Source organism: Sphaerodactylus townsendi, linkage group LG05, assembly GCF_021028975.2.
Source record: "Sphaerodactylus townsendi isolate TG3544 linkage group LG05, MPM_Stown_v2.3, whole genome shotgun sequence".
Lineage (NCBI taxonomy): Eukaryota > Metazoa > Chordata > Lepidosauria > Squamata > Sphaerodactylidae > Sphaerodactylus > Sphaerodactylus townsendi.
In genome coordinates, this window is record NC_059429.1 from 84,387,576 (window position 1) to 84,459,664 (window position 72,089).

Below are 72,089 nucleotides of genomic sequence, written 5' to 3' on the forward strand. Positions count from 1 at the left end.
AAAGGGTGCAAGTCTTTCTGTCAAAGAGTGCAAGTCAAGGAACTGGGGAATGGTGAGAAATTGACTGAATTCTCGGTTTTAAAGTTCCAGCAGTGCTTGTGTCCATTCCTCTGAAGGGAGTGACAAAGTAACACCAACTACTTGTAAAATTGACTTAGCCTCATGTATTGTTTCCTTTTATTAGTTCTGTATAGTCTTCCCAATGCTCTTATGCTTTTGGTAATAGAGAGGTAGGCTAGTAACTAAAGATCTTTTTTCTTCTATCTCAGACTGCATTCCAAGATTGTCTGGCTGCTTGTCCTTGCATGTATCAACAATTCCTGATTGAGCTAAGATCAGTTAGCGAGCAGGGGAAAGAGGGAGTGTGTAGCAGCTCACATGCAACCACACAGCTTCTATCTGTGTCTCAGACTGCAGATAGTGAAAGAAAGGGAAGAATTTGAATGGTAGCAGTTACCAAAAGAAGACCAGAGTAGAGGGCACGGGGGAAATACAAGCCTTCTTTTCTCACACACAGATCCCCACTCACAGACCTAATGTACTCTTGGGCAAGGAGAGGTGGGTAGTCATGGTGATGGATTATCACAATGTGATACATCTCTGAAGATGCCAGCCACAGATGCAGGCGAAACGTTAGGAACAAAATCCACCAGACCACTGCCACACAGCCCAGAAAACCCACCAGAACCAGCTGTATCCACATTCTCCTCCTCCTCCTTTCATGTACAGCTTTACATGGTCGCCTGGTTTGCAGTTTCCTGGTTCGGGTTAACCATTGTTTGATTTCATGTCTAAACAGGTAAATTATGCTTTCCAAAAAGGAACCAGAAACCAGTGTTTGAAATGAGTTTCAAATTTTGGGTTGCAGGACAATCACTAACTGTAGTTTGCTGAACCAGATTCAATGGCAAACCACAGTTTCTGCCCAAAGCAGAAAGTCAAGTAGCAAATCAGATCATTCAAACAGAGAAGGATGGGGAAGGCGCAGAAGACTCAAAACTCAGATCTGATTATGAAACTATGGTTTGGTCAGTATCTACTGAATTATTCTCTTCTTTCACTGACCCTCCCACACCCTTGCCTCACCTTGTTTAAACTGAAGGGCCAAATAGGATCATCCTCATGTATTCATGCACAAACCTCCCCATTCACATATAAAGAAGTGTGTATGTGGGGGATGAGAGTGGCTGGGAGGAACCTATTTTGAAGCAGAAACAAAGTGTACGTACGGGTGGCTGGACTGGACTTCTATCCCCTTGCTTTCCTCACAGTATACAGATGGACTGATTTCAACATTTTTCTAGCTCTAGAGCCTAGCTCTATTATCTAAGTCACTGAGGCTGGGGGGAAATGCTGACATCAACCAAACACAGCATGTGTGTGTAGTTAAATCAGCATGTGTGTGTAGGTGGGGTTACTCCTTTATTCTATATGCACCATCTTCATTTAAATACAGGTCTCCTGAGGATTCTTCAGTCTTGTCTGCATTCTCTTTTTCCTCCTCTTGAAGTTCCTGATTCTCTGTTTTTTTAAAAAAAATCCATACATTTTACTCCGTTTTTTCCCCTTTCTGAGGCCCTTTCTGCATGGGCCAATAAACACGGGTTAGGGGCGGGATAAAACTCAGGTTGGGGGAACATCACATGGATCCTGCTCCTGAAGCGAGTCCACTCCGCTTCCCCCCACCTGGTTTACAAGAACCGCAATTTCTGCCATTATTTTGTTTTAATGCGCCTCACAGCTGAGCAAATGGCCGCAGCTGTGAGGTGCATTATGCAGCTGTGCTTTTTTTGGTTTCCCTCCTGGCTCCCATCTGCGGTGCCACACAGGTACTGTTGACTCCAGCAAGGCTCTGGGGGAGCATGTAGGCCTGCCTGCGTAACTGCGCACCGGAGGGAGTTAAGTTTTTTAAAAGTTTTTTTTAAAAAGCACCTCCACGTGAAGGCTCACGCTCCAGCTGATGCACTGGCTGTCCATGGGACAGCCAGCCATGCGAACAGCCTGGGGCTATGCCAGGTTCATTTATCCCAGCTGCAACCCAGTCATTATTTGCTATGCGGAAAGGGCCTGATTTAAATAGTAGTTTTTTACTCGTGATAAAATCAGGTGTAATATCAAATTAACCACTAGAGGGAGCAAAACACATGCAGAACATAAAAAACACCAAGAAAGCAGGAACTTGGAGAAGAGGGGAAAAAGAATGTGAAAAAGCCTTAGGAATGAAGGGAAAACTTCTATTTTGTGTCACCTCCTTGTAAGGAAAATTTTATCTGTAAAACAGCGATGATACTTTCTCCTGTTTTTCTAGTTTGGTAAGCAGGAGGACACAATGTTTGTGTATGGAGGGAACAGTGTTTGAAAAGTTCATCACAGACAAATGGAAGAGCAGGAAAAAGTTTCTTTTGAAACTCTGGGCCTAAAAACCAAAAATAGTGAAGTTTTTTAAAAAAACTAAAATGAATGAAAACAAACCATTTGGGGGGTGAGATGTACATATTTCTGATTTTCAGCTCTCTCGCACACAGTTGCTTTCATTGGCTTGAGGAATAAGCAATTATTTTATGATGGTGAAAAGACATACTGATTAAATAAAAACAAATTAGAAGCATTTGAAAACATTCAAATTTAATACATTGAGTGGAATCATCTAACTCTCAAACCTCCTTGTTTTAAACCTAGATGCAGAACCAAAGACCATGCAAGTAAATTCTTTGTCAGCACTAACTGTTGAGTTTAAAGTTAATAATCTGAAAGGTGGCTGGATGTGGATGTGTTTCTGGGGAAACAGAAAGATTCCTGGGTGTGAGAAGGTAATTCTCTGTTCCTGCTTTAATTAGTTTTGAACATAAAATCCTAGGTGAAATGTAAACCAGGAAAGTTAACCAGGAAAGCAGTAGCTCTGATCCCACTTTCTGCTGCTGTTTATCCATTTAAAAGGCGTTGCTGTAGTTACTATCTGAAAATAAAAACCCTTTTGTTGATCCTGCCTGTAAAAGCAAGTGACCGTGGAGCTGAGAAGATCAGGGTGTCGGTGCTTCAAAGCCAGTGATCCATCTGAAGCAGATAAATGGAATAGTTACCAGTGGTGTTGTCATTTCAGGAATGTGTGTCTCTGTGTATAGAGGTCCTTTTGCTTCTTAGTGAGGCAACTTTGAGATGCGAGTTACTGCAAGTGACAGGTGTGTTGAATAAGTGTGCCCTGTACCTGTAAGTCACAGAGGGGCTAGACTGATCCCTGTGCTGATGGCTTCACATAGCAACTGTAATACAAAACCGGGGTCAGGAATCCTAGGCCTCCAGAGCCCTTCGGGGATGGGCAGTTTATCAAATTTAATTTATTATTATTATTATTATTATTATTATTATTATTGTTGTTGTTGTTGTTGTTGTTGTTGTTGTTGTTGTTGTTGTTGTTGTTGTTGTCGTTGTCGTTGTCGTTGTTGTTGTAGATTTCACAGCTGCCAGATCTTTAGCTGGTTGTTGGCCTTCATTACAATTCGAACCTCACCCAGAGGCCTAGGAAGTTGTAATGTATCAGCATAGTATTCGTGCGGATCCCAGCAGGGCTGCCTTCTGAATTTGAGAGATGTTAATTTTGTCATTTGTTGTTGTTGTTGTTGTTGTTGTTGTTGTTGTTGTTATTATTATTATTAGTAGTAGTAGTAAATTAAAATTAAAATTAAAATGTAGTCGCCGCCGCCGCCCAGCCGTGCAGTCCGTTGTCATTGCCGCCGTAATCTCCAGAAGATGGAGATAACTGTAAAGGATTCAATGGTGTTGATGGTGAAGTAACCTTGAGTGCATTCCACAGCCCGGGCGATGGGCCAGATGCATCGGCGGAGACTTTATCTTTGCGCGGGAGATGAAGCCTCTGTTCCCATGGGAAGCAGGAAGTGGGGATGGGGTGACCGGTATTATAACCTGTGCTTCTGGCGGGAAGTGTCATTCCTGCCACTGCGTGTACTTGAGCTTTCTAAGATGTCTTAATGAAATGGACTTTTACTCCCAAAGCCTTTTATTTCTGCTGTCCTATGGAATTCCTTATCATTGTGGCAGGAATCCTAATTCATCTATATTCCTGTGCAGTGGACCTCTTGTGCTGCGATGGAGAGGGAGTTGAATTTTACTCACGCGAGGAAGGTCGCGGTAGCCCCAAAGAGGAGCTCCGACCTTTCCCCTTCTGGATCTCGGAGCAACCAACCTTGGGAGAAGCGGGCCTACCGCTGGTGGCTCTTTCCCGATCCTACAAATATCAACGCGAAGTCTTCCTTTTACTCACGTTGGAACGAGGGGACGTGACGAGCGACCATGGGGACTTACATTAGATGCGTTTGGGGCGCTAATCCATGGATCGAAGCGCCTGTGGATGAAGATCTCTACCCGTTTTTTTCGTGTGGATTACAAACCCTCAGATGCAACCCTGTCATGGCTTGGAGACGGGCTGACCACGCTTTCATGCGGCAAACCCAGGAGTCCATTGAAGCGATTCCTGGACTCGTATTTTGGTGCATGCTCCTCAAAGAACCACCGCTGGCACAGCACTGGGGGCCCGTCCAAAGGACACCGGGACTAAATCCTGGAATTGGGAGGGTATCCACGTACCGCGCTTCCCCAATCGGACCCCTAATCCCGGGCCAGCAACCGCACCGGAGGTGCTCTGGGAGCCACCCGGGTGGCTACCTGGCGGCTCACAGAGGTGCCTCCGATGCCTCAAGCTTCCAGACTCCACGAAGAGACCCGAGGGAAAGCCTGCCTTCCCAGCCGGACCCGGTTTCCTCTCTCCCATCGCAGAGAGGACTGGGGGATGAGGGGAAGTGGGACGACTGGGGAGGCCCAAGGTGGCGGCATGGAACCGTGGAAGCGCCAGCTATGGGAGGAGGAACGGGCACAGTTTGTAGCAAGAGCGCGAAACCACCTGCAGAGGGACCCGGGAACAGCAAGCGCAAAGAAGTCCAGCTTCCGAAGTTGGACCCGGTGCCAAAGACAGCCAGCTCCAACGACACAATATGCCCCAGAATGCGGGTCAAGTCCATGATAAAAGTCTACTGGAGACATTTCCAGACTGGATTTACAAGCGAAAACCTTGCTAAAGCTGTTCAGGCTCTGCGCACGCCAAAGTGAGCCTTCCACTGGAAATATAGCCAAACGGGACTGAACTGGCTAAATTGGAGCGAGAAAAGCTGCTTTGCATCGCACCAGGATGCATTGGCCGCAAGGAAAGGGATCTGGCTGCAAGCTGGAGAGGGAACTAAGAGGAGGCAGCAGACCGGGAAGACCCAAGTTGGAGTCTATGCTGTTACTGATCATGCCGGTTGCCAGGGGCCGCGTACCTGGGTCCTGCCACTAAACGCGCCAGCGGCCACCGCCCGGCGCCCGATTCCGGCTCCCCGTTACAACAGCTGCCTGCCCAACCTGCTCAACCCAGCAGAACACACACCTCCCCAGCGCCTTAAGAGCCAGTCCCGAGCAGGGGGCCTACTATCGGAAACCTCCGATACCAGCCCGCTTTTGATGGGACCGCTTCCAAACTTCCCTACGCTTCATCTTGCAAACTTCCAATGCCCACTTGGAAGACTATGAGGATCTATACCGGTCTGGAACAGCCGAAAAAAATGTCCACGTGGACATCGGCTCAGTCCTGGATGGGACGCAGCAGCCGACTGGTTCGGTGGACTGTTTTGGATTTGCAGGGATGAGGACTCCTCATTACAGATGCCAGCATTCCCCTCCAAGCTTTAAGAGCCAAGATCCAGGCGCTGAGAATGAAGCCTATCCGCACCATCAAAGCCATCCAGCAAAGGCAAACCGCCGTTTGCAGAATTTGTCCGTAGGAATTTCGATGGCGGCGGCTGGAAACTTCCTCCTGAGGTGGCCTGGGCAGCGCATGAAATGCGAATACTTCTCGGATGCTGTGGACAGCAAACTTCACGTGAAACGGTGTTTTTAATTCCGGGTCTCCTCGTTACCATTGCAGATTGGATCCAGTTGGGAGGGGTCTCAAGTTAGGCGTCGCTTTGGAATAAACTGGCTTTCGTCAAAGGAGGCCATGCCTGGCTAAAACCACTACTGTGTCCACCAGGAAATCAAGCTCCAGCCGCTACCTACCGAAACCCTCAGGCCTCTGAACGCCCGTCGCCCGACTTGGGTTGTGTCTTTACTCGCGGAGGGCCAGGGTCATCTAGCAGCGCCAAGTGACGCAAGAAGCAAAAAATCAACCGCTCCAGCTCCACGCACTCCGTCGGCCAAACCACCACGCCAGAGTCAGGGGCCAGCCTCCCACTGGCTCGCTCTAAAGCGGTGACCGAAGGCGCACCCAGAGGTGGGGGGAAGCAGCTGTTTGTCTTTCTTCAGCCCCCATGGACATGGGCCCGACTCCTGGACAGCGGTGAGGTGAAGGCAAGCGCTCCCATTACTGTTCAAAGCATTTCCTGGCCAACCCAGCTAAAACACACTTTCGCATTATAGCCCTCGGCCCTTGTGGATTCCGGCTGCTCCCACTGGCTTAATCGGCCCCATTGGGTGGCAAGAGGAGCTTCGGTCCTAGGACCCGAATTCCCCTGGCTAAGCTTCCATACCATTCCACTCCAAATGGACGGCAGCCCCTCGGAAACGTAAGGACCGGCCCAGTACAAAACACAGCCGGATTCTCCTCCGTTAGCGCCGACCATTGGGAGAAAATTAGATTTCGTTTTGGCACCAGTGGCCAAACACTCCATAGTTTTGGGCATGCCTTGGTTATTGTTACATGAACCAAAATTCATTTGGAAGGAAAGGATCCTAGAATTCACTGACCCCTCCCTGTGGTGAACACATGAACTGGCGAAGAAAACCCAACGTCTCCCTGACACACCCCCTCTCTGGCTTCCCTCAGTGAGGTGCTCCCGATCTCTATTGGCATCCCACCTGCATATCATTGTGATCCTAGCCAGAGTTTTCAGGAGCAGGGAATGCGATCAGCTTGCCACCCACCAGAGACTACTGGACTGTAAAATTGTCATACAACCAGGGGCACAACTACCCAAGGGTAGAATCTACCGCATGAGTCCCAATGAGGAGAAGGAACTTCGTGCCTTCTTAGATAAGAACCTTGCTCATGGGTTCATCACGACGGGCTACCAAACACACACACGCTGCTCCCGTTTTGTTTGTCAAAAGAAAGATGGGTCTTTACGGCTTTGCACAGATTATCGAGGTCTCAATGCGGTCTCCCTGTCCAATAAATATCCTTTGCCTTTGATCAAGGACCTTTTAGATGCACTTTCGGCAAAGGACGCATTTTACTAAATTGGACTTGAGAGAAGCTTACTACAGAGTCAGAATTGCTGAAGGATATGAACACCTGACTGCGTTTAACACAAAGTTTGGACAGTTTGAATATTTAATAATGCCATTATTCGTTAAGTGGGGCCCCCCGGAGCTTTCATGGCCCTTATCAACGAAGTTCTCCATGATTTACTGTACAAGAGAGGGGTTGTCTACTTAGATGACGTATTAATCTACTCGCAACCTATATAAGAGCATGAAATATTGGTTCGAGAGGTATTGAAACGCTAGCTTGACAACTCTCTCTTTGCCAAACTCTCCAAATGCTGCTTTCATCAGGACCTCCATTGACTATTTGGGTTACCGGATCTCGCCGAGGGCTTAACAATGGATCCTGCTAAAATTGATGCAGTCCTCCAATGGCCTGCCCCACCAACCGCAAAGAACTCCAGTCGTTTCTTGGTTTTGCTAATTTCTGTCGTTGATTTTATGATTTGCTGAACTGACTCTCCTCTCACAGACCTCTTACGCACTAAGGGTAAAGATCCACTGTCCGCCAAGCCCGGGGCCCCCCTTTTCTGGTCTGAGAAATGTCAAACAGCCTTTCAACTATTAAAATCTGGCGTTTACTCACGAACCTATCCTAAAGCACCCTGACCCGGATCTCCCGTTGGTGGTTCACGTGGACGCCTCGGACAAAGCACTTGGGGCAGCCCTGTTGCAGAAAAATAAAGATGGTAGACTGGTTCCGTGTGCTTATTTGTTCTAAAAATTCTCTGGTGCCGAACTCAACTGGACTGTGGGTGACAAGGAGACTGCGGCCATCAAAGCAGCACTCTCCACTTGGCCACTGGCTGGAGGGCTAAACACCCCTTTCAAGTTTGGTCGGATCATAAAACCTGGCAGCTCTTTCCACCCCCCTCAAGATGTCCGCGAAACAACTTCGTTGGGCAGATTTCTTTTCTCGTTTCTCTTTTACAGTCCATTTTTCCCTGGGAAAACCAACAAACTGGCTGACGCGCTCTCGCGCCTACCCGGGGAGGGGTGGGGCTGCCCACGGTGACATTCCACGCGACTGTTCTTACCCTCCCAGTTGGGGTTGGCTGTCACCGATCTCAACGTCCACTTCTCCTCCACCCCCCGTTCCCAGGTGCCGTCTCTCCTTTCCTGCGGGAATTGGAGGAGGCGGGGCTGCGTGAGCCTCCAGCAGCCGAAGGAGACTCCCAATTGCGTTTGGAGAATGGAGTTTGGCGGAGGGGGGAATGTGGGGATGTGCGTCCCCACCCCTCCCCAAGCAAGTTCTTGAAGCGCGCCACGATGCCCGCTCAGCTGGACATTTTGGCTTTTGAAGACTCTGCACTTAGCCCGCCGGCAGTTCTGGTGGCGCGCAATGCGCAAAGACATTGAGGCATACATTAAAGGCTGCTCGGTTTGTGCAGAAGCCAAAACCATCCCAGGAAAGCCCCATGGACTATTGAAACCTCTCCCGGTAGCTTCCCGCCCTTGGGAAGTCATCTCCATGGATTTCTATTACAGATTTGCCCGAAAGTCATGGCAACCACGGTTTTATGGGTGGTGGTAGACTTATTCTCTAAGCAAGCCCATTTTATTCCATGTGCTTCCATCCCCTCCGCTCCTAAGTTGGCACGGCTGTTTATTCAACATGTTTACCCTCGTCATTCCGCCCCCGTTAAGGTGGTCTCCGACCGCGGCCCCCAATTCATCTCAAAGTTCTGGAAAGCGTTTTTGGGATTGTTGGGGGCCCATGCCAATGTCGCCGCCCTACCACGTTCAAAGTGACGGCGACGGAGAGAACTTAACAGAACCCTAGAGCAGTATTTACGTTGTTACACCAACTACCACCAAGACAATTGGTGCGAGCTTATTCCGTTTGCGGAGTACGCCGATAACAATGCGGTTCATCGTTGTACAAAGAGACACGCCTTTGAAATTGTGTCTGGTCGCTCCTACCCGCCGCTAAGCCACAACTACCTGCAGCTGCTTTGGACCCCAGAATTTCAACAATGGATTTCATCCCTAGCCGAGGGATGGAAGTCGGTCCAGACCGCCTTACAACAAGCAAAGGACTCCCAAAAACTGCAAGCGGATAAACACCGCTCGGATTTCCCTCTGCGTGTGGGTTCCTGGGTGTACTTATCTACAAAAAATCTCAGAGACGTACATAGATATTCCAAACTTGGCAAGAGATTTGTGGGACCTTTTCAGATTACTAAAGTGATTAATGATGTCACTGCCCGCTTAGATTTGCCTAACTCTCTTAGTAACATCCATCCTGTCTTCCATTCCAGCTTACTCAAGGAGGCTCCCGCTTCCGATGCCTGGCACGACCTGGGCCGGAGAGGCTCCCCACCGACTATTATTGATGGCCACAAACACTACTTAAATTGACGCTATCCTGGACTCTCGCTTTAATCGCAAACGCTTGCAATATTTAGTTTCTTGGGTGGGATATTCCTCTGGGTATAATCAATGGGTTTATTCTGAAAACATCGAAGCCCCCACCCTTATTGCTGCTTTCCACCGCGCCTTTCCGCACAAACCTGGGGGGAAGGGGTCTTCTTTAGGGGAGGCAGAGTGTAAAGGATTCAATGGTGTTGATGGTGAAGTAACCTTGAGTGCATTCCACAGCCCGGGCGATGGGCCAGATGCATCGGCGGAGACTTTATCTTTGCGCGGGAGATGAAGCCTCTGTTCCCATGGGAAGCAGGAAGGGGGGATGGGGTGACCGGTATTATAACCTGTGCTTCTGGCGGGAAGTGTCATTCCTGCCACTGCGTGTACTTGAGCTTTCTAAGATGTCTTAATAAATGGACTTTTACTCCCAAAGCCTTTTATTTCTGCGTCTATGGAATTCCTTACAATAACAAAAAGTAACTATCTATATCCAGGCTGTGACATGACACATCAGTGATGCACCTCCTGAAACAATGGGTTCACTCAATGGTTTTCTTTCCAATATCTCATCCAGAAAGTGCCCCAGATGTTCTCGCCATCTGAGATGGTTGAAACAGAGCCATCTAAAGTGGAATCCATCTAAGATGGAGGTCCTGTGGCTGGGCCAGAAGGGGTCAGGTGGGGCTTGCCAACTGCAATCTCTTGATGGCACACAATTGATACCTGTGCCAGCCATCAAGACCCTTAGAATAATACTTGATACCTTCCTACCTATGGATGTTCAAATTGCTCACATGGCCCCACTGGGCTTTTTACCATCTTTGCCAGGCAAGGTCATTGGCTCCCTAGTTGAGCCAGTCTGACCTAGCTACAGTGATCCATGTAATGGTCATGTCCAGATGAGACTACTGCAACTCACTTTACGCAGGGCTACCCTTGGGTCTGCTTTGGAAACTCCAACTCATGCAAAATGCTGCCACAAGGGTCCTTATGGGGACCCCATGGTAAGCATATATACAACCAGTGCTTTGCCAGTTGCATTGGCTTTGAAGTATCAAATCAAATTCAAGGTTTTGATGCTTACCTTTCAAGCCCTAAATGATCTGGGGCCGTCGTACTTGTGGGACCACCTTTCCCAGTATATTCCCCAATGGGTGCTGTGTCCAACGAACAATAACTAACAGGTAGCCCTTAGCTTAAAGGATATCTGGCCTCAGCCAGGATCAGGGCTTTCTCTGCCCTGGCCCCCACCTGGTGGGATGCGCAGTCTGATGACACCTGGGCCCTGCTGAACTTGAGGCAGTTCCGCAGGTCCTGTAAGACAGAGGCAGCTACTGTAGTACCATCTAAGTGGCCTTCCCCTTCCCTGTCTCCTCAGTGGGATTTTTTTCAGGGTAGGTATGAGATAAAGTAGAAAATACCAAAACACCATCTCAATTTTTATGGACTATTTATGGTTTTGTTTTGAAGTGTATGTGGCATTTTTGGCCCTATGTTTCACACTGCAAATTTTGATATGTTGTGAGCTACCCTGAGCCCACAAAGGGAAGGGCAGCATAAAAGTTAGTAAAACAAACAAAACCAACAAAGATTCGATGAGTTAAAACTCACCACAGGAAGCAGCAGAAAAGGATGACTCAACAGAACATTTGCTGGTGATGTACCACCACCAGCACAGAATGTTGCCAGTAAGGACTGAATCGGAAAAACAGTCACTGACATCTCAGCTCCATTTGCCGGCTGCAAAAGAGCCTCTCTTTGGCAATGCTTCAAAGGTTCTTTGAAAAGGAGCAAAACAGACAAAGCGTAACTGCACAGGGAGAATATGCTCACTTTAGATAGCCAGGTAAAGTGCCATGAAACTGACACAGTGAAGCAACGGAGGAGCAGGAACACACTTCTGCATTTCCTGACCCAGGCAATCCTATGATGCCACCTCTTCCCATGGCGGAGTGTCTCAGTTTCATTGGCCTCATGGTGATAGTTCAACTTTATCCCTTCTAATGTCTTCTACATCCAAAACCAGAAAAGAAACAGGACAATTAGTATCTTTGCCTTATTTGTTTAATTTTCTTCCATTCTAGTAAGTGCTAATACACTTTGTCTGCAAAATTAAGTACTGGAATCAAATTTTATATAAATAAGGAAGGGAGACTAATAATAAGTAACTAATTAATATCATCCAATGAATTAATATAAAACAAAACCAAGTTTGTATTGTCTTTGACCCTGTTGAATAGTTTATTTATTATATGTATATCTTGTATTTCCTCTACCATGGAACTCAGTGTGCAATATTTGTAATTCCCACAAAGTCTCCCTTTCAGAATGGTAGTCAATAAAATTGTATTGCACCAGATGGAGCTCACCCCAATAGTTTAAAACTTCAGTTAAGTTAAATCTTCCAGGAAATGTCTGGACGATCTCTGGTCCAGTCTAGCTCCTCAGCAAACAAATGTGTTATGAATGTAATCTCAATAAGGTTGACTTTCAGGGGGTCTATCCAGAGGTGGGATTCAAATAATTTAACAACTGGTTGTTTACAAGCACCATTTTAACAACCGGTTCTGCCAAAGTGTTGTGAACCTGCTGAATCCCACCACTGGATCTATCCTAATGCTTGGTTTCCTAGAAATGTTCCTGGTACCCATTCCTGAAGTACAGCCTCAAAGTGTGCAGTTTGGAGAGTGCTGTTCAGCTGTGGTATGGCCTTTACACTAGGTGAATGGAAAGTTCTCTGTGCAGTATTCCCATGTGGGTGTGGTGGCCTGCACAAGAGTCAGCAGTGGAAGCTCCTCCTCTCCTTCCTGTTGTTTCAGCTGCTGCTTGGCCTTTATTAAATGGAGACCAGAAAGTCTCCCCCATGGCATCCATGCCTGGGTGATTTGACCCACTCATCCTTCAGCTGGAGCAAGGACTTTGCAACTGAGAAGGTTGCCAGAGTTGATCATTTGGTCTGCTACTCTGTCTTCTTCCCTGTATCTGTTGCTTCCTGGTATTCATAAAGGGAAAACTTCACCCTGTAGTATTCATGGACTTTTCAGGCCTCCCAACTACCCCTAACCCAAACAGGATGACAGCTTTGCCGTACTTGTAGGTATGTCACCCATCAAAGGAGGCAGCTGGTGAAACAAAACACTCATTTTGCCAACATCTTCTCTTCTCCCCTCCTTAGGAGAAACAGACCCTGTAATATTATACATTGCGTGGGAAGGCAGCAGCTGAAATTCCCATTTAACTATTCAGCAGCCACCAAGCAGAGGTAGTCATTGAGAGGCAGTTGCTGTCTGAGCCTCATCTTTACTTTCCAGATGGCATTGCTTGAACTTGTGATAAATTAGAATGCAAAAACTGACAAGCTCCTCCAGCATCTAATACCATGTGGCAACCAAAAAAGAATTCTAGAGGTGGGAGCTTGTGAGCAATTGTCAATGGATAATGAAAACTATTTTCCCTTCCCATACATCTGAAACACCTATATGCTGAAACAGGTCACAAAGCCTCCATATCTAATAGATAATCTATTTCAGATTGATAGTAGAATAATATCTATGGCCATATGCAGTCAGTTATTTACCTAATAATTGGTGTCACTTAGCCTCTCTCTTTCCATTGCAGCGCACTGATCTCCACAAAAGGCTGCCCCTGGGACATAGGTAACATTAAGGAATGACATGTGTTATCTGCTTTCAGAAGAGGGAAATCAGCTAAAAATGCCAATTTACAGTGCAATGCATTGATTTCAGTGGGCTTAGACAGAGAAATTCTGTGGAGAAATTCTGTGGAGGGTTATTGGTGTAGATCTAACCCTGTATCTACTACTGCAGTGACTAGGTCCCATGCTGATTACACAAGAAGAAAAACCAGACCAACCACAGAGACAACAGGGGTCTCGGATACTCAAGGAATTTCCTAGATATCCCTCTCCCAAGTAGAGTTGGCAGGTATCTCTGACCACTGATGGGGGATGGGGGTATGGTGATTAGAACCATGCTGGAAAACTCCTGGAGATTTGTGTCTGGGGTCTGGGAAGGGACCTCAATGAGGTACAATGCTATAGAGTCCACTCTCCAAAGCATCCATGTTCTTCTAGAGAACTGATCTCTGTAATCTGGAAATGAGTTGTAAAATTTGCCTGCTCACAAAACCCCTCAGAGGTTACACAATAAACATGGGATATGGGGAGTTCGATATTCCAGAGTTTCTCCCTTCATAAATTTGTTTTTTTTTATTGTTTAAAGTCAACACACTTTTATTATACCACCCTTTCCATCAATATTATTCTTTTTATTTAGTCAGAAGATTTATATGCTGCCTTTTTGCTACAAATAACATAAACAATAAAACCTATATGTGTAATTTTAAAAACAACTACAACCACAAAAAAACCATATCGCTCCACATTCAGAAAGTTCATGAACTGGCCCATTTATGTTGCAATTCTTCATTTGTCAGTAGACCATGCCTTCGCCACGTGTTTTCTTTCTAATTTTCTTCTCTTGCCATAGTAATTTTAATGAAATTCAGAGAGGCATTTTGTTTGTTTGCACCAAGAACAGTGCAATCCAGAACGGTTACTCCAGTCTAAGACCATTGAAGTCAATGGGGATAGGCTAGAGTAACTCTGTTCTGAATTGCACTGTAAATGGCTAAGAGCAGGTGCATACTGATCTGGAGGAACCGGGTTTGATTCCCAGCTCTGCCGCTTGAGTTGTGGAGGCTTATAATTCAGATTAGCCTGTACACTCCCACACACACCAGCTGGGTCACAGCTTTTCGGAGCTCTCTCAGCCCCACCCACCTCACAGGGTGTTTGTTGTGGGGGGTGGGAGGGAAAAGAGATTGTAAGCCTCTTACAGGAGAGAAAGGGGTGGGATATAAATCCAAACTCCTCCTCCTCCTCCTCCTCCTCCTCCTCCTCTTCTTCTTCTTCTTCTTCTTCTTCTAAATGTCTCATTCTGCTTCTTGGAGTTTAGCTATCCCACAGACCAGGGTTAATAGAGTTTTTACCAGATGTTTTCTGTCACTTGCCCCCTGCTTTCCAGAACTCACATTCTCATAAACCTGCCACGAAATCCATCCAGTTTCTTCTGGTTGGTTGGACTGGCTGCCTTCAGAGAGCTACCCAATGTTGTTGTGGCCTTTATGAGGTGACATGTGATGGACCCCCATATGTGGAAACATGTGCACTTGAACAAACTCAGCAGGATAGGTAACTCGACATAAAACTCAATGAAGTAGAAGAACACATGAGGCTGCCTTATATAATCACATCATCTCCTCTTAGGAGTTCTGTAGGACATTTCCTTCTCCTCCCCCAACCCAGTGGACAGCTATAATTAAGGCCTAATAAACACAAGACTGTATTTTCATTACCCTGTTGAATTGTCAGGGTATAATTCTCCAAATAAATGCTGCCTCTGTATTTCAAGTCACTCAGTGGCATTCTTCGGAGATTACAACTGACACACTCTATCTCTGTCTGACCCTAATGTCATGTGTTTCATGAACTCCATAGCCTCTATTAAGCAAGCTTCCTATTTGTCTGCACTTCTAACTTTTGTACCCTCTGTAGCAATTACTGTTAAAATAAAACCATGGGTGCCTGGTTTGACTCTTTCCTCTTTTTTTTTTTTAAAAAAAAACTGTGTACACATAATGATTTCTGAGGAACTATAGGACTGACTTCTGCCTTACTGCTGTTATGGCACTAGTCCCAATCCAGCTCCATTCGCAATCTGATAAATATACAAATATAAGAGGTGGGGTGAAGTTTCTCTATGCATGAACAAGAATGGATCCTCAGTTTTCTTAATCTCTTTTTATCACCTACAAATCAACCAAATGGTGAAATTGAGTGGACCAGGCCTTTCTGATAAAGAAATATAGTTTGCTCTCTATTTACAATGTCTATGTGAAGCTAAAACAAACCCAGTTTCCCCAAAACTATTCTGGGCAGAAGGAAAGGGGGACACGGTTCCCACATGGGGGGAGCAGGGAAGGGTACACTGGAGGTTCAGAGGTGCCCATCTCAGGTTGTAATCCCCCTTTATTTGCCATCAAGTTACATCTGATTTATGGCAACTCCTGGCAAATTTTTAAAGGCAACAGATGTTCGGAGGTGATTTGCCATTGCCTGCATCATGATCCCGGTATTCCTTGGAGGCCTCCTATCAAAGTACTTGCTAGGGTTGACCCAGATTAAGATCTGATGAGATCAGACTAACCTGGACTATCCAGGTCAGGGCTCAATCCCCATTGCCATGAAGAAAAAATACAGATATTTATAGAAACGTATGTGTGTTTTCCCATCAAGTCACAAATGACTTTTGGCCGTGGTGGCAAACCTATGGCACTCCATGGCCAATTGGCCATGCTGGCAGGGTCTGATGGGAATTGTAGTCCATGAACATATGGAGTGACATAGGTTCACCACCACTGACTTATGGAAACCCTGAAAGGCAAGAGATATTCAGGAGTGGTTTGCCATTGCCTGGCTCCAGATTTGTATTCCTTGGAGGTCTCCCATCCAAATACTTCCCAGGGTCGAAGCTCCGATTGTGTGATTGGCCCAAGGTCATGTAGCAAGTTTCCGTGGCTGAATGGGTATTCAAATCTTAATCTGACACCTTAACCACTGCATCATGCTGGCTTTCATACAGACTGGAGGCGGAGCTTGGGGGTGGAACCAACAGCGTTATGCTGGAGCCAGCCCAGCTGCTCAGTTTGATCCTGGTCTCAGTGAAGCCTGCAGTTTAACACTGGACCTAGGTGAGCTGAGGCCAGCATCAAATGCGCCTACCCTGTGCCTAAACCCCATGTGGAGTTTGCGGGTGGGGGGTGAGTCTGGCTGGCCTCACTCCTGAGTTCCTCATGGAGTTTCGGAGTGGGACGAGCCTCACTGGCTGGAGTTCAGCTGTTCTCCTGCCCTGAATTCCACAGGGAGTTTGGGGGCGGGGCACAGTTGCAAGTGGGCGTGGCAACATTTTTACACAGCTATGCCCCTGCTGAGGTGGCTTCCCTCCACAAACCTCACCCTCCCAAGGCTCCATCACCTAAATCTCCAGGAATATTCCAGTTTGAGGCTGGCAATCTTAAGGGGAGCTGATCTCTGCAGCTGGGAGATCCATTGTGATTTGGGAGAGCTGCTGCAATTGCTGCTGGGGGGCGGAGGGTGAGAAGCAGGTGGGTGGCTGTGAGTGCTGCTACCAACCCTGCTGCTGTTGGAGGGGAGAGGAAGCAGGTGATCGGCTGGGAGGGTAGTTGGGCAGAGAAAGATAATAACAGGCATGGAGGAGAGAGAAAGAAAAGGTGTGGCAGGAGAGAGAAAGAATAACAGACTGAGGCCCGTTCCGCAGGGGCCAGTGAAGCGGCTGCACACTGGCATACATGATGCCAGTGGAGCCCCGGAGCTGCTGTAGTTTGCGGAGGTGCCTCCATGCAGAGAAAAATAGCATTTTGGAAAATAGAGTTTTTTTTTTAAAATACTTTATTTAAATTTCAACATATATAAAAGAAAAGAGAGCATTTCATATCCTATTAGTGTGATAGGTAACAATATCGTATACAAAACAAAATATTTCCATTTCTCTGGGAATACATCTTTTGACAGTCAGATATTTGTTCCTAGATATACATTGTTTATAGCTTAAACAAATAAATCTGGAATGTATACAATCGCCAAACAAATGAATCATATTTGTTACCATAACTGAAATAAGTAAGAGTACAGTGTTGAGTTTGAGAATAGAAAAGAGAGAGGGAAAAAAGAAAGAGGAAGGAAGGGAGCTAGCCGTATGTAGCAGAGGGGGATAGCTCCCTCTGTCTTCACTTGTCGTTGGTCTTTTACTCTTCTTATCCTTACGACTCTTGCAATATTGGATGGGGGTCGGAAAAAAAAAAAGGAGCAAGAAATTTAGAAAAGGAAGATAGTAAAACCTTAAAGATATACCCTCTATCCCACACCCTAGTGGCTGGACTTCCCCTCGAACATAGTCTCACTGTCTAGGTGAGTTTGGTAGTTACAGCTTTATCAAATTAGTACACTAAAAAGTAAACACTTATCCTGAATTATAGTTGTATATTCTTAATTCTATATTCTGTCACCAAGTTACCTTTAAATCCTATCTATATATATTAACTCAAAGTTCTTCAATTATTACTTACATACTCATATGATAAATAAACAATTCTGTACATTACATACTTGCTATCTCTAAGTAAACTAACTAACAATCATAAATTATATCTTTGTTTAATAAATGATTTCCACGGGTCCCACTTTGAGTTCCTATCATTCATAGGTTCTATACTTCTTGGTGACTGATTAGTCTGCTGCGATAGACTATCCGCAATATGGAATTCTTGAGTTTTGTGGATCCACTCTTCTACGGTTGGTAAAGTTGGTAATTTCCAGTGCGAAGCTATCAATAATCTTGCTACTGACGATAGATAGAGAAAGAGATATAAATCAGGTTTAAATAACTGTAATTCTGCGATTACTGGACTTAAGAGGTAAGTTTCTTTAGTCATCCTAAATCTTATTCCCAGTATTTTTTGTACATGTTTGTGTATGTGCTTCCAAAATTTCTTAACTTTCTTACAGGACCACCAGGTGTGTATAAAGGATCCAACTTTCTCTCCGCATTTCCAGCACATGGGTGAGTAGCTTTTATACATGTTAGCTAGTTTTTGGGGTGTATAGTACCATCTGTAAAACATTTTTATGTTATTTTCTCTTAAGACGGTACATGGTGTGAAGTTATATATATTTTTCCAATATTTTTCCCAATTCTCTAATTGGATGCTATATCCTATGTTTTGTGCCCAATTAATCATGGTTGGTTTTATTATATCTTGTTCTGTTTTATGGGTTAGTAGTGTTTTGTAGATCTTACTGATTTGTTTTGTTTCTTCATGTAGTAATACTTTGTCTAATTCAATTTTTCCTCCTCGTTGTAATTTCCCAGTATTTTTTGGTCCGATTTAAAGAAGTTATGAAGTTGTTCATAAAGGTATACCAGTTGCAAATTTTTCTCTAATAATTATTTGTTCTCTGGTTTGAAGACTACCATTTGTTAGTTTTTTTAAAGTGTGAGATCTTTGTATGTTGGCCATTTCTCTTCTAGATTATAATCTTTTAGTTGTAACGATTCCATTCTTGACACCCATAAGGGCATTTTCGTATAGAATATTTTTTGGTATTTTTTCCAAGTTTTTAATAGTGTTTTCCTAATATGGTGATTTTTAAATACTGTTGTTCTTAATACTTTTGTTTTTTGTTGTGGCCACATTTGATTATGCCAACCGGTTGGACATCCATAGCTTTCTAAATTTAATAAATTATGTTTTTCCAGTGTCATCCATTCACTGATCCATTGTAGCGCGTTAGCGTCGTGGTAAAGTTTGAGGTCTGGAACTGCCAGGCCTCCCTTTTATTTCCTGGATCATATTCACATTTTTGATTTGGGGTTTTTTCCCATTCCATATGAATTTATTTATTTCCTTGTTCCAATTTAATAGTGGTTTATCTGTTTCTATTACTGGAATGTTCTGGAATAGATACATTAATTTTGGAAGAACATTGGTCTTTATTATGGCTATTCTCCCTAGTATTGAAAGATTAATATTATTCCATTTGGCCATATCTGTTTTGATCTTATTCCAGAGGGTAAAGTAATTATTTTGGACTAAGTTTTGGTTATTTGTTGTTATCTGGATTCCTAGATATTTCAACTTTTGCTCCACCTTAAATTCAGACATTAACTCCAATTTTTCATTCTCAGCTTTGGTTAAATTTTTGGTTAGTAGCTTGGTTTTACTTTTGTTTATTTTGAAGCCTGCCACGTCCCCAAATCTTCTAATCTCTTTCAATAGTGGTGGGATGTTGTCAATTGGGTCCTTGATGAAAAATATCATGTCATCCGCATATGCTCTGATCTTGTATTTTTTCCCTTTTAGTTCTATACCCTTAATATCGTTGTTTTCTCTAATGTTATTTAGTAATATCTCGACAGCCATGATAAATAGAAGTGGTGATAGAGGGCATCCTTGACGTGTTCCTCTGAATATACCAATTTCTTGGGATGTTTGATTGTTGAATATTATCTTAGCTGATTGTTGTGAATATATTGCCGATATTGCATTATAGAAGGGGCCTTGTACACCTATTGTTGATAATGTTTCTTTTAGGAAGGACCAATTAATTTGTTCAAAAGCTTTCTGTGCATCTAATAATAATAGTGCAGCTGGCAAGTCTGGCTTATGGTCTAGCAATTCAATTATATTTAATACTATTCTAACGTTTTGTTTTGTGTTTCTTTTTGGTAGGAAACCCGCTTGTTCCTCGGAAATAATTTCATTTAGGACCACCTTAAATCTATTTGCTAGCAATAGTGCGAATATTTTGTAGTCCACATTAAGTAAAGAAATCAGCCTGAAGTCTTCCTTGGTAAGTATATTATCTTTTAATTTGGGTATTAGAGTGATATTTGCCTCTTGCCATGTTTTAGGTATATTACCCCCTGTCATTATATCGTTAAATATGTCTGTTAAGTATGGAGTTAATTGTTGATCAAAAGTTTTATAGTAAATGGCTGAGTAGCCATCTGGCCCTGGCGCTTTATTATTCTTCAGTATTGATATAGTTCTTACTATCTCATCTTTTGAAATTGGTTGATTTAACATCTTTTGTTGTTCATCTGTTAGTTTATTAAAAGCTTTATCTTTTATGTAATTTTGTATTTTCCTTATTTTAACTTTTTCTTCCTTGTAAAGGTTTTGGTAGTGTTCCCCAATTATCTGTTCTATTTCTTTGCCATTTGTTATGTGTAGTAATGCACTGCCGACCCAGCAGCACCGTGGTAGAACGTTGGGGCGTAATAGCGGACCTACTGCCTTTGCCGCCGGATGCGCACCGCACTCTCTACTCTCTCATCCCCATGAGTCATGGGTCATGAACTGTCTGGCTCAATCACGAGCAAGGGACAATGGTCTTGCCCCAAGGTGAGGATTAGGCTCAGGCAGCTTAAGCTCCCTTTCAAGCCGCGTAGCCAGAGTGAGATCATGCATCACATGATGATCTCGACCTCCGGCCTCCAGCTCTCCCAGAACTCCCCGGTCCTCCCTCCTACGCGCCCCCGAGTAGGAATAACAATAAAGGTGCCAGGAACCCGGCATCGCGGGGGGGGCTTCATGAGGGGAACGCGGACCTCAGGTCTCCGCTGCTGGCGATCTCCGCCAGATGTTATCTCCAGCGTCCGCGTCTCGTTTCAAGGTTCTTACGTTGACGGCGTGGAGCTTTACGAAGCTACAGTTATGATCTTGTCTTTATTTTTAATTTGTGTTATAATATTTCTTTCGGTATTTTCTCTTATTTGAGCTGTTAACCATTTGCCAGGCTTGTTTGCATTATAGAATTCTCTTTGTTTCAGGTACTTTATCTTATTTGTAATTTCTATTATTCTTAATTGTTCCAATTGGGATTTTATTATTTTAATTTTATTTAGGATATTTTTCTTAGGTTTGTCTTTATCTTGTAAGCTTTATTCTAATTTCCTTACCTCTGATTCTATTCGTAGTTGGTTTTCCCTCCTTTCTTTTCTTTTTTTTATTTCATATGTAATTATTTCTCCTCTAATAACTGCTTTGTGAGCATCCCAAATTGTATTCTTATCTATCCCGCATGTAATATTATTTTTCCAGTAATCTTCCAAAGTGTTAGAAATTTTTTCCTGGAATTTCTTGTCTTTAATCAACCATTCTTTTAGAAGTCTCCAGTGAAGATTGTGTATGTTTGGTTTCTGATAGTTCCCAGCTAACCTGGGTTGTGATCTGGAGAGAATTCCTCGGTAATATGTCAATTTTTTTTTGTTTTGTTACAGAGGGAAGCCAGAGGCCCAGATCATATCCAGCCTGGAGTAGTCTCCCCATGGCGGCCTGAGAAGAAATGTATATCCCCCGACCATTAAGTTCTTTTCTCTCTCTCCAGATATCCGTTATTAGTTTAAAGTGTATCTATTAAATTAAAAGAAAGATTTTTGGCAATTTTTCCATTTGTTGGTTTCCTTGTTTCTTCAATTTTGCGGTTTAGAATTGGCCAATTTCTTGTCCTAAAGATTGGATCCTACAAACCCATTATAGTCACCCATGAAGTATCCATAATGATCATAATTGAGATCCAATAAAGAGTATCATTTTAATTTTGAATAGAAGTTAGCTTTATTGGTATTGGGGTGCATATATCCCTACTACCAGTATGAGTTTATTGTCCTGTTGGATCTCAATTGCCAAAAAATGCGTTAGCTTCTGAGTGAGGTTTTGAGTATTTAATTTCAGCTTTTCAGGGTATTTTTTTCACAAAAAAATAGCTATCCCCCCCTTTTTTGGGGTAGAATTGTGGTGTGGAATAGTGTACCTAGTTTACGCCATTGTATGAATTTTTCGTCTCCAGTTTTGAGGTGGGTCTCCTGTAAACATAATAAATCATTGTTACATTTGCTAAAGTAGTTCAGTACATTTCTGCGTTTCCTTGGGTTATTTAAGCCGTTAATGTTACACGTGGTTAGTTTTCTAAGCATCTTACTGAGCAGTCACACACACAGAGATAATGGGGTTGAGGATTAATTGCAAGGTTAATACATCAAATATATATAAGGTTAAGACAAAACAGTATTATACCTATTCTTCTTCCTGGAGCAGATCTTTCTGATTTCTGAATAGGAAGTCCTGGGCCTTTGCTGCTACGAGTCAATGAAATGTTTCTTTGATTTATATTCAAATATCACCCCTTCAAGATCTGCCCATTTGAATATAATTTCATTGTCTCTCAGAACTTTGGTGAGTTTGGCATAAGTTCTGCGTTTCCGTAGCAGATGGTTGGGGATTTCTTTTAATACCTTTATGACAGTTCCATCAATAGTTATTTTCTGAGCTGAATGGGTCTTCAGTATTAGATTCCTCATAGACCTGCGTACACAATTTAGTATGATATCTCTTGGTACTTTATTTTCTTTTGCATACCGTGAATTAATTCTGTAAAGTTGATCTATCTCTCTGCAAGCCTCGTCTTCTGAAAGTTCCCAAATTTCAGCTAGCATGGGTATAATTTTTCCCCACCAGAATGTTCTTTTGGTTCTTCTTCTGGAACAATTCACGCATGATCTTAGCATTGTTTCTTTTTGTTTCAGTTCAATAAGGGCAAGTTGGTCAGCATAGTCCGCATTCCATTGTTGGATGTTTCCAACTTTGTCTTCTAGATTTGTAATCCGTTGTGCATTGTCTTTGACAGAGTCTGCCAGAATTTTCATAGACTCCTCCATTTTTTTTATATGGCAAGTGTCTTTCTTTACTTCTGAAATGTCAGTTTCTATTTTTTCAAATTTTTCTAGCATTAGGTCCAGGCGCTGATTTAATTCAGTATTTTTCTCAGGGGTTTTCCCATCTAGTGAGCCTGAGCTTTTAATCAAGGAGGTGGCAGTATTTTTCCTTGTGTTTGCCATTTCCTCTTCAAGGTAATTGGCTTCAATATAGATAGCCTGGGGCGTTTATTCTTCTCTGTCGCTGTTATATCGCGTCAAGCTGTTATTTAATGCTTACGTTTTATCTAGTGCCAGCAATGCCGATTCAAGTATATTTGTGACTCCAATTCCTTAATTTCCCCTGTACAGCAGAACACCGGTAGTTCAGTTGTGCCGAGTTTCGAGGTAAATGTTGTCTAGCTCTTTCTGCACTCCGTTCTACTGTTTATCTTCCGTTTTCCACCTTAAAGGGGTCTTCCGTTTCGCACCTTTGCTCCGGAAGAGGAGGGAGTGTTTTAGCCGTTCATTCCGGCTCGTCTATGTCCTGCCTTAAAGTGCCCCTACTTCGGCATTGAGTGGTAAAAGAGAGAAAAAAAGTTTGTCTTACTGAGTCTTTCTCGAGTCTTCAGTCTCTCGTCACGCAGCTGTTTGGTTTTTTTTTCCCGCCGATATCTCTCTATTCAGCGTTTTATCGGGTAGCGGGTAGTCGTCTTCAGCGTTTGCGGCGGCTCCCTTCCCCCGCTCTTTTTCTTGCACGGAGCTCTCAGTGTTTCAGGTAAGTTAATTTTCTGTTAGCACAGCGTACTTTTTCGCGTCTCGTTCAAGGTTTCTAAAAGTTTTTCTTACTGTTTTTTCTCAGATTACCAAATAATGGGTTGGTCTTCTGCTCAGATCTTAAAAAATCCGCTTACTTGGAATGAGCGGCAGGGCTGTCTCCCCACTCCCCCGCCGAAAAACGGGGTGTCAGAGGAAACTAACCACCTCTGCCTTCTATCTGGTTCTTCCCCCCTTTGTGGGGTTGAAATTATTGATCCGTTACTTACGGATCAAGAAGATATTTGGGGATTAAAACCTGCGGTGGTTAATGACGTTCTCTCGGAGCTGCGATCCAACCGGAAGTCCGGAAAATAGAGTTTTGTGAATGGCACCAGGTGTGAGGTGCCACTTTTAGGCGCCTCCTGTTTTTTAAAAACCTACCTTCTTTCCCTCCGAAGCTCTGCAGCAACAAGGAGACACACTCTCGTGGCCATAGCAATGCCCCAGGAGGTCAGAGGGCAACATGGGCATGCCCCCTCTTCCCTGCAAAGCTGCACAGGGTAAGTGGTTTTTTTTTTTAAAAAAAAACAGGAGGTACCTAAAAGCTGCGCCTCCAACCTGATGCTGTTCGCACGGCACCGGGCAGTGGTGGGATTCAGCAGGTTCGCACCACATCGGCAGAACCGGTTGTTAAAATGGTGCTTGTAAACAACCAGTTGTTGAATTATTTGAATCCCACCACTGGCACCGGGTGCAAAACACTATTTCCAAAAACCTCGCTCATTGAGCAAGTTTGGAAAACAACTTTTTCCTGCCGGTTGGGGGAGAAAGCATGGTGCTGCCTTGTTTTGGAGGTGGCGGCCATGCGAACTGCACCCCAGGAAAGGTGTTTTTACCGTGCCTGGGGTGCTGTTTTTGGCTTGTGTGGAACAGGCCTGAGAGAAGTAGAGGGAGAGGGGAGGAAGCTAAAGTGAGCGGAATGGGATAGTGGCTCCTGCAGGTTTCTTACAGGTCTCCTCTTTTTGTTTCTACTAACATTCAACCCAAATCTACCCTGTTGCAGCTTAAACCTCTTAGATCTAATCTTATGCCTTGAAGCAGTAAAGCATTAAGTCCTCTTCTGCAAAAAGCGTACATACACTGAAATCATTGTGTGTAAAGAGAAAGGAGGAACATCATAAAGGAACAGAACCAGCATACTCATTCCTGCCTCCCTGTATTATTATTATTATTATTATTATTATTATTATTATTATTATTATTATTATTATTATTATTGTTGTTGTTGTTGTTGTTGTTGTTGTTGTTGTTGTTGTTGTTGTTGTTGTTGTTGTTGTTGTTGTTGTTGTTGTTTATTCGGCTTAATAGACCGCCCAACCCCCGAAGGGCTCTGGGCGGTGTACAATGAGACATAAAACAAATACAATATAAGGTCTCATAAATACAATATAACGATAAAACATTAAAATTCATTAAAATACATTATAGCAGCAATTTCAGTAATTACAGATAAAAATACATGCCCAGATGCAGGGCCAGCGTTGCCCAAAAATGGATGGTATCTGCGATTAGGCAATGCTGAAGATGGCAAAACTGCTGTGGGGGCTACACAGGGGGCAGGCAGTCTGCGGCTGGCATCCCCAAAGGCCCAGTGGAATAACTCAGTCTTACAGGCCCTGCAGAACTCACCAAGGTCCCGCAGGGCCCGGACAGCAGATGGTAAAGCATTCCACCAGGACGGGGCCAGGGCTGTAAAGGTCCTGGCCCGGGTAGAGGCCAGCTGTATCAATTAGGGGCAGGGGACTACCAGCAAATTGGCCTCTGCAGAACGCAGAGGCCTATTTGGGACATATGGGGTTAGACGGTCTCACAGGTTGGGCAGAGAAATGCACATATATCATCTGAAGGAAGTTCATGAGCTACCCCTTAAGGTGTTTAAACAATGCAATCACGCCTCCCCTTGGGGCTAAACTCAACAATACTTTTAAAAATCAAGTCTGGAGAACATGGTCCCTAACTGCTTTCTCCACACCACAAAGCAGTTGTAAGGAATGTCATTTTAAAGTTGGCAGAGGCCTGATTCAGCTCAGGGCCATGGTGTAGGGTCCATCTTTTCACCTTGTGCCATTTTCCCAAGCAGAAACAACCGGGGTGGGGGGTGGGGGGTGGGCAGAGTTATTTGCTGCATTTTGGAGTTGCACATGCATGGAATGCTTGATAGGCCGAATCTCCACCATCAATAAAACGCATGCTATTCACGCCAAAAAATGTAGTTTGAGCAAGAACTCCCCACCGCTTACATGCCGAACCCGTCTTCATTCTGGTTCTATTGCTAATTCCACACCATCCACTCCAGGTTTTTCCCAGACCTGCATGAATGTGAACCTTTTTAAAAAAAACACAACGCTGAACCTGGATCCGAGGGGAGGGACAGGAGTCGAACGTGCGTTTGTTTTTGCGCCGTTGGGAGTGACGCGGCGGCTTTCCAGCCAATCAGTGCGCAGTGGGCAGTGCGCGATGCGTGCACAGCCTTTTTTTTGTCATGCTGGGTGTAGCCACTTGGAAACCGGGACACGTGGATGTGTGGGCACAAGCGGATGTGCAAACGTGCACACGTCCAGACGTTTAGCAAATATTGTTTATATGTAGCTGCATTGGAACATTCAAGTGAAAATGAGGATTATGAGTTTTCGGTCAAGGACGGAGTAATGTTCCCACTCCAACCAAACAGCCAATCAAATTCACCGATGTTGCCACATAGTGATATCACCACCTGGCTGCGTACAAAAAATATAAAAAAGGTCCCACCCCAATGCAGCATGACAGCCAATCAGGACAAGGAAGAACACGCCCGCTGAGCAGACTGCATGTTCGAGGGGAGTGCAGCTGCGGAGCTACAAGGGGACGGGGGTGCACAGTGCACCGGGCGTACGCCTGGGGATGCAAAAATCGCCCCAGGCCCCTCCCCCTTTCCCCGTGGCTCCCCCCGGCGCCCCTCCACCTCCCTTCCCACACTTACCTTAGTTCCTTTTCTTTTTCAAAACTTTTTCAGGCTGCAAAAGGCCTGTTCGCAGTAAAAATGGCCTGAGGAACTACAGTTCCCAGGAGACCTTGGTCACAAGGTCTCCTGGGAAGTATACACACTGGCTCTTTTCTGTTTGCAGCCACAGTACATAGGGAGAAGCTAGAGTTAGACTATCACTTGTCACTTCTCCAAGTTAAACATGTGCAAAATGTTCACCCTTTCCTCATAGGATTTGTGTTTCAGACTACCAGCCATCTTCGTTGATCTCTGAATTTGTCTCTGAAAGAAAACCACTTTGTTGTTTGTGCTGAAGTTCAACTAATTCATGAGAAAGTGTGTGAGACAAATGACAGATGTTCAACTTAGATCTTGTGTACCCAAGAAAGAAGGACTTTTGGCTTGGGTAAAGTACCAGTTCTGAATAAAATATTAAGAGACTCAGAAGCCCCATGTCAGTTACGTGACCCTCCCTATCTGAACCAGTGAAACACTCCTTCTGATCCTTCTATTACCTCATCGCATCTAATTACTTATTTATTAAGCTCTTATCCAGCATGGCATGATGGTGCAGCCGGCCAACATCTGCCAGTTTCTAATTAATTCTTGCAGACAAGCATGGAAACTTAAACCACCCCTTGAGATAACAGATAACAGCTGCCTCCCATCAAATATTTACAACCCATAAGACAAATGGGTTGAAGCCATAGTGGCTGAAGACACCAGGCTTAAAAGCAATGGCAGCAAATGCTACTTCATGTAACTTAAGGGGATCCAGAGATCAGTTTAAGAAATTTTAGAGGCAAATAGCACAATTGCAGATACCACAGAATAGAATCAGATGCAGAAAGGGCTTTTTTTTAAAAAGTCTCTTCAGCCTTAGCAAGTCAAAAATTAGATATAACCTGAGAAGGTGAAAACATTTCATTAGCATTTAGTATTCTTTCAAAATATCTCTTTTAACAATCCAAATGTTTTCAGAAAGCTTTCCCCCCCTCAATATTCTTTCCTCCTCAAGATAAATAAAACTCCATGAGTTGTAGACCCCTTAGAAATCTCACAGAATCAAGACCTACAACCTGGCAGTTCACATACTTTGAAACACCCCCCCCGCCCCCCGCTATTATAACATTCTGTGATTATTATAAACTCTCTGGCATCTGAGCAGGGCCTGTGATCATCATAACTTGCAATTAGTAAGTCATTTGGGGCATTAAGAGGAACACAAGATTTCACCACCATATTGTATTTTAAACCTGACGTGAACAGGGACAGATTGTTTTTAGTAAGTATCACTTAACACTGGCTTAACAATTTGGATGTTATTTCTACACCCATAAGAGCTAAGCATGTTTATTATTAACTAAAAGTAAAAATAGGAGAGGAAATGAAACACCAGAGAGCTCAGCTTATTTATTATATGCAGATGATACCCAGCTATATCTGTTGATGGACAGCTGGCCAGGACACTGTCACAGATATACTGGCCGGGTACCTGGAGGATGTGGTGAAGTGGCTGAAACAGAGTAGACTGAAATGGAATCCATCAAAGATGGAGGTCCTGTGACTGGAATGGAGAAATTGGGGCTGGGGCACTGAATCCCAGTGTTTGGCAATGTGTAATTAATACCAGCACAGACTATTAGTGAGGAGAAAACTGACTGCATCAAAGGCATGACATCACTTCTGGCATGAAACTGGAGGTGACATCATTGTGTTGGGGCAATGCATTAGGATTCCACTAAAAGATTAGTCAGTGGAATCCTAGAGAGTCACCTTGATATAACTACATCACTTCCACATTCATGCCAGAAATGATGTTATGCTGTCAGAGTGCCAACAATGTCTCCGTCCCTACTGTCTCCTGCAGGTTGCCAGAATTGGACTGGCAATCCTAATATCAACCATTTTGCATGATCTGTGTCAGTATTCCATAAGCAGTTCTGTACTGTACTGAATATGATGTCTAGTTTTCATTAATGCTCTTTTGTAAAGCATGTTGAACATAAAACTGTGTACAAGTTTGGCATTTTTAACAAGAGCCATAAATCTACCCCAGAAATCACTGAAGAGTCTACTGATCATCATAGCAGAATATTTGGTCAACAATGGTCCAAATAATAATGGATAATTCACAGCATAATAATGAGTTACATCCGGTATTTTTTAATCTGGGTCTTATTCAATTTTTGTCCTTTACATGGGTGCCTGTTTCCATGAAGGAATAATCCATTTTCTTTCTGCCCGTTTGCACAAATTCCTTTTTTTTACAATGCAAAATACAGGCACAAACATCCCATTTTTCCTGCGTTGTAATTGGCTGTTTCATCGCCACAGTCCCCCTTCCACCTGCTCTTGCCCTATGCTAAGGGAATGCTTCCGATTGGTGGAGAATCTACAGAAACCCCGGTAGCCCAAGCAGGACCTCCCCCTCCCATTTCTGCAGCATGGAAAACAAGTTTAGGACTTTGAAACATGACACATGTAAACATGAAGCATGCTGCTCTCCAACCTTAACGTTGTGATATGCAAAATAATAAAATCTGTCCAAAAAGGGAGCAAAGCGATTTGTCCCATCCACAGCCAAAGGTGTGCATCTGAGACCCCAAAAAAATAAAAAAAAGGGAAATGGGGGCATAGCTCACAATGGCCCCATTTGTTGTGAATCTGTTGCTGTACACATTTGGGTGAAATGGTGCTCACAGTCGCTGCCAAGGGGAAAAAATGTGCTTGGGGGACGTTTCTGAAATGGCAGGCTATCACACCAGTTGGCAGCTCAGCAGAAACGAAACTGACATGACGTAAGGCAGGAGAACGGATGGTGGGGCAGGAAAAATAAAGCAGTTTGGAAAAATAAAGCAGTAAAGCAGCTATTCCCTCAGGTAACAGGTTCAACTCAGGATTTTTCAAAAATATCACGATTTTGGTGTTTTTTTAAAAAAACCCAGATTGAGGGAAACATTGCAGGTCAATCCCACTTTATTTATTTATTCATTCATTCATTCATTCGACTTTTATACCGCCCAACCCCGGAGGGCTTTGGGGAAGGGACCCATGTAAAATTCTTGCCCAAACCAGGATATTTTCCTTCGTCACCCCATTATATCTGTACAGTGCAGTACAGTGCAGTGTTCAATGATCATACAAAGAACTTCACAGAAACACAGATAGGATGTGAAGTTCAAGTGGCCTAAATGGCAGATATCAGAGTAATTGCCTGCATAGATCCTCATATGCCTCAAGATAATTCCTCTTTAAAGTCCCTCTCCTTCAGAAACAAGGCAGTCACAAGAAATAGAGCCTTCTTGGAAGTTGCTCTGGGCCTCCTCAAGTAGCTGAAGTTGCCTATCCCTCCCCTCCCCGCCCCTATAGCCTGGCTTGACTAGGTTTGCTTTGGGACACATTTACAAACAACTAGGTTATTTTCTCTCTCTGTTTTTTTTTAAAAAGCAATACACCTTAACTCAATTGCCAGTATTTGTACTGGGCTCTGTTACTATACCTCCCCTCCAGTGACTGAGCTCTTTCCCTAAGGCAGCCGTAGGACTCCTGCCCAGCCCTGCCTTTAACAGCTGAGTTCTAGACCCATTAGAATCGTCTGGCTGGCTCCATTCCCACATCCTGTCCAGGTGCCAAGCTTTTTTTCTATTTCAAGAGTTGGCTAAGATGTTACTGAGTTCTAGGGAGATGTTTAAGTGCTAGCTATATAAGCAGGCTTTTGCTTTGTAGCTAGCTTCTGGAACTTTTATAGAATAATTTGAATTTTCACTTAACCAATTGTTGTACTTCATATTTATTGATGGCTTAATTATTGCTTTTATGTTGTTTGTGAGTCAGGCTAAACACTTCAGTGACAAGTGGGATATAAATGCTCAAATTATGAATAGTGATTTGCACAGTAGACATCGGAGCAGCAGTTCAACTTCATTACAATGGGTCTTCAGAGTCCTTCACTGATTGGCCACAAGGAGGCACTACCCACTAACTCACATGCTTTTCAATCTAGGGTAAGAACCATATTGTTCAATAGAAATTTGTGAGCAAATGATTATTGATCATTTGTATAGCTCTTGTCAAAAGACAAACTCCAAGTGACAATGATTCGTCAAAGACTACAGGTAAAGTAGTTTTTTTTACTTTACATATGGTCCTATCCTGTACCTGCACATTCCATTTCCCTGACTCTGTTCTCCACTGTGTATCTTAAACACCACTAATATGTGCTTCAGAATATATTATTAATTTTGAATATAGTTGCTGAACAATATTGTAATAGTACTTGAAGCCCTTTGATGCAAAAGCCATGTGGTTAGTTTCCTTCGACATTTGGTGCTTCTGCAGAAGTCATTCAAGTCATTGCCTTCTGAGCTGTTGTATATTGCTCCCATGCACATTTCTTCTGTTCTCTCCACAAGGCCTGAATACTCTGAGAGTGGGTCTCCCCAGAGAGTTCTCTGCCTTTGGTATAGAAAGGACTTCTCCTTAGCATGGTCAAAAGTACTCTGCAAAGAGGGCTTTATTTTCACATGAACTGTTCAGGAACAAAGGTATATTTATTCCTTTTTTCAAGGAAACAAGACAATAGCATTTTTCTCCCAAGATGTTTTAACTTCTGCATTTACCATTGAGTGAGAATCAAATGTATTGGAGCAGCAGTGGCGTAGGAGATTAAGAGCTTGTGCATCTAATCTGGAGGAACCGGGTTTGATTCCCAGCTCTGCCGCCTGAGCTGTGGAGGCTTATCTGGGGAATTCAGATTAGCCTGTACACTCCCACACATGCCAGCTGGGTGACCTTGGGCTAGTCACAGCTTCTCGGGAGCCTCTCTCAGCTCCCACCTACCTCCTTACAGGGGTGTTTTGTTGGTGAGGGGGGAAGTGGAGCAACGGGAGATTGTCAGCCCCTTTGAGTCTCCTGCAGGAGAGAAAGGGGGGATATAAATCCAAACTCCTCCTCCTCCTCCCCATCTATTAGGACAACCTATTTCCCACTTATTCCCAAACCATAGCAACTGGAAAGTCAGCTTAAATGAGGCATTGGGGGCTATTTCTAACCCTTTCTGTAAGGGTAAGTACATCCCTAGTTTGTTTGTGAGAATATTATTAGAGCAGCATCCTCTGTAGCCATTTCCTAGATGCCTGCGTTCCACCCCAAAAACAAAACAGAGGTTAACAAAAAGGGGGCTGTTAAATTGACTACACCTATTCATGAGAGCATTCTCAATGACTCCTTCAAAAGAAAATGCTACACAGCAAATTAGCATAGATCTCAAAGAATCCACATTCTCAACATATTTTGGACTCCACTAGAGTATTTCAAAAACTGTTTCAATTACATGGTGTCGGAATGAGACACTTTGTTTACCTGACCACTCTTCCCACACAAACAAGCTCATTTTACCTCCCCAAAACAAAATAGCCTGGCAGCTTTAAAAAAGTGGCATGCAGACATGTGAATGAAAGGTGGCATACGAGGGCAAGAGTGGATTAGCAGTTCTTTGGGCCCAGGTCCCAAAGAACAGTGCTCCTCCCACATTCCAGACAGAAAATTCTTTTACTTTTAAAGAGCCTATAAATATCATAAGGCTGCATTTATTCCGCAGCAATTAAGAGGCACATTTTCCCTACCCCATGCTTAACAGCCTTTGCTAGAAAATGAAATTACACTGAAGAAGTCCTTCAAATGAAGCAGGGGATCCTGGGGTGGGCCTTTAAGTTACATACAAACACTGCAGAGGGGTGTGTTTGTGTGTGCACCAGTACATGAGAGAAAAATATCACTTTATTTGGTGAGCAACCCCTTCCCCCATACCCACCTCAAAACAATGACCTGAAATAGGAGAGACTCTCCTGAATTAGCCAGTATGTAAACTGATGATGTGTGGAGAAGATAGTTATGGACTGTTTCACATGCAAAGCAGATTTAATTTTAGCACATCTGATAACCTCACCTATATTCCCAAGGGAAAAAGATGGCTTAACTCCATGGCTGCTTCTACAGAAGGAGGAGGAGGAGGAGGAGGAGGAGTTTGGATTTATACCTCACCCCTTTCTCTCCTGTAAGAGGTTTACAATCTCTTTTCCCTCCCACCCCCCACAACAAATACCCTGTGAGGTGGGTGGGGCCGAGAGAGCTCCTTAGAACTGTGACTGACCCAAAGTCACCCAGCTGGCATGTGTTGGAGTAAACAAGCTAATCTGGTTCACCAGATAAGCCTCCACAGCTCAAGTGGCAGAGTTGGGAATCAAACCTGGTTCTCCGGATTAGAGTGCACCTGCTCTTAATCACTACACCACGCTCGCAGTGTGTAGAGGATATGCTCTGCGTAGTTCTTGCTGCTGCTGCTGTGAATGCCGAGGCATTTCCAGTGGCAGTGCAGCTCACATTGCCTCACCCCCATGGCAGCTATGTACACCTCTAATGGAGGGCTTGTTCTAAAAAACTAGGAATTGGCACAATGATTGATACAGCATTATAACAATCTATTGCCACAATTGACTGATTTCCAACTTTGACTAAAAACAACAACCTAATTCTTTAGTACATTTTATTACAGTTATAAGGAGAAATGTACACTCTGTGCCTTTCCTCTTATACATCCCTAACAAAAAGGGCTAGAGATTTAGTTAGATACTTTTTACATGAAAGATGAGAACCTGTAGGTTGTGGAAATGGACAGTTGTAATGCTACAACAATATAGCAATTCTTATTTTTAAGCCCTCAAAAGACTGGGGTAAGGCAAGTGGTGTCATACGGGTTCCCAGCTCATAGCCAGCAACTCGCAAAACAGAGGGTGAAGTCTATTGTGCTAGCATTGCAACAGGATGCTTCCATAATTTCTGGCAAAAACTGGCAGCGATGTCTGCTGACACTTGAGCATTTACAAGATAAAACCAAAGTGTTTTTGTAAAATGCTATAGCATCCAGATGTCACTTATGCTTTTTTACCAGAAGTGACGTGAGCAGGTTGGTGAACCATCCACCTCCCCTCCCTTTTCAGGCGCCAGCAGGCAGAGTCAGGATCTCAGAAGGCCTCCTGCTGTAGCAGGAAGCCTGGCAAATTTCGGTGCTTGGGTGGGCAGAATCTGCAAAATGTATATGCCTTCCCATCTATACTGAATCCAAAGGCTCCCTGACTACAATCCTTAAAAAAAAAAGATTTGGAAAAGATCATAGCGAAGTGGACCGAAAAAGAATAAACAGAGAAAGGCATCATGTGTATACTCCTGCAAACATCACTGCTCTAGGGAAGTTAACACGGAGCAAAACAGTTTGGGTGGAAAGAGCCGCTGACTGTCAAGGTTGGTGGATACAGCTGCACCCTGATGGAGGAAAATGAGGACAGTTAAGTACAGCATTCTTAAGAGGGCTAGCCTGCCCCCCACATTGCTCGCCAGGAAACTACTTTTCCAAATGCTCTTCTTTCAAAAGCAGCTTACCATAGAAAGGGAGAAACAATCATACTTAATGTATAAATATCCTCTGATCACCGTCCCCGTTTCCAAAGCTGGCAGGTGTTTGTAAATTCATTGTTTGTTTGTATGAATGAATGCCACTTTCAGTGAAATTTGAAAGGACCAGCTAGCACTAGCAAATAGTTCCAGTGGTCTCCAATAGCATTGCATGAGTGGTTTATTGAGCCAGAAATGAGAAACAGCAGCCCCAACTCTGCACTGCTTGCTCCTCTGGCAGAGAAAGGGATTTAAAAAAAAAGCAGGACAAGGAAAGTCTTCTGTCCCGCCTTGGTTGTGTGCAGAATACTGCACTAGGAACCAGGGTGTGCACTAACAATGTGACAAACACTGACTAGAACTTCATGTAGGCTGTGGCCGGGGGTCAATTCTTCTTGATCACAATCTTATCAACATCCTTTTTTTTTTATACAATTAGTTCTCCTCTACTCCACTGATCACTGAGATTAATTCTTTGAGCCCAGGTTTAACCCTCTTTCGGTTGCCCCATGTAATTCAATGCGTTTTTTCCATTATGAACTCCTCAGCCTTAGGACAAGAACACCCACATAAATGCTGTCATCCATAGCACAGCACATTTATGGCCATGTCAATTATGTCCAGCTTTACAGTAATCCGTATATTAAAATACTTCACCCATATGAAGCAAAAACTAAGAAGGTGCAAAAAAAGTGGCATTACTAACAGTGTAGAATTTAGTATGTCAGTGAACTGTTGTACAACCAAAGAAGCTTCTTTCTAAAAGTCTGCTCATCAAGGATATGCTGAACTTCACAATAGCTGACTTTTTTGCTGTTGTTGCTTCCATTACTGGGAAAAGATATTCTCAGACATGAGTGATCAGGGGAGATTGTTTTCTATGACAACATTCTTAGGAGTGCTGTTGCTCTCCTGTTTGTTTACACCATTAACAGTTGCAGGCACTTCACAATCCTTCATTAATTTGCAGAGTGAATATTTATGTGCATTTGCAAGGGGAAGGTTGGCCATCATCTGAATCAGGGTTCTTCCCTTTCACAGGTGAAAAGCTCATGAGTAAGCTTTTGAGCATGTGCAGAGTGGCTTTTTCTCATTAGTGAGTGACCAGAAGATGACCCCACAAATCTGGGACTAGAGAGAAAAACATTAGGGGCTAATATAAAGGATCAGATAACCAACTTTTTTTGTAACCAGTCCTCTCCGATGCCTTTTAATAGGGTTTAATTTGCAGACACTATTAGGGAACATTATTTCCTTGTTTTGAAAGCTTCACTAACTGATTTGTGCAACTCAGCCTGCAGTAAAAGGCACAGGAGTAGATTAGGCTTTTAAAATTCCTGATCTGTTATGACTACTAGGCAAGACGTCTGGTTGCTGCAACACCCATTTTCGAAATTAACCATTCAGGAAAAATGACCAAGGAATGTGCCTCCTTTCAGTTTTGGACACACTTTGTTGACTGCACACAGGTTATCCCGAGAACAGTGACATGGAAAAATAACTCTACATGTTATTGCATTGGTTTAATTTGAGCAACTGATTACCGGGGTTAGCTCCAGAATCTGTATTCAGTGACAGACGCAGCCCTGGTAGATGAAAAGGAGTTATAAAATGGAGACAGCCTCAGAGCACATGCAGTGGTTGATGGGGGGTGGGCAGTTTTCCTTTTCAAAGGGTGTGCCTTCCAGACAGGCTTGAGCCCTGGCACCTTTCTGTAGGAAAGAGAATAATGACTGGTTATCAGACAAATCTGAGACTGAAAGTTCACTGGTGTCATCACTGGATAAATTACTCTGCTGAGCTATGCATTCATAGGAATCATCTGGAACAACCCTAAGGTCTTAATTAATACATTACCTTTGCAATATGGTAGTTGCCATTGCCAACCACTCCCATGTTGGTTCTCACAGTGCACCTTGTAGTACATCGATGTTTTGGATTTTATGCATGTGCCTCTGCCCACCAACCGTAGCCTCTGATAATGATGTGGAAAGCTCTTATGTGATCTGAGTTATCCATGTAATGGGAACATCCGATACTATTAGTTTCATCATTGTGGTTAATTACTATTGGAAAATTAGTTTTTAGTAAAAATTGAGAATTGAATGTAAAACTGTTCGGTTTGAATGCAGGTAGCACATTACAACATTTGAATGACCCACTTATCATAAAAAGAAATCCTTGCACACAGAAAACTAGTGTGTGAAAGAGAATAGCTTTCTACTAGCAAAAGTTTGTCATTGATACTAAGCTCAGAATAAATTGGATTCAGAAATGGGAAAACCCCACTGGATCACTGCACAACTCTCAATCATTTGATTAATAAATATAACAGGAAAGCCAATTCTAAGTTATAAACCACTTTTTTGGTTTATAACTTTTTTCTTAAAGGAGCCTTTGATTTGATTACAAAAGACTTGAGTTGGGACAAACTAATAAAAATGGATATTCATAGGAGATTGCTGATCCTCATTTAAAAATTATATGCTTCTACAAACTATCAAATCAAACAAAGTCTTCATCAAGGAAATTAACCTCCAGAATTCCTACCAACGAAAGCTAAACGGGATTGCATTTTAGCTTCCTCTTTGTTTAATCTCTTTATGAATGACCTTGCCCTGACTTTGTTGAGTATTTATGGTCATTGCCCCAAACTTGGCTCTGTTCATATATCCTTACTGTTCCATGCCAATAATGTGGTTCTATTATCCTGCTCGCATGTAGGCCTGAAATGTTTACTTAACAGCTTCTCTGGCTTCTGCAGGAGGAATAGGCTCACAGTAAATTATGCAAATTCTACAATTCCTGTGTTCACAAGATCCTCAAATTCCTCTAAATGGGAAATTTATGGCAATACTGTAGAACAGGTTAAATTCTTCAAATATCTAGGTATACACTTCCAATATAATGCCAGTTGGACCATCCATTGCAAACTAGCAATTAGAACTGCTAAGAATGATGACTCAGCTATCATGTTTTTTTCTTTACTAGAGGCTCATAATATTGCTGCACTTATAGTCTTTAATGCAAAAGTTACCTCACAATTGCTATATAGCACACTGATCTGGATCAGTGCAGTCGATAACTCACTGAAACGCATTTAGTCCAGCTTTCTTGTAAAGCCTTGGGCTACCCAATTGTGTTCCATATGCAGTCTTCTGCCTAGAAACTGGCCTGTGATTGTTGAAGGCTTTCATGTCAGGAATCACTAAGGTGTATTGTGTTTTCCGGGTTGTATGGCCGTGTTCCAGTAGCTTTTCCTCCTGATGTTTCGCCTGCATCTGTGGTTGACATCTTCAAATCTGAAGATGCCAGCCACAGATGCAGGCAAAATGTCAGGAGAAAATGCTACTGGAACACAGCCATACAACCTAGAAAACACACAATACCCTGACCAGCGATTGCTTGAAACCAAGGCATGGCTCATAACCATCAAGTATTGGCTATGCCTATGTTTTGACTCTGACTCTACCAGTGTCACTCATCAAATGCTTACTGAATCTCAGGCATCTGATGGGCTAAAATGTGTTGAGCAAAAAATTAAGTTAATTAGTCTTTCTTTAGATGTATTGGCCATGCTATCTGCAAAGGACACATTTCAGATGATAAAATATAGACTCAAAGATACTGAACTTCAAACCCTCAGTAGTGCAGAGCCCTCTCCCCCCAGTGTTTGGAGATCCATTTAAAAGCAAACCAACTGGCTACCTATTTCATTCAATTGATCATACCTAACCAAGGCCCCTTCCGCACACGCAAAATAATGCGTTTTCAAACCACTTTCACAACTGTTTGCAAGTGGATTTTGCCATTCCGCACAGCTTCAAAGAGCACTGAAAGCAGTTTGAAAGTGCATTATTCTGCATGTGCGGAATGAGCCCAACACAGAGCACTCTTACTTGCTAAATATAATATTTTGCCATCAGCAATTCTATCAGGGAGATTCCAAAAAAATCCTTATTCAGGCACTGCCCCTGTGGGATGAATGTTATTGAAACAATCTATCATGTGTTCTTTTATTGCTCCTTCTTTATAAATATTTGGACTAATCTTGTAAATTCTCTCTTAGTAAATAAGAACGGATGATTGGATTCTCTTAAAAGTATCTTTTCTTTTGAACACCTTCATCCCTGAAGTAACTGAAAACATTGCAAAATTTTAATACTGTGCCATAAGATTGCACCATTATAAAGTCTTGATATGAGAGATCTAACCTACTTCTTATTGCTTCACCTTTGGCTCAGTTAATACCTTATTTGTGTTTTTATTTAATTTTAGTTGTATTTTATCCCACTGAATTTCTTCTATCTTTGATATGCCAATACGATATGCCTATTGTATCACATAATATCATTCACTGCCGCTTTCATTTCCATCTGCCTTTAGAAGATACTAAAGCTCAGAGGACAGTACTACATTCATGATTTTTTTGAACATGAAGATCAGCCAAACAATACAGTATAAAAGAGAAATGTGAATGGTTTATGCAAATCACAAAAGTGGATAATCCATAGAAAATATAGTTTCCCCACAAAGAATCCAAATAATTTGTAAAAGGGGGTGGGGGGAAGACCTGATAAAGACCAAGCATGCTGCAGGAGGCACAGAATGTTAAGACTGATTAAGAGAGAGTGAAAGAGAAAAAAAAAACAGAGGGCAATAGGGGGATGAAACTGTTCAAGCCCTTGAGAATTGACAACATCTTATAGGAAAAGTTCTGAACTGAGGAGGGGCTTTGCAAAACGTTTATTCCATCCCCATATCCCAATTCCTCATGGGCCCCCAGCTTGCAATTTTTTAAGTGCACAGCTGCCACCCCCCAGGGCTGGTGAAGAAAAACAGAGATCAAACCTCATTTCACATCACTCACATCTATTCCAAATTTCCACAGGCCCCAATCATTGTATATATATGATCTGCCCTTATGCTGTCAAGGAAAATTCTTGGCAACAGAGATCAGTGTACAAGCGTATGCCCTCATTTGACTGGTGGTGGAAGTTCAGGGAGTTGTCGAGAAGCAAACACCCTGTCCCTTGCTTACCTTCAGTTTAGGTCATGTCCTTGGGATGGGTTCACTACCCAAGAAGGGGATGTATTGTGATCTCATCTATAGGGCTATCGCCATGGACAGAGTACCTTAAATTCAGGCACTTCCTCCTCAGCCCAAAATAAGCCCCCATGATGCTTCGCAGCCAAAGGGGAAAGGGAGCAGCAGTGGCGTAGGAGGTTAAGAGCTCGGGTATCTAATCTGGAGGAACTGGGTTTGATTCTCCGCTCTGCCGCCTGAGTTGTCAAGGCTTATCTGGGGAATTCAGATTAGCCTGTACACTCCCACACATGCCAGCTGGGTGACCTTGGGCTAGTCACAGCTTCTCTGAGCTCTCTCAGCCCCACCTACCTAACAGGGTGTTTGTTGTGAGGGGGGAAGGGCAAGGAGATTGTAAGCCCCTTTGGGTCTCCTACAGGAGAAAAAGGGGGGATATAAATCCAAACTCCTCCTCCTCCTCCTCTTCTTCTACTTCATTTTACAGCATGTTTAGTCTACCTTTTTCAAGAAGACTCAAGGAAAATCGTAAGTACTGAATCAATATCTTTTTGACATAAAATATATACCATAGTAGCAACGTCAGGGGACTCTGAGGAGACACAGCAGCATTCTGTGATCTTTCAAGCTCTGCAAAATTCTGGCCATTTATGCATGTACTACTTACCCCATGGTTGTATATTTCTCAGTGAGACTTTCCCATGCTTTTTTGTTTGAACAGGAATTCTGCCCTAGCCAAACTGAGCTGCCATTTTGTCTCCCCCCCACCCCCAGTTTCTTGTTGTTTCCGTGCAACCTCCATTTGGTGAAGTTGCCTCTCACTTTTTTTCACTTGCCATCTTTGCTTTAGCAATTTGCTAGACCATGACAATTTCTTGTCAATTTCACTGGGTCTATTACTCCAGTGACAGATCTTCAGTGTGGGGGAAGAACATTTTTTTTAAAAAAGAAAGCTCTTCTGATTCTTCTGAAATGGTGGCCTGAAAAAAGGGAGCAACTGCTGTGGTGTAGGTGGGGGAAGGCAGGGAGAAGTGAGAAGACCTGAAGAAAGCTAAATGGATGCTTCCAGAGCTTTTGGAAACTGCAGAGATTCTCTGATCTGAAGGTGCGGTGACTGCCAAAGTGGGAAAAATGTGTGTTTAACCAAGAATCAAATCCAAAAAGAATGTAGGCTCAATGCAAATGAGACCACACATGTGTAAATGGCCTCTGTTGTGTGCTCCAACTTTTATTACTGCACTCATGCTTACCCATGAGTGTGTACAGAATTAAGCCCCCATAGAGAGAGGCCATCTTTCAGTGGCAAATCATGTGGATTTCACTAAAAAGGTCCCAACTCCTCCAGTTCTTAAAAACAAGACAAAGCTAGTAAGTCGCCATATTGGCCATCAGAAAATTTCCAAAACAACTGCAGCATCCTATTTAATAAGGACCAAACTGTCTCAAAGCAGCCAGAAGGGTTTGATGTAAGGAAGCAGGCCTGGACAAAACCAGGGGCTCAGACGTTGAAAGCTGCTCCCTATCAAATTTGAAAGGGGGCGGGGAATGGTCTGATTTAGTATTAAGTAGGCAGCTTCGTGTGTTCAGCTGAATTACAACTGATTTGCTCATGGCTTCACTCACATTGTGGTCTGCACAAGTCAGTTTTTTTTCCCTAGTGCTTCTCTAATTCAGCACCTCTCCCATTCAGGAACTCATTTATAATTAGCAAGAGCACCTCTCTGCTACGATCTTTCAGCTGAGTTGTCATTGGAAGCCTTGTCCAAATCCACCCCTCTGCAACACCCGATTTTCCTTTATCATTTTACTCTGGTTTTACAGCAGCCCCTGGCTGGTCAAGCGTTCCTCTCTCCTGTTTAACAACCTTCATGTCTTCTTCTGTTTGTCTCCAACGTCACCTGTTTTTCAAGTGGTTGTTGCTGACGCGCAAGTCTGCCACGTCAGAAGCTGCCAAGCAGGAAGGGAAATACATTCCTTATATGGGTGCAGAGGGCTGCTATTTCTATTGGCTGAGTGCGGAAGGAGGGGCGAAAGAAGGGACAGCTGGTCTCTGTCTGTTACTGAATGCTAATCCTTAGACAATGGCCTGCATAAACACTTCCCAGGACTGGAAAATCCCTTTCCCGAACTCAGCAGAATTTGAGTCGTCAGTGATCGCTGCTGATAAACGTCTGGGCCTCAGACTCCTGCCCGGGCGTCTTTTATTAGATTTCTGGTCATTCCTGTTCCCAACCTGATAGCAAGGAGAAAGACCCGAGGGAGGGAGGGAGGGAGGGGGGACACACTTAAGTCTTTTACTGAGAATGTTCCAGGGCTTTTTAAAAAGGCAACAAAAAGGAAATTTCTCATTTCTGACTTCACATCTGACCCTCACTCAGTCCTCTGTGCCTTAACTCAGAAGTATGCAAGGGACAGCGCTTTCCTGCTTGGGATTTTTCCTCGCCTTCTATTAATTGGCAAATTATTTCTGTTTGTAGTAGAGGATATCACTCTAACTTGCCTTTTCTCATTGGTGAACGCAGCAATTAAAAAGGAAGCTGGCTGTTTCTGCTCTCTAAAATGTACCTGGGTGATGAAGGAAGATCTAAGGATTTAGAAAAAAAGATGTTAGGTGTCCTGTGCACCCCACCCCAGTTCTAGAGTTTAAATGCATATCTAACACACTGAATTCATCATCATCTAATTTTCAACATGGCCAAATCTGTGGATATTTAAATCCAAAGACTGGAACCATTAGCATATTTTTAAAGGAAGCCAAAAAGCCCTCACCTCCATTTTATCCTCACAACGACCTTGTGAGACAGGTGACACCATATGACTGGGCCAAAGTCAGCCAGTCAGCTTTGGCCTGTGAGGGAGAACTCGTTGGGGCCAAGCCCACCATCAAGCCACCAGGTGATTTGCTACCACCTGAGTTGCGTGATGCATCCAGGACAGACTGGTTGCTATCGTTCAACAGTTCAAAAATCATTGTGGTGTAATGGTTACAGTTGCAGAATAAAATCTACGAGACCAAGGTTCAAGTCCATGTGCTGCCATAGAAGCTCACTGGATGACTTTGGGCCAGTCATATGGTTACTTACCCTCACAGGGCTGTTGTGAGGACAAAATGGAGGCAGGAGAATCTGTAAGCTGCTTTGGGACCTTGTTGTACAGAAAAGCAAATATAGCTGAATGATGGGCAGTGGAAAAAGTATGTTGGAAGATATAAAATAGCTAGGGGTAAAAATATGGGGGTTGCCAGAAGAGAGGAAATAGTGCAGAGATTAAAATACAGGGGAAAGTGAAGTCTTCACCAATTTTATTTCCATTGGAAGGTTTGAACTTTAAGACCTAGGGAGCAGGAGATATCTGAGCATGAGCAGTTGTAAGTTTGCTTAGATGTCACCAACTGCAGGAGTCCCACTCCACTCAATCTGACCTGCAGCAGGAGAGAGAAGGCCTAGAGTTTGACTAAGGGAACAGGTCGTTTCCTTACAGGTATGTGGTGGGCCCAACGAGGAAGAAATGACATGTTTAAATTTCCCTTTTAGTTGTTGTTATAACAAAGAGGTTTGTCAGGCTGATAGTTAAGTTGCAGTTCAAGATAATGGTTTAAAACTCTTTTCTCTGAGTTAATCTCACTTGCCGCAGCAGAGAGAAAACCCAGAGCTTGTCTGAGAGAACTGATCATATCCTTACAGGCCGAAGCTGGAGAAAGACCCAAGTGAAAATGAAGAAAACTTGTACCAACCAGGCTACAATAATAACTTCAAAAATTTGTTCTCCCACTGGAGTAGCAATTTACTCATAAGTAACCAAAATAATTTTATAATTTTACAAACAGTAACAAAATGTTTTGGAAAAATTGTTTACATTCTCCCATTGGAGTAATGAAAAGAACTTTTTTTTTTTTTAAAAAAATATATACACACACACACACACACACACACACACAGAGAGGTTAGAACGGCACAGCAGTATAATCTAAATACAAATATAACAGCTAGCCATATTCTAGATAATTAACTGGCCTCGTTAAACTTCACGGCTGTTCTGGAAAGAAACAAAATAAAGACTTGTTACAAAGAATTACAATTTACATGTGAAACTGATTTCCAAAACATGAAAATACTTACAAAGGCAGGTCAAGGTTTTTCAATGCACAATAATGGTTATAATCTACAAAAAATGAGTAAATAGTTGTAATTATAGCGTTCAACCAGTAACAATTTGATTATTTCTTTAAAAAGGAGGTAAAATACCAAAATACCAGGGAGGACAGCGCTCTGCAATTAATTTATTCTTATGCCTCTCGAAATGTCCTTGACCACAAGACAGAAGCAACCTAATTTATAGAGAAAGTCAAGGGAGAAAGACCCAAAGCAGCAGGAGCCACAAAAGAACAGACGGGGAAGAAGCAGCCCTGTACTTCCAGTTAACCTTGTGAACTACTTTTCCCCCCTTTGTATTACTGGGCACTGTTTGCTATTTGAAGGGCACTGGATATACCCAAGTTGTGCTACATTCATAGCCACTATGATTTAGTTTTACTGTTTGTTGTAAAGTTGTTTTGTGCACATTAAATGTTTATTATCTTGAATATTGTTACTACTGTTTGAACCAATTTTACGTTTGTTTACTAAGCCACAAGGGTGCTGTCATTTTATTGATTTTAAATTCTCCCCAAGTCCCTAATAGAGATCTATGTAAGCCAGGGCTCTGATGGGTTACACCCACATAAATCCTTGCTGGTTTCCCACCATGCAGCTGGTGCATAGTTTTCCTGGGTAGAGGAGGGAAAGCCAAAAATAGGGCCAGATAAAGGCAGCCAAGGAGATAATAGGGTTGCTAATTTCCAGACGGTGGCCAGAATTCTCCTGGGATTATAACTGATCTCCAAGCACAGAGATCAATTTACCTAGAAAAAAATGGTCACTTTGGAAGGTGATCTTTATGGCATTGTACCCAGTGGCGTACTGCTAATGGAGAAATGGGGTATGCCATGTCCCCAGGCGCAAGCTGTTTCGTCATGTGGGGGGCACCCAGGGAGGGCAGAAGCCAGCCTGCAGGGAGGCGGGGACACAGCATCAGGGGGCGGCCCAGGCAGGTGCTGTGCCGCCCGTCTGAGCCGTCCCTGAGCCCCGGCCTCCCTGCTGGCTCCCGTAAGTGGGGTGCAGGGAGCCGGGCGCAGGGGAGGGCACGGGGAGGCGGTCATGCCCCCAGGCGCCATTTAGGCCTGGTACACCACTGATTGTACTTCATTGAAGTCCCTCCTCAGGCTCCTAAACCTCCAAGTATTTCTCAAATCAGAGTTGACAAGCATGGTAGGTAGCTTGGATAGTGAATATGTGGGTGGAAGGTTGCAGAAAAACTAGAGATGCTATGTGGTATGATAGGGAAGGAGAAAAAAATAGAGAGGAAAATACCCCCACCCAGTAAGTCCTTGCAGATCCTCTGCTTGTTATGTATAAAAGCCACCCATGCAAAAGCATAATTAATGGTCCATGTTCCATACTTCTGAATATTTTTGTTGAAATTCTTCCCTTGAGTGTAGTCTTGCTGCAAGCTGGCTCTAGGCCTAGATTCACTGTATTCTTCTAACCCTCGTACAGGAGCGGTTAAGATGAACTTTCAGTTCCATGAAAGGATATGTCCGTAGTTCAAAAACTGGTTCATTAGGAGAAGCAAGTTCCAGTCCTGTGGTCACTTACTTGGAAGCAAATCCCAGTAAAATATGTGAATAAATGTGTATGGGACTGAGTTCTGATTAAATACTGAAGCTTGATCTGCAAGTCATAAAAATGTTCTGTGATTTCGCTACATGAGTTTACGGACTCCTTTGCGCATTCTATATCATATTGCTGCTTCATATTGCTGGAAATAAATGTGTATCAGACTTGGAAGAAATGGGGAGCAACTAATTGCAGAAGAAATGCAAAAGCAAAACATGACCTGAGGTGTCATCTGTGAATTTCCCATAGATGTCTCAACCTTACTTCTACCTTTGATGACTCAACAACCAGTCTCTAATTAGTGCACTGTGTATATTTATCTAGCATGTCATTGTCTTTCCTGTACAACGATACTCTGACACTATTCTCTGTGTAGCCAGTGTGGCTGTGTTTTGATGTAACTTTTTTGGCACCTATGTAGAGGCTTTCTGAATGATCTGTATGGCTGCTTAAACATAGCAATATTACATTGAATGGATTATCTGGGCATGTTCTTCACAAACATGGTCCAGATTTTTCCATTTCATGGAAATAATTACAGTGCTGTTGTGAGAAAAAAGGGAGACCAATCAATGTAAGCTGCAAGAAAAGTGGTTTATAAATTAGATAAATAAATCAACTCAAAGGAAGTTATGATAATGGAGATCCGTTATTGGTAATGTCAGTGTGATTTAGCTGCAAAACAGTCACTGCCCAAACAGCAGCATCTTAGATGGTTCCCCAAGTCTTGAGGGTGAAATTTACCACCCACCCCAAAGTCCTGAATTAGGAGTTTGGAAATACCTAGAGATTTTGGGAGTGGAGCCTGAGGAGAACAGGCGGGGGGGGGGGGGGTTAATAACGCCACAGAATCCAATTTTCAGAACAGACATTTTTTCCAGGTAAACTGATCTCAGTCACCTGTAGATAATAGTCGGAGATTTCCTGCCACCACCTGGAGGTTGGTAACTCTACCTTGAATGTATTATACAAGAGTTGGTCTTTTAACAAGACTTCCTCCCTCAATGATTGATATTGCCAAACAACGCTATGATTATAGCATGATGATATCTGACAACAAAGTCTGCTTCTCTCCTGTAAACAATATTTACGGTATAAATATTGGATAATTCATTTTCAGCAGCACTTTTAAATTGATTTTTTTTAACTCTAAGGAAAAGGGCTTCTGTTCTTCACTTTGCCAGGAACCATATCAGGCTAACTAAAAGTGTGAATTTAAACAGAAACAGTTTATTTGGACTGAGGCAGGCGCTAACAGTGCCGTTCTAAGCAGAAGTACATCCTATGTCCAGTGAAATCAAAGGGTTTAGAAGGGTAATGTTCTGTCCCCCAAGTGAATCTGTTTTGGGTGCTCTGTATTTGGCTAGGACAGAGTGGGGGAGACACAAGCCAGGTTCAACAATGCAAACAAGAGGTTTATTACTTAGGAGAATTAAGACCCTAACTCCTCCCTTGGGTCTGTCTAAATCAAAGTACTTGCTTGTCTTGAGCAGATTTGAAGCTGTAGACTGTGTCTTCTCTTGGTTGCTTTCAAGAAAGTCCACTGTGTCTTGCTTCCTTTTAGTTCTTTCAATCTTTGTCTGGTTCTAATTGCTGTTAACCTTAACTTGTGCTCTGTATATCACCATAGACTACTATGAACCACCATATATGTCACGAATATTACCGTCTCCAGCTACCCTTGGTACCTTGCGCTGACAGGCTGGCTAGAGCTAAAACAGGGGATTGCTGGGTAAAGAAGGAAGACATCCTCTTGGGAAATGTTTTAAAGGGACAGGGGCTAACTAAAATTCCCTCCCTTAGAAGACTTTACAATGAACTAAACCCATGCTAACTATGGGGAAACTGAAGCTTAATGGGGAAATAACAAAAGTCTCTGTTGGGGCATGACAGGTCTAAATATCTTTTTCTGTAGCCTTTGGGGAGGCCAACTTCCAGGTTTTGGCTAGGATCTTCTGATATTGCAACTGCTCTCCTGGAGAGCATGGCTGCGTTGGAGGATGGCATTGTATCCCTCTGAAGCCCCTTCCGAACTTCACCCTCCAGAAACTCCAAGTATTTCCCAATCTGGAGCTGGCAACCCTAAATGCCATCCTAAACAAAGTCATACCTTTGCGTGCACAGGATGTAATTCTTTAAGAAGTGCACTGCCAGTCTTCATTGAACATTGCAGATGAACATGGCCCAAATATAGTTAAAATTCTTAGTTTTATATGTAAGGTATACAAGTGTTATGGCAATACAAAATATACCAAATTAATGCATATACAAAAATACCCATTAATATACAGGTTTAATGAGGGCTGCAGTGATGCATGAGTATATCCTATTAATTTCAGTGGGGTTTATGTAACGAAAGATAAGCACAGAATTACAACCTAGGAGATTAAATACAAAATGATGCCAAAGCAATCAAGGAAATGTTCTCAGGATGAATTAATACAAATACAAAGGTGTGCCTGAGAATTCAAAAACTAGTATTTGCAAAATCAAAACCACTTTTGGTTTTACCTGCAGGTCTAGGTCAGTTTCTTGATTTAGAACTATTTTGCTGGGACTAAGAACAAACTAAATCAGAACACAACAATCTTATTTCAAATTGTGACAATCTATTTGGGGATTTAATTCACTAAGGGTTTTGTTTTAGTAAATTATAATTTTCCAGTATAGACCAGTTCTCGTTGGAACCACATGAACTGACAGCAACACTTGCTCATGCAGGCAGGTTTCTTATACGTTGCAGAAAATAGCTCTATTTCCCTCTCCTCCCTGCTGTCTTCCCGCCATTGCAACCTTGAGGCTAGTCTGCAATTTTACTTGATTTACTTGTAATGAGTATTTTGCCATAAATTAGAGGCACACCCAAGTTTCTAATCTCATGGGAGTCACCAGTCAGAACATACACAACTAGGTCATGTGGTAAAAGCCAGGGAAGCTATTATAGGGAATGCTTCCCATTGGTTGAAATTTCTGTCATGTCTTAAGCTGTATGTGCTCATAGAATTAATAGTTTCTCATCAAGTGTCATTATGCAGCTCTGTATAATTACAGACTGGTAACAGAAAGCAGACGTTAAGACATGCTGTCCCAGCGATATTAGTAGATCCTAGTGGTGTTATAAATCTTCAAGAGGTTAAACATGTGACCCTGAACCCTTCAAAAAAGTGCAGCTGAAATCTTAACGTTTCCATTGTAGTTGTGCCAACTGAGATTATTGTATCAAGGAATTATATACAACTGATGAGAAAGTGAGATCTTGGTTTTAAGAACTTATTTGAGGAATCTGGTTGTGTAGCTAACACTGGACTGGTGGATGCTCCATGTACCATTTTCTGTGGGCTGGACTAAAATAAGCTCTACTTTTTTAGCAGAATCATATCTACTGAGCACAAGAGGTGTTAGAAGGGACTTTTGGTTTATAGCATGACTCTGATTTTATTTATATATTTATTTGTTCTATATCCCCCTCCTCCCCTTGCAGGCTTGGGGTAGCTAATGGTAAATATTGATACAAACGGAGAAAATGGGAAAAACTGCCTTCCAGGGAGAAAATAATTATGTTAGCTGTTTTGGGTGCTCATTGCCTAGAAAGGTGGGGTGTAAATGGAGCAAAAATTATACCTGGTGATGGGAGGCAGAGGAAAGGTACGTCGGTTGGTGGGTGGGTGGGTGGATGGATGGAAAGAAAAAGAAGCAGGGAAAGTTGAGACATGGAGGTTGACAGGAAGAAGAAAAGAGGAAATGTTGTTTGGCAAGGGATACAGGGAAAAGTGGCATACTCCCTCCCACAAGTCCTTCCAGGTTCTCCAATGGGCAACTGGGCCTGCCCCAGTGGCTGGCATCACAAAGCTGGGCCATAGGTTTCCCAGGGAGAGAGGAAGACAAAAAGCAAAAGACATGGAGCAGCTAAAAGTGGATACGTTGTCTGATGGGTGGAAAGGAGAGTAGAGAAAGGGAAGATGCCATGGTGTAGGGTTGCCATCTCCTGGTTGAAAAATACCTGGAGAATTTGGGGGAGAGGCTTGAGGACAGCAGGGCTTGGGGAAGGGAGGGATTTCAGTGGGAAATAATGTCATAGAGTCCACCTCCTAAAGCAGCCATTTTCTCCAGGTAAACTAATCTCTGTCACCTGGAGATCAGTTGTAATAGCAAGAGCTCTCCAACTATCCTCTGGAGGTTGGCAACCCAAAATGGGGGCGAAGTAGTGGGGGGAGGGGAAAGGAGATGCCTTTTGCAAGACCTTGCATGTTGCCTGCTTGTTGTTACTGATTAGCAACCAGTCTTCCTCTTAATTATCACAAATCCTAAAAGGGGAACTTTTGTTTTTCTAAATGGAAGCAAGATGGAACAAGATGGAGAATCTGTTTGGAAAGTGATCATCTTCCTATGTGCTTGGATTAAAAATAAAACCCTCCATTTATTTATTTAAGTTCTGTGATCAAAGAGTACTCTTAGAGAGTTATGACGTCATTCTCCTTGAACTTTTGGCTCCTGCCTAATATTAATTCTGAAGTCATTTTAGATCACGCTGTTCATGCTTTGTCCAGGTTCAGGATTCAGTCATTCTTTTGAATCTTTGCCAGACTTGCATAGTGCACCAGAAGCTCCAAGATAAATCTACCAAACATGTCCTATCTGCATATGTCCTCCTGACACGGAATGTAGCCATTAGAAGCCAAAAAAAATGTTTGGGCCAGGATCCAAAGAACCACATGATTAGTTACACAGGACTCAAAAGAGGTTTCGACTTTTATTTCAGAAGCAGTTTGCGATCTGGCATGGATGGCTGCAATTTAAAAAATGCAATTGCATGTGCCAAACACTTAAAATACTCCATGATTCAGAGCATTGGTCAATGCCTCTTTTGGCCCACATATAACTGTTGTACAGGGCAGGACAAGCCAGTTCAAATATTACAGGATGGTCATTGGTCTCTCACACTATTCTGGGCTTGCACTTTCTACCCTTCTTAACTGCTTAGGAGAATGTATTTCCTCCAGCAGGCCTCATTTTAAAGAAATCTGATTCTGATCATCATGGATCTCCTGTTACCAGTCTATGGTTAACATCAGTGTAGGTAGGAGACATGCAGTGCAATGTGGTAACCTGGATATCATTTGCCATCACTTGCAGATGACACATCTAATAGCTCTGCCTCGCTACCCCAGCTCTGCCAATATTTATAATAATGGGATCATACTGCAAAACCCAGGGTAGGGTGGTGCACTTGAAAGTGTAAGCTTCACACAACTCTTTTGGGTTGCACACTTGTATCACCATGTAGAATTTGATGGAACTCGAAGTTAAATGGCCAGGTTGCAAGGTCATTGCCAGACTTGATACTGGGCACAAGAACCCCCTTGTACTCGAGTCACAATGCCTGGGTTTTGTCCAGCAATTCTTTTAAAGCAGTTAGGGAAGCATTCAGTACCTTCTGAACCTTCTCCTCATCCCACAATAATAAGACAATGGTTTCCCTTTTCCTCCAGGGACTCCATGTACTCCCACAGGCTTGCCTGTTGATCACATGTCAAAAAAGGAACCTAGCATACAGCATACCCACAATTTGAAACTGGTGCCCAGGCACTATTTTCAGGTGGGCTTTTTCATTTGGAATGTTCCTGGGGGCCCTGATGATGTTCTGCTGGTTCCCAACTGACTGGCAGATTACTTTTTAGCTATATTTCCAGCATGCACATAAAAAAAAAGAAAAGAGAACTTGTGCATGCCACACACCAGACACAACAAAAAATGGTGAGGTGGATGGACCTATGACAAATGGGAAAGAAAGAACAGACAGAAAAATGCAATCAAAGCATTTCAGAAGAAAACATTAAGAGTAACACAATTTTCAGAAACAGCGGAAAAACAGCGAAAAAAAGCCAGGACAGCATGGAATCGGAAATGAAACTGTAAGGAAGTTTTTTAAAAAGTGGTTACAAACGAAACCCAAATTGTAGCGGTAAGCCCATTTGGAACATGCCAATGCCTACTTCCATAGCATCTGGTCATCTTGCAGTTGCTACTCTACCCAACACTGGAGGCTAAGTCACACAAAAATTGTGTTCAAAAGCAGAGAACTGACCTGATCATAGGTGCCACCCACCTCCCTTTGCATGTGGGCTGACCAAAGTAAACGCTCAAAGTGAGAGGTCATAGACTAACAACTGCCAAATCACAAAAACAGAACTCACCACCTGTTACCATTTAGATCCATCTGTTTACCTCTGTGACTTGCTGAATGCTGCTATCAGTGTTCTCATAGCTGTTCTAGAGTGAAAACCCAGGAAGGTAAAGAAGATGAAGAATTTATTAACCTTAGAAGAAGAATGCAAGAAAGATGTGGGTACCCTAGTCTGTTAATTTTGGGTTATCATGTCCTACTCCTGAAGCCTGTTATAGGGAAGGTGGCTATAGCTTAAATCATTTTCAAGGGTCAAGAATGAGGCAGAAGTTGGTTGTCAAATAACCAGACTGAATTCATGGGCTGTGTGACATAACAGTTGATCAGTGTAAGTAAAAAAAAAGATCACAAAAAAGAGCAACTGCATGTATAGACATTAGACTTGGCAAACACGTGCTATGTTGTTTATAATGACTAAGTTTCAGCAGAAGTATGTATGCCATATGAGAATCAACTTTACCATATATAAGAAAATAACAGCTGACACTATACTCCACACAAATTGCTCTCAGCCTAAAACATGCATAGTGTTTCTGTGCAAACACAAGCTGTTCAAAATAAGCAATAAGCAGAAATTATCCAAAGAACCAGCAATTCTGAAAATAGATTTATGTCTCACTCTGACAACAGGGTACACCAAGGGTGGAGGGGTGGGGGGGTGGGGGTTAAGCACTTGACATTCTGAACTAACAATCTTGAGTTACACCAGATAGTGATCAAGGCACTCGCCTCATCATCCTACTGATTTTATCGGGAGAGAGAATGCAAGTCATAGTGCCCAAGTAACAGGGCATCACAGCAACAAAGGAGAAATGGGGATTAGTATAGGTTGAGAGGGTGTGACTGGCCCAAGGTCATCCAGTGGGATTCCACAGTGCACACAGGGCTACAAACCAGGCTATTTCAAATCCTAGTTTGACACTCTAACCTCTATACCATTGTGTGTGTCAGTAACATTGAATGCTAATTAATGACTCACCACTGATGTTATACCCACCTGACTGAGTTCTGAACATAGATTTAGACTTTTATCTAAGGAGAAGTAATTTTTGAGGGTGGCCAGAGGTTGAATTCACTGAAATGCTGAATTGATGAAAAAGAAACAGTCTTGGAAAACCACAAGGTGTACTGTATTGTCGAAGGCTTAAGGAGCACGTATGACACTGTCGGCTTAATCATCCTGAAAAATCTGCAGTTGCAGAACATGTCTTAAACAAAACTGGACATAACATTTTATTTGAAAACACTGAAATTCTGGACAATTCAGAAGGTTACAATGTCAGACTGCACAGGGAGGCCATTGAAATTCACAAACACCAAGACAACCAACAGGAAAGAAGAGACTCTGTGAATTAACAAAGATTGGCTACCAGTACTTAAAAACACCAAAAGCAAACCCCAAGGGCATGCAAAGTTCATGAACAATGGACTCCACCCAAACACAGGATTTGCATTCACCAATACTGCTGCTGCTGCTGCAGGGCATGAAAAGGTGAATCACTCACTGGACTGATAAGCCCCACCCTCAATACAATACTATCGACCACATCTTTGCATAACAAGTTCTACCCAAACACTTACTGATTGGTTCCCCACCTTGGGACATGGACAATATTTACCCCAAACATTCCCTTCGCTCTGGACATAGCGTGTAACAGACTTCCCTCTGTGATACACCTCTGAAGATGCCAGCCACAGATGTAGGCGAAGCATTAGAAACAAGATCCACCAGACCACGGCCAAACAGCCCAGAAAACCCACCACAAACACAAGGTATACTGTTTTAGGATTAACTTGTCTTTCAATCCATATTATCCATTTGTTTGTACATAAACAACTATGACAGAACCATCACAGATCTCCAGAACTCTCCCCTCTAAAGACAACAGCCTGATCCTGGAATGCTGGTCGGGGATGTTTTAGTGCAGGGGTCTGCAAACTAGGGCTCTCCAGATGTTCATGGACTACAATTCCCATCAGCCCCTGCCGGCATGGCCAAGTGGCAGGGCTGATGGGAATTGTAATCCATGAACATCTGGAGAGCCCTAGTTTGCAAACCCCTCCCCATTCTAGTGAAACAACAAGAAGAAAAAGTTTTGCAGCTGCCTTTTAACAAAAACGAAAATCTCTCTCACTCCCTTACCTGCAGCCTGGCAGGGTCCAGTGTTGAACTGCATGTGCCACTTCCAAAGTGCCATGCACAGTTCAATGCTAGACCTTGCCAGGCCTACCCCACCGTTTAAAGCTGGACCAAGCATTCTACGGTGGGCTTAGCCTTGCCAGGTCCAGCTTTATACTTCTGGCTTTGGCTCCAAAGCTCTGCCTTTGAAGTCAGTGGACTTCAGAGGCAAAGCCAGCAGTATAAAGCTGGATCCAGCCAGGCCAAGCCTGCAGTTTAATGCTGGGCTTGGCCAGGCTGAGTCTAGCTTTATATTGCTGGCTTCACCTTCAAAGCTCCACCTCCAAAGTCACATGGACTTTGGAGGTGGAGCCAGCAGTATAAAGTTAACTTGGCCAAACCAAGCCTGCAGTTTAATGGTGGACTTTTGGCTCACATCTGAGACCCTGATGGTGCCTGAATCAGTTGCTGTCTCCGAGACCCTCATGGAGTTCGGAATTAGGTGTATTTTTTAATAACCTGGATTTTTTCCAGGAAAAACCTGGAAAGCTGAAAGGTAGTGTTGGCTTTTTTGGTGTTTTCAAACATTTCTGGGTCTTTTAAACCCAAACCTGAAAAATACCTGGAAAAAAAGGTGAATACCTACAGATTAAGTTTAAATGTCTAGCCATTTCTAAGAAGCCTGGCAAGTTGCACTTTAATATTAAAACTGGGCCACCATCCTTGTAATAACTGGGCTATGTTGGATCCCTGTAATAATTTACTCCAATAATTGACTGAAAATTAGCTACCTGCAGAATTAATTTTATACTTATATCTTTATAATTGTCAAATCTAATATACTTTATACAGTTGGGTTCTATGAACCCTTTTACAGTACAACTCTGGTGCGGCTGCTTTGTTTTTCCTTTATAGATGCTTGAGAAGTGTTCTGTCTAAACAAAAGACTGTAACGCAAAGGTAAGGGCAGAGAAAGGCCTCCTTCATCAGGCTGCCTATTACAAGGTTGCAAAAAACCCAACAACACTATTGCAGCTCTAACCTTTAGGATGGTTCTTTCCCGCTTTATTGTATCTTTCAAACTTAAGAGAGGGGCTGTAGATGGGTAGTCAAGGCCACATACAGTTTTCACAGGAAGAGGTGACCGGGGGAAAGAAAGAGGGAAGGAAGGAAGCAGAAAAAGGGGAGAGGCCATAGGGGCTTTTCGGCAAGGAAAAGAGAAAACAGTGGGGAAGGGGAAATGAGATGCCCTCCAGAAGACCTTGACGGACTCCCTCTGGTCCTAGAGGGATACTGGAAACATGATAAAACTGCCACAATGGAGGAAGTCTCAACGAGAGAGTGGTTGTCTTTAGCTCCTATTTGATGGCTAATGACTCCCCAGTAGATTCAATCAATGAGATATACTGGGGTGAGAGGAAAAGTTTCCTCTCCCAGGTCAACACACCATTGTGGCCTCGTTCTGAACTGGGACCCTGCAGAACTGGCTGTTTCCATTTAATGAACATTGGAAAAGGTCTGATCAAGGATCCTCTTTCTTTTCTCTTCATTTGGCTTTCAGTTTCTTATGAGGGAAACTGCTCATATTTCAGCTAGTGAAGCTCTTGGTTCCTCCTTGCTCCAAGAATGATGAGGCCTTCCTAACTGAGCTTGTAGCTTCTCTGTGAGGCTTTAGGCAAGATTCGTCATAGGCAATTTCTCTCCCCCTTGTTTTTAAGTGAAAGTGCACTCAAGTTACTTGGTGGTAACTTGCCAAAGGAATGAGGCCTATTTCAAGTTTTGTGAGTGAGGAGCATATTTTTCCGGGTTACAACAGCAGCATATTTGGGGGTGGGGGAGTTACAGTAGAAAGAGAACAAAAGCAGAAAGGAGTGTATGAGCAACTGGATAGTAATTCTTTTGAGGTCATTACTTATAAAAGTTGAAAAGAAAGGTATTCTGGTGTAAACAACCTCTTGTGAGTGCAATAAAAAGCTTCAGGGAGTAGAGAGGTTTCTGTCAGATCCCATTTCTAGTTTATCTCAAAAAGTTGCTTTCTTCTTTCCTCAATATTCACACCAAATTATATTTCAGCCAGCCTAGCTATTTCAGATTTCCATCCACAGCTTTTCAAGTCTGCATTTACATTTTGCTGACTTGAACACCTTTATTTTGTGGAGAAACGTCTGTGGATTCACCTTTCTGCTCCTCCTTACTTACATAAATAGGGGGCAGATTTCTCTACGGTGCTCAGTATACAACTGCTGCCATTAGATATGGGGAGCTTTTTCTCCCTCTCCCATAATATTCAAACTCAGGGACGCCCAATGAAATTGTTGGGAAATAGATTCAGAACTGACAAAAGGAAATATTTCTTTTTTTCAATTAGTAATTCAACTGTGGAATTTACTGCCAGGGGAGGTAGTGATGGTCATGAACATAGATACCTTTAAAGGGGAGTTAGAGAGATTCATGGAGATGTGGCTATTTCATCAGTGGCTACTAGCCATATTTACTGAGGGGAGCCTTCAAATCCAGAGGCAGCACACTTCTGAATATCAGTGCTACCAGACGGCAGCAGGGAAGGGCCTTGGCCTCTATGTCTTGTTTGCCTCCAGAGTAATCGATTAACTAGTGTGTGAAACAGGATGCTGGACTAGGTAGGCCACTGTCTAATCAAGCAAGTTTTCATTATGTATTCTTTCTTGACTGATTTTAAAAGACCGGAGCTCTATGGTGATGGAAGCCAAGCTTTTCCAGCTATCCAAAGCATGAAATGCTGAACCTGTTAAAGGTACGCAATATAGGTGCTGAACAAGTCAAAAGGCAGTCCATTGTTACACATGGATGGAACGTTACAAGAGCAAAATGTATGTTCCTGCTTAAACAGCCCATCATTCACTCAGCACCAGTAAAAGCACAAGCATGGCATTCAGTAGGTTTGGAACTGACAGTGGGCCCAGGAGAACTGGATGATGTGCAAGCTAATATGCTCTGGATGGAATATATCCATTTAATGGCAGCATTACTATTGAAAAGCCTGACAGGATTTATGTACCTGGGAAACCAATGTACTCAACTAAAATTTAAACTGGGAGGGAGATTGCTGATTTGAGAAACAACAGGAAGGAGATTAACATACATGCAAACAACGGCAGAATACAGACAGATACAACTTTTCTTAACCTCGCATCCCCTGGAAAGGTGGCCTATTAAAATTCTGTATGTTAAGGGAAAAAGATAAAACAATGTACACAAAGGGTGCTGTGTGGTTTCCGGGCTGTATGGCCGTGTTCTAGCAGCATTCTCTCCTGACGTTTCAGCCACTGTACATCTGGATGATGAATATCCTCTCTGAGTTGGGATGGCAGGTGAAACGCCAGGAGAGAATGCTGGAAGTGGTAAAACGATCAGGAGATGCAGGTGAAAGCGCCAGGAGAGTAGATGCTGCTAGAACACGGCCATACAAGCCGGCGGAAAACCACACAGCACCCAAGTGATTCCGGCCGTGGAAAGCTTCGGACAATGCACATTGAACGCATCTCTCACGGGAGAAATTGTTCCAAAGACACACGGAAAATTGGTCCTCTTCGAAGTTATTTGCGCAGCCACAGAAGTCTGCAGGCGAAACGTCAGGAGAGAATGCTGCTAGAACACGGCCATACAGCCCGGAAACCACACAGCACCCAAGTGATTCCGGCCGTGAAAGCCTTCGACAATACAATGTACACAAACTTTTACATCTGTATTAATACTGAATGTACTAATATGTACACAATAATGTACCATCCCTTATTATGCGTATGTCTTGCTTATTTGCAGCTATAACAGTCAAACATAACTTTCATTAGTTAATAATAGTTTTTTGGGGAGTAAAAATATAGGAATAAGAAGTTTTCATATTGCTAAAGAAAAGGGAGAGAGACAGATGAAGTAAAGTGAAATATATTTTGTTGGGCCTCGTGCTTATCTAGAGCTTCTACCTCAACTAGAGATATTCACATCATTATACATGGAACTTTTTGTTGTCAGTTAATTCAATAATAATGAAAAAATAATGTAAACCCAGATTACCATCTCTTTGAAAAAGCCTTCATTACAACATGGCTATATCCAGAAAATGGCCCAAGAGCATAAGAAGCTGTTATTCTCTGTTGGCACAATTCTATGCTTGGATAGAAAACAGTGTATGAACATCAGCTAAACCTCTCTAAAGAGAGAGAGTCTGTGTCTATGTGCTAAGCACCATTGAATCACTTCCAATTTATGGAGACCCTATGAATTAATGACTTCCAAAATATCCTATCCTTAGCAGCCTTGCTCAGGACTTGCAAACTGAAGGATGTGAATTTCTTGATTGAGTCAATCCATCTCATGTCCCTGCTGCATGAACCCCCCCACCCCGAAGACCTCTGCTAGCTAGTTGGTTGTGGGGAGCCTGGAGGCCCTGAGAGCCTTGGCTGGGGCACCTCCCACCTGTCCTGGTGAGGCCTTCCCACCAGAAACTCCAGCCATGGGGGGGCTGTGTAGAAGGCCCTTTGGGTGCCATGGGATTGGACCTCCACCAGGCTGGGTGGGCTCCCCCATCCCCACTGGAGGCCTGAAAGGGCCTTGTGATTGCTTTTGGCTCAACCCTCCCCAAATCATGGAGGCCACTGCCACTCCCACTTCTGCTGTTCCCCCCCTGCTCTTAAGATACCTGATGTTGCTCATAGCTCGGTGGGGCCCCCAACTAGGCTGCTGTTGCTCCTGCTGGCTCCCACCACCCCCAGGGGCCCTCCCCCTGATGCGGCTTCTTTGTCCTTTACCCTGGCATCTCCTGCCCACAGCTCCAAAAAGAAACCACCCTGTTACCGCTAGGCCTACTGCAGCAGCCCCCGATGTCCTTCCGAGCTGCCAGAAGCCACACTGCGAAAAGCCACCCACTGCAGGCCAGCTAATTTGTGCTTGCTCACTTCCGCAGGCCAGCTGCTTTTGCTGCTCTGCTTGCTCCGGCCTCCCTCGGCTCTCTCAAAAGCCACGCCACTAAGAATTGCTTCCCTGGTGGCTCCACATAGCCTGATCAGCAGATGCTAGGCTGGGTTAGGAACAGAAGTTGTTCGATCCTGGGCAAGAAGCGGTACAGGATCGACCCAGTCCACCCATATAAGGCCACGGCCCTGCCTCCTCCAGCCACATCACTTGCTCACGCCTACAGCTGGAATGGCCCTGCCCATGCAGGGCCAGACACCAGTGCCGAGCCTGCCCTTCTCCCAACTCTGCTCCCAGGCAGCAACAGCGGTCAAGGTAAGACTCAGTTTTGCTTTCCTGCTGCCTCCAACTTGTCATAACATTACTGTCTTTTCCAATGAGTCTTGTGAACAATGTGAACATAGTAATGTGAACAAAGGCCCCTTCCGCACACGCAAAATAATGCGTTTTCAAACCACTTTCACAACTGTTTGCAAGTGGATTTTGCTATTCTGCACAGCTTCAAAGAGCACTGAAAGCAGTTTGAAAGTGCATTATTCTGCATGTGCGGAAGGAGCCTATGGCTCAGTTTGGTCATTACCTTATAGAGAGAGTTCAAGCTTAATTTGATGTAGAACTCACCTGTTTGTCTTCTTGCTGATGCATGGTACCCATAAAATTCTCCTCCAACACCACAAATCAAATGAATCCATTTTCTTCCTGTTTGCTTACTTCCAACTTTCTGTCCAACTGTCACCCACATACAGGATCTTGGTTGGTCACTGGTGACAGATCTTGGACATCCTTACACTTATGAGTGTTTCCTAACTCCTTCATGGCTGTCCTTCCCAAACTCAAATCTCTTTCTGTTTCTTGGTTGCTATCTCCCTTTTGGTTGATGATTAAGTCAAGGAACAGAATTTTTTTCAACAATTTCAATCTTTTAGTGATAAGTCTTAAATTTGTATAGTTACTAAGCAGTTTTTGCTTTGTCTTCAGCTATAATCCTGCTTTGGGTTCAGCTATAATCCTGCTTTGGCGCTTTCTGCTTTAACCTGCATCAGTGGTTGTTTCAAATCTTCACTATTTTCTGCTGATAATGTGGTGTCATCTGTACATCTTTAAGGGTTAATGTTTCTTCCACCAATTTTCACTCCACCTAAATCCAGTCCAGTTTTCCTTACGATATATAGTGCATCAAGACAATCAGATGTTGTGGGACACCCATTTCTTTTGAATTCAACCATAGCTTTTCATGATTCGCAGTCAAAAGTTTTGCCATGACACACAAGCTGATTTTCTTCTCAAATCCTTTGTTATGGTCCAGTAAACAATGTAAATTTTGAATATGATTGCTAGCGTGTCTTCACTTTCTGAATTAAGCTTAAACATCTGGCACTGCTTGTTCCATATATGGTAATAATCTTTGTTGTAAGATTTTGAGCATCACTTTATTCATGTGAGAAATTAATGGAATGGGCTGATAGCTGCTGCAGTCTTTGACTGCTATGCAGAGTAGGATGGGTATAATAAATAAATATTTAATCTATGATACTGGGGTAGGGAAGGCTATTGGGGATGTTAAGTATCCTTCCTCACTTCAGGGAGCTGAACTAAGTGGAGATAGAGTGGGATAAAATTATGACAGTAATATAATTGCAGAAGTGGTCTATACCCACCATCCTATGATTTGATGGGCATTTGTAGATTTTGTGATTTTTATTAAATATGCAACACATTGCCATTATTCTTATTTATGAAAAAGAATAGCAGTTACATTGAAAAAGAATAGCAGTTACATACACAATAGGTGCCACCTTCCAGTTCAACAATACCCTTTACTGCCATCAACCTGCCAGGTATTCTGAACTATTAAAAGCTATTGTGACATTTACAGGGTCACTTACAGGTAATGGAAGCGTTTAGGGAGTCATTCGGCAACATTCACCCAGGTGTGGTACCTCCACTATAGTCTAAACAATCAAAGGGTGGTGCTATGAGGTGTTCTTAGGACTAATTTGGACTCTTTCATGCTTCCACCCCAAAGTTATAAAGATAGAATCTTTTTTTTTTTTGGATTAGCTCTTCTGTCACATGTAGTTTTGGATACAAGTTCATTTGGGTTTTGTGTACTTAAGTTGTGTGCTTTGGGTACTGCAGTGATCAACTTCACAGAAAGACCATGCTTTTTAGTTGGAGCACTCTGTTAATTAGATTACACCCATTCTACAGTCAGTTTATTGGCTGCCAATCAGCTACTGGGTTCAGTTCACATGACTGATTACATCTGGGTGTGTCTACACAAAATGTCACCCAGGTAAAAACAGTGAAATTGTGCCCCCCCCAATTTCTCCCCTCCCCCCACAAAAGATTTAAGGACTGAGAAAGAAACTTCCCTGGCAAGAGCCCATGGCATCAAGGACAGTGCATAAACTCAGGAAGCCCCTACCACTCGAGCTCGCTGGAGTGGAGGGCCAGGGTCTTAGGGCTGAGGAGGGAGCAGTTTTGCCTGTTGCCAGAAGGTGGACCAACCAGAGATGCAAACCCCCCCAAAGATGGCTGGAGGTTTGGGGGAAAACTTGGGGAAGTATCCTCCCCTAAAAAACTGGACCCAAATCCAGAGGGGGGGGGGGTAGCTGGAAAAACTTCCTTCCTTGTCAGTCTGTGGAAATCAACCCCCCCAAATGACTTTTCACTCTCCCCATCACCAGAGTGACTCCTCCTCTGCTTCCCGAGTCTGCTTTGTGCAGCGGGAGTTTGCCTTGGGACAGTGGCCATTGGGGCGAAGGGAAATGTGGGAGCAGGACCTATACTGCCTTACCTAACGGCCAGTCAGAGTAGTGGGTGCAGTAGACCCCAGCTGGCAGGGGCTGTCTACTGAGGAAGGCACAGTCGAAGCTAAATGATAGATCTCTGCTGCCACCACACCTTAGAGCTGCCTCCTCCTTCAGTTGGGGTCCTGGAGGCAGGTACCAAGGAAGGGCTCCAGGCAGCCCGGCTGTTCTGCGGCTTCAGGCTGGAGCTGCCAGAACCGCAGTCTTTCCTTCACCCGAATCTGGGCTGCAGGATGTTCCACCGCTGGCATTTACTGACCCTGACCCAGGCAAGGCTTAGCCAGCATGGTTCCAGCTTGCTCCTGTCCAGTGCCCTGACAATCCTTTCTTGCCTTCTAGAGTACACACTGGGCCTAGGAGGCCAGTGAGACGGTCTGTTGTCTCCTGGTTGGGAGAAGCTAACCAACACCCAGTTGGGATTTGCAAAGCTTAGAGAATGCAGCCACTTCCAGGGCCAACTCACCCATAATACTTTACCTGGGGGGAATAATACTAGAGCATGGAAACTGCAGGGAAATCAACACCAAGCCACTTCTTCTGAAGGACAAGTTTTATTGTCTTCTCCTTCTCTTCCCTTCCCCTGAGGGTCTCTAAGAAATGCTTCTTGGGGTATTCTGATGTTGGGCTTGGGCTGGCCGCTTGCAAAGGGGCAGCTGGCCACTTGCCTAGGGGTATTCTCCTGCTTCTGCCCTCCGGCCTTGAGCGAGTGGGCCCACCTTGCTCCTGGTGGGGGAGGGCTGGGCTGCTGCCAGAGTGAGCCAGAGGGCCTTGCTACCACCGCTGCCCCACCAGGTCCTGCTTGCTCCTGGGGGGAAGGTGGGAGGGTATGGCCAAATGCACCCGCCACGTGACACTCAAAAGTGGCACCTGGGTCATCTGCCCCCTCTGTCCCCCTTTCCTGCCCCCAGATATGCCATTGCATACAAAGCTCTACATGGCTTGGATCCTCATATCTGCTGGACTGCCATTCATCGCCTCTGCTACAACAGTCTGGCTTATCTGCTTAGGGCCTTCTGTAGGTGCCACCCTACAAATGGGCAAGATCAACAACACACATTTTTTCTGTTGAGGCTTCCACCTTGTGGAATAATCTGTCTGAGGAGGTCAGGAAGGCTCCCATTCTCCTGCCATACTACAAACTTGTTCAGTAAAACTTTTCTATAATGGTAACAGGGCTATAGTATAATGTAACAGTTCAGAAAGTCACTTTATAAGTGAAAGGGACTATGGATTGTACCATGGTGTAAGATATATTATTAGTTTGCTGCATGTATTTGTTGTCATTTAGTTGTTTTCTACTGATGTAACACAATTTTTCATTATTATATCCATACTGCATCATGCTTACTACACTATGCTCATTCAGATTAAGTAATCCTGGCCTTGGCATATTTCAATTTAAAATCCCATCATATTGATTATATTGACCTACACTGTGGTTATTAGATGTCTCTTCCATGGATTGTTGATGACCTACACTGTATAATCCAATCTGAGTATCAATGAGAAAGGCAGACTACAAATACATAAAATAAATAAATAATCTTCAGAGTAAAAGGACAGGAGTCTGTCCAAACAATTCTTAGGCTCTGTCCTGTTCACAAACATAACAATATATGGCGTATCATTCCAGAAACAAGCTCAGAACCTGATGAAACAAACTGCATTTCCAACAACCCACTGTTTGCTGTTTCATAAAACTGGACTAAATAGAAAACTGTAACTTACCATGTTGCCTACAAATCACAGTTTAACCCTGGCTTGTCAACAAAAGAACAAATCATGATTGGTTGGTTGTTTATTGTTTCGCTACAGTGCCATGGTAATAAGACCCTTTGAGGTATTGTAATTGGGATATTGTATGTATAAGGTAGGCTACTATGGGCCTTTTACCATTTTTAATTTGTAATTAATAAATATGTGTTTTTAATGTTTAGTAGTTTTATATTTAGTGGCCCCTTATACAATTTCTTGACCTTTCCAGAATTTTCGAGAAGAGTTTGTCTTTGATGTGCATTCACATTTCAAAATGTACTGTTTACTTATCAGTCTATAAAGGAGGCTGGAACCATGGGAAGCTATTTCTGAAAGACAGCTTAGTGAGCAAGTTCAAGAAATGTGTATCAGTACTTGATTCCCTCCCCTGATCACAGTCCTCCACAAAGGTCACTTTGTGCTGTATGATCAAAAAGGAGCTTTGAAAGATAATCCTGTGATCTCAGTAGCTGCATGACAGGATAAGTCCTGCAGGTAGATGTCTTCATTTCTAAATCTGCCATTTCCTGCAGTGTAAGAGCCCTGGTCTTGGAATGTGGAACAAATACATTTTCTGTCCCTTTAGCATAATCCATGTTGTTTTTTATAAGTCTGTTTAAGAGACCAGATACAATGAAAGATGGGGCCTCTTGTTAATCAGAAGAGGGAAGAATTTTTGAACACGCAGTTTCTCTGCATGACAACAGAACTTATCAGCTTTTTCACAATAACTAAAAGCACAAGTGCTGTTTTCATTTGAACTTAGATACCCAATCTAATGTTGCACTCAGAGGGCAAATCAAAGCCACATTACACCCTTTGAAGTCAATGGGCGTACTCTAAAAATGGCGAGACATTTTGATATGAGTTAGGTGTCTGGGGTTCCCCCAGTCTCGCTCTGATCACCTCACTGTGAAACACACAGTAACTCAATTTCACCAGTTAGATTCAGATAAAGCACCCCAGGGAGTGATTCAGATTGGGTGTAAAGGATTCAATGGTGTTGATGTTCAGGACAGCCGCCTGGCCTTGACTGAATTCCATAACCCGGGCGATGGGCCAGCATCTGCGGCGGAGACTCTGGCGGAGACCTTATCTCTGCGAGAGAGATGAGAGCTCCGTTCCCATGGGAATCCCGGAGGGGGGATGGGATGGACAGAGTTATAACCTGTGCTTCTGGCGGGAGACTCTATTCCTGCCACGTCGTGTACGTGAGCTTTCTAGGATGTCTGAATAAACGGCCTTTTACACCCAAAAAAAAGCCTCTTTATTTCTGCTTCTATGGAATTCCTTTGAGCATTGTGGCAGGAATCCTAGTTCATCTTATCTCTCCACAGTGCAAAAAAGCTGACCTCTGGTGTCTCGGCATGGAGAGGTTGAATATTCCTGAATCTGTGGACAGGTGCGGTAGCCCCCAAAGAAGAGGTCTCCGAAAGCTTTCCCTTATGCGGATTCATGGAGGAACCGGGCGGGAGAACGGGTCTCGCTGGTAACTTCTTTCCCCGCCTCCTCGTATCGAACATCATCGAGTCTTCCCTTACTCCGCTGGGACGAGGGACGCAGAAAAGACGATCATCGTGGACTTGCATGAGTCGTTTGGGGCGCTTGTTGCCCTTATGGATCGAGCGCCTGTGGATCGGATATCTGCCCGCTTTCCGTGTGGATTACAAAACCTCAGATGCAAAACCTGTCACCCGGAGGAGACGGGCCTGACCACCTTCTTTCATTGGCGGCAACACAGGAGTCCATTGAACGATTCCTGGACTTCGTATTTTGGTGATGTTCCCAAGAATCGGCACCGCGGCATAGCGCACCAGGGCCCGTCCTAAGCACCACCGTTGAAACCGGGACTATATCGGGAGTTGGGAGGGTATCCGCATCTCAGTTTCAACTCGGATCCGGACCCCCCAGATCCCGGATCAGCAGTTGCACTCTGAGGTATGCCTGCGGAGCCACCGGTGGACACGTAGGTGCTGCATTCTGGATGAAGAGGAATCCGAAGAAAGCCTGCCTTCCCATCCGGATCTATTCCCCTCCCGCCAAAAGAGAGAGTTTGGATGATGAAGTGAGCCAACTACAAGCATGCCTCCAGGAAGCATGGGCCCGTGAACGCCAGCTAAGTGGGAAGAGGAACGGGAGCAGCTGCAGCAAGAGCGTGAAAAACCTGCAAAAGACCGGGAACAGCAAGCGCCAGTTAGAAATCCAACCTCGGTACGGGTGGACCGTGCTAAAGACGCGCTGCAACGGCAATATATGCAGTAAATCCTCATCAGTCCATGATAAGGTCCTGGAACACTACCAAACTGGACTTAGAGCCGCCAACAGCCAAAGCTGTTAAGGCTGCACGCTTTGTCATTTAAAGTGAACTAACTCGCAGCTATTCAACGAGACTAGACTGGCCAAACTGGAATCGAGAGAAAGCAGCTTTGCATGCGCACCAGGGATGCCTTTGACTTTCACAAGGAGAGAGACTTAGCCGCCTTGGAAAAGTGAGCTGAAGAAGCAGCAGGACAAGATGCCCCCCAAGTTGGAGTCCTCACTGCTGTCACTGGTACAGCCAACGCCCGGAAGAGAGGCGGCAACGCTGTTGGGTCCTGCTACTTTCGGCGTAAGAGATCTTCGCCACCTTCCAAAGACCTGCAGTTCCCAATTCAGAACACCAGCGAAGCTGCCAGCCGCTATGCCCCCACCACTTCCACCGATTCCTCGCCCTCCCTGCGCCGCTGCCTCAACTCTGGCTTAACCGCCCGGCCCAGCCGTAGCTTTGCTATCCAGGGTCAGTGGAGAGAGGATATTACAGACCTCCAATAATACCTGCCCAAGCTTCGATGCGGGACCACGCTTCCAAACTCCCCTACTTCATCCTACAACTCCGATGCCCACATGGAGGGACTATGACGCATTTGTACCGGTCTGGAACGTAGCCGAAAAAAATATCAGTGGACATCGGTTCCGGCTCTTGGAATGGAGGCGGCAGCCGACTGGTTTGTGACTCTTTTGATCTGTGCAAAGGAGGAGGATACTCGCCACGGTTACCCTGCGTTCCTCAAAGCCTTAAATGGGCTCGGCTTCCAAGATCCGGGTGCTGAAAATGAAGCCATTCCCGGCATCTATCAAATCCTATTCAGCTAAAGGCAACCGCTTCCTTTGCCGAATTTGCCCGTGAATTTCGCGGTGGCGGGCGGCTGCTCGACTCCCTCCTGAGTGGCCTGGAGCGCATGAAAATGTGAGGAAGATACTTCCTCGGATGCAGAAGTGACAGAAGCGGCAAACTTCGTGGAACGATGTTCCTTGTTCGGATCCCCGCACTATTGCTTCGATTGGATCGAATTAGGATCTCAAGTGGCGTCTCGTTTGGATTCACGCCTTCGTGCGGGGGCCGCCCACGCCCAAAACCCTCGGCCGGGCTCACTCTACCACCGCTTCGACTTCATAAGCCAAGCCCAGCAGCCTCTACGGAAACCACCTCCGAGCGCCCGTCGCGCGTCTGGGATTGTGTCTTTACTGCGAGGAGGACCGGATCATCTAGCTGCCAACTGCCCGAAAAAACACGAAACCAACCGCTCCGTCAGCGGCGCACCCCTACTCTGCCAAGCCACCCGCGGCAAATCCGGGCCGCCTCTAACGGGCTTCGTCTAAAGCCCGGTTACCGAAGGCGACCCAGAAGAGGGGGAAGCGGCTGTTTGCCTCTCTTCAGCCCCATGGATATGGGTTGCGACTCCAGATCACGGTGAGTGAAGGCAAGCTCCCATTACGATTCAAGCGATTCTGGCCAACCCGCTAAGCACACTTTCGTATTATAGCCTCAGCCCTTGTAGATTCTGGGTGCTCCCATTGTTTAATGCGGCCCCAGGTGGCAGAGGAGCTTGGACTAGACGAGTCCCCTGGCTAAGCCCATACCGTTCACCCAAATGGGCGGCAGCCCTCTCGGGGCGAAGGACCGGCCCAGCCAGTTCAAACGCGAAACCCGGTCCTCCTCCGGCTGCGCTGACCATTGGGAGAGAAATTAGTTTATTCCTGGCACCGGGTGTGCCTAAAACACTCCATAGTCCTGGGCATGCCATGGTTGTTAGTTGCATGAACCAAAATTACATTTGGAAAGAAAGGATCTTAGAATTCACTGACAGGCCTCCTCTTGCAGGAGAACACATGAATTGGGGGGAAAAACTTCACACTCCCTAATGACACTTATCCCCCCTGGCTTCGCCGAAGCGGTGCAGCTCTAATTGCTCCCCGAATCTACCGGGTATTCCACCGGGTCTACCAAGAATTTAGCCAGAGAGTTTTTTTTCAGGAGCAAGGAATCGCGATCAATTGCCACCCCATAGAGACACTGACTGCAAAATGCATTATTACAGCCAGGGGCTCAACTGCCCTAAAGGGTAGAATCTACGCGATGAGTCCCAATGAGGAGAAGAGGAAACTTCGTTGCCTTCTTAGACAAGAACCTTAGCTCCAGCGGGTTCATCTACGACGAGCTACCAAACACACACGTAATGCTGCTCCTGTATTATTTGTAAAAAAAAAGGACCCGGGTGCTTTAAGGCTCTGCCGTAACGGATTACCGAGGACTCAATGCGGTTTCCCTGTCCAAATAAATACCCCTTTGCCATTAATCAAGGACCTTTTAAGATGCATTGGGCAAGGGACGCATTTTTACTAAGTTGGACTTAAAGAGAAGCTTACTACAGGGTCAGGGAGTTGCGGAAGGCTATGAACATTTGACTACGCATTTAACACAAGAATTTGGACAGTATGAATACTTAATAATGCCATTATTCGGGTTAAAGATGGGGGGGGCCCCCGGAGCTTTTATGGCCCACTTTATCAACGAAGTTCTACATGATTTATTATACTAGGGAGTAGTGGTGTACTTAGATGATGTTTTAATTTATTCACAAACCATGGAGGGAGCATGAAGCCTTGGTTCGGAAAGTATTAAAACGCCAGTTGCTCAACAACTCCCTCTTTGCCAAACTTTCTAAATGTTGTTTCCACCAAACCTCTATCGACTATTTGGGTTTACCCGGATCTCTTCCGAGGGGCTAAAAAATGGATCCTGCTAAGATTGAAGCAGTCCTCCAAATGGCCTGCCCCCCTACCAATCCCGGAAGTGAACTCCAATCTTTCCTAGGGGTTTTTGCTAATTTCTATCGCAAGTGTGGACTTTATACCTACCAATTAGGCTGAACTGACTCTCTCCACTCGCCACGGATTCCTCTTTAATACTGGCACTTTAAAGGGTAAAGACCACACAGGCTGCCGAAGCCCGGGGCCCCCCTTTCCTGGTCTAAAGAATGTCGAAGGCAGCCTTTCAACATTTAAAATCCAGCTTTTACTACCCGAGACCCTTATCCTGAAACAATTGCCTGACCCAGATCTTTCCTTTTGTGGTTCACGTGGATTACCCTTCTCCGGACAAAGTGGCTTTGGTGCAGCTCCCTGTTTGCAGAGAAATCCAAAGATGATAGGCTGGTTCCGTGGTGCTGTATTTATCCAAAAGGAAAATTCTCCGGTGCTGAGAGCCTTCCAACTGGACTGTAGGGGATAAAAGAGAGACTGCGGCCATCAAAGTAGCACTTTCCACTTGGTTGCCACTGGCTGTGAGGGGCTAAACACCCTTTCAAGCGTATTAATTCGGATCCTCACAAAGAACTTGGCCGCCCTTTCCACCCCCCTCAAGATGTCCATAAAACAACTCCGTTGGGCAATGATTTCTTTTCTCGTTTCTCTTTCACTGTCCATTTTTCCCCGGAAAAAACCAATAACCAATGGCTGATGCGCTCTGCCCAAAGCTACGCGAGGGAGGGTAGTGCAGAGCTGCCTTTACCCGGAAGGATATCCCGCGCACTGTTCTCTCACCCTCCCACCATTGGGGCTGGCTGTCACTTTCGATCTCTTCAGGCATCGTCCACTCCTCCTTCTCCACCCATTCCCAGCCTGGTCTCTCCTTTCCCTCACCCGAGAACTTCGAGGAGGCGGCTGGGCAGCGAGCCGCACCAAGCCCGGAGGAAGGTGACTCCCAATTACAGCCTGGAGAATGGTGTTTGGCGTGGGGGATTGTTGATGATATGCGTGCCTCCCCCCCTCCGTTAAGCAGGTTCTCGAGGAGCCTGTCATGATGCCTGCTTCGGCTGGACATCTTTGGCTTCATTAAGACTCTGCATCTTGGCCCGCCGTCAATTTTGGTGGCGTAGCGATCGCGCCAAAGACATTGAAGACATATATCAAAAGGTTGCTCTGTTTGTGTCGGAAGCCAAATCCCGGTTCCGGGAAAACCCCATGGTCTGTTGAAGCCTCTCCCGGGTGGCCTCCCCGCCTTCCTGGGAAGTCATCTCCATGGATTTTATTCACGGATTTGCCAGAAGTCAACGCAACACGGTCTTGTGGAGTGGTGGAGGACTTATTTTTCTAAACAAGACCCATTTCATCCCATGTGCTTCCATCCCCTCCGCTCCTAAGTTAGCTGGCTGTCTTGTTCATTCAGCATATTTATAGTCTACACTCCGCCCCCGTTAAAGCATAGGTGGTCTCCGACCAGCGGGCCCCAATTCATTTCAAAGTTCTGGAAAGCTTTCCTGGAGCTTGTTGGGGAGCCGCCCGACGGCAATTGCCGCCTCTACCATCAGTTCAAAGTGACGGTGAGTCGGAGAAGAACGAACAAGAACCCTGGAGCAGTATTTACGTTGAAATACACCAACTATCACTCAAGAACAACTGGTGCGTAGGGTTAATTCCGCTTTTGCAGAATACGCCCTTATAATAATGCGGTTCATAGCGGTACAAAAAAACCCTTGAGAAATTGTGTCTGGGCGATCCTTCCTCCGTTGCACGCCCAACTCACCTGCCGGAAGAAACGTTGAATCCTCCGGAGTTCCGAACAATTGCGATTTTTATCTCTGGTCAGGGTGGAAAACGGTCCAGACCGCCTTAGCAGCAGGCTAAAGACTCCCAAAAACTTCAAGCGGATAAAGCACCGCTCGGATTTCCCTTTGCGTGTGGGCGAAGCCTGGGTGTATTTGTCTACCAAAAATCTCTTCAGAAGACGTATATAGGAATTTTTCAAAACTGGGCAAAAGATTAAATTGGGACGGCTTTAAGATTACTAAAGTGATTAATGATGTCACTGCCCGATACTGGACTTGCTCTTAATTCTCTAAGTAATATCCATCACTGTCTTTTCATTCCAGTTTGCTCAAGGAGGCTCCTCAAGTTTCCGATGCACCATAATGTTACGCGACCTACCGGAGACCCCCGCCCGACTATATAATTGATGGCCACAAGCATTACGAAATTGACGCTTCATCCTGGACTCTCGTTTTAATCGCATAGCGCTTGCAATATTTAGTCTCTTTGGGTGGGATATTCCTCTGGGTATAATCAATGGGTCTATTCCTAAAAATATTTACGCCCTGCCCTCATTTCTGCTTTTACCGCACCTTTCCGCACAAACCTGGGGAGAAGTTTTTTTCTTAAGGGAGGCAGAGTGTAAAAGGATTCAATGGTGTTGGATGTTCAGGACAGCCGCCTGGCCTTGACTGAATTCCATAACCACCGAGGCGATGGAGCCAGCATCTCTTGGCCGAGGAGACTCTGGCGGAGACCTTATCTCTGCTTGAGAGATGAGAGCTCCGTTCCCATGGGAATCCCAGAGGGGGGATGGGATGGACAGAGTTATAACCTGTGCTTCTGGCGGGAGACTCTATTCCTGCCACGTCGTGTACGTGAGCTTTCTAGGATGTCTGAATAAACGGTCTTTTAGACCAAAAAGCCTTTTATTTCTGCTTCTATGGAATTCCTTACATTGGGACTGCTTCTTTACACTGTTGGCCAGACCTGGGTAGCTATGGATTCACCGAGAACAAGTGCATTATTCGAGAATTTTGTATCCCCACGAGGCGAGGGTGGAAATTTTACAGTGCAAAAGCACTCTTTCAGGTTGTGGAAGAAAGGATGAAGCCCCTCCTACCACTAACATCAATCCTAGTTTCAGTCAGGCCAGGAGAATTTTGGAACTTTGTTTCCTGCAGGTCACAGCTGTCTGTCAGATGATCAGAATTCATTTGGGGGAATCCCAGCCCCATTTGTACCAAAATGTCTCTTCTAGTTTGAGCCTTAGAAGAGCATAACTCTATTTAGGATTGTGCTGCCAGTCCTTGTTTATAGTCACTATTTAAGTAAAAGTAAAGTCCACTGAATTTACTAAGATTTACTCCCAAGAAGACTTTAATAGGATCAGGCTGTAACTCAGCGAAACATCTTTACAGCCATCATTTCAGCAGCATTCTCTTGGGCCGTTTCTGCACGGCCCATTAATCGCTGATACCTACTAAGAGCAAAGAAAGCCCACAGGCCGCCGTTCGCACAGGCGCCGCTGCTGCAACGCAGCAGCGGCGACCTGAATGCGCTTCCCTCCCCCCAGGGCGGCGTCAAGCCGCCCTAAACAACAACCCTTTAAAGGGTTATTGTTGGGGAGGGAGCGTCTTCCCTGCGGCGCGGTGCGAACCGCGCCGCCGGGAAGACGCTGTCTCCCGTCTCCGCCCCACTCACTGTGTCCTCCTCGTCGCCTGCGGGGCGTTGCAGCCCCGCCCACACTGTCCTCCGACCTCCAGGGGGAGGGCACAGAGGCGGCTCCGTGCGGAGCCGCCTGCCGCCTGCTGGCCTCCCCTTCGCCTGCTCGCACGCTTGCGTGCGAGCAGGCTCCCGCTCCCACGCCGGCAGAACTCCTGCCGGCTTGGGGGCGCCTCCTGGCCGTGCAGAAACGGCCTTGTAAAATGCAAGGAGCCAATGGGCATTGTCTGAAATTAGGAACACAGACTTTAGAAACACAACATTATAATAACTTTTCCTTTATCTAGTTGGGGGAAAACCCTGGATGCAAACAGTTTGGAGTTCCAGGAAGTTCACCAGTTTTAAAATGCTGACTTGGCCCATCCCATTAGTAAGTCTCTTTACTGCCTTTTTGTTTTGCCTTGCAATCTGATACAGTGGCAACAGCTGCTAAAAACTATACGCATGCTGTGAAACGGATGTGGGGGGAAAATTCAAAATAACCAAATGCAGAAGGAAACCGCCTACAAGCCCAAACATATTAGATGCCTTGCCTAAGATGGTTTTGGCTGACACTCTGCTTTATTCCCCCAGCATCCTCTACCTTCCCCACTGAAAAGTATTATTAAAACCAGTGAGGGACGCAAATCCAAGAGTCAAATTGCCACATCTCACTGGTTGACCTAGGGCTAGTCACATTCTCCCATCCTAGCCTGTTTCTTATTCATACATGCAAAAAAATTGCAACTGTAAT